The sequence below is a fragment of the Eumetopias jubatus genome, unplaced genomic scaffold, assembly GCF_037043125.1.
Source record: "Eumetopias jubatus isolate StellerSeaLion01/CBP00866 unplaced genomic scaffold, mEumJub1_p1.0 scaffold_11, whole genome shotgun sequence".
Classification (NCBI taxonomy): Eukaryota; Metazoa; Chordata; class Mammalia; order Carnivora; family Otariidae; genus Eumetopias; species Eumetopias jubatus.
The window spans coordinates 71,496,089-71,567,447 of NW_028274817.1; positions in this window are offsets into that span (position 1 = coordinate 71,496,089).

Consider the following 71,359-nt stretch of genomic DNA (forward strand, 5'->3'; position numbering starts at 1 on the left):
GACAACAGAGCCGGGAACAAACCGGAACTGAGCCAGACCCCATGCGGTGAGCTGGGAGAGGCTGAGCCAGGGCCAGCTGATGCCGTCACCTGCTTGGGCACAGGTCCTGGGGTCAGGAAGCGGTGCTTATGGCGCCAGTGAGAAACTGAGCCCCCCTGAAGCCAAGCCAGGGGGGCTGGGCCGCTGTGGCCAGGCGCTGTGGGTGGAAAGGGGGCAGCCTGGCGCCTGGTAGGAGGGGCAGGTGAGCAGCCCTCACCCTAGAGGAGGAGGGGACTGGAAGTCCAGAGCAGGAGGCTTGTTTCTCTGGAAGGGAAACCTTCAAACACTAATTGGTAGTTGCAAGTAATTAAAGTAATTTACTCAGATTATAAAGAAATTTCTTAAGAGTGATTAAGCAACTCTGCCTGTGTATGGTTGTTGGTAATGACTTCCCCAGGGGGATTAGTACACTTGGTAGGGTGTAATAGGGATGCTCACATCCGATGGGTCCTGATTCCTCGGCGTCGGGGGTGGGTCATGGAAGCTGGGGGGTGTTGGGGACTGCTGAGATTCGCTGGCGGAGACAGACCGCAGGCCCGAGGGTGCGCAGGGCTCCGGTGAGTGCCGGGCGCACTCAGCCACAGACCCACGTGTGGACATACTCGAGTGTGCAACATACACTGCTATCACACCCAGCCCTTGACCTGGACCTGGACATGCATGTGTAGATGTTCCCCCAGCTGCACAAAGAGACCCCTAGCAGTCAGGCCCCTATAGACACAACAAACCGTATACATCAGTCTTCTGCAGGCCTGGGCCCCCACACATCTCGGTGCCGTACCCACAGCTAGACACTGCAGGGATTGCTCAACCTACTGAGGCTGAGGAACACACACACGGTCTGTGGGTGTACCAGGGCAGACACATATTTACACAAAGAAATACACATCCACAGATGCCGTGACACATGTGGACAGACACATGTATACAATCACACCGAGCTCCAGATGTCTACCTTGACCTAGACAAATGGAGCCCAAAACACATGTAGACACAAACCCAACGTACGGAACCAGAGCCTCGTGCACAACTGCAAATCCACCTAGATGTCCAGCTGTCATGTATGCACACACACACACACACCACACGCACACCACACACACACACACACACACACACGCACACACTGTTTTGCAGGGCACTGAGAGCTGCCACCCAGCTTCTTAGGATATTCAGAAGTGGCTGAGTCAGGACGTAGGTGTCCTCCGGATCATTGCTCTGTGGGTCCCTCACCCATCCCCTCCTCCCCGGGTCACAGCATGTGAACTGGAGGCGGGTTGGAGGTGGAAGGAGAAAAGAGCATGGGCCAGAGCTGGGGCATGACTGAGATGTGCTCCGAGGAGCCTTCAATGGCCATGGGATGTAGATAACAGGGCCAAGTCTCTGAGCTCAGACCATCACTTTCTAGACATGGAACCTATTTCCATATGTGTCCCTTCACGTATCTGACACTTAGCTTCCTCGTCTGCCCAATGAGGATAATAATGAATGCTGTCTTCCTCCTCGGCAGGTTTGTCGTGCGGATGAAAGAAAAGAACCAACATGGGAGTATTTTGCACGCAGTAGGCCAGCAGCAGATGGGAATTTCCTTCCTCTGAGCCTTGGGGGAACTGCCTAAGCCACCCCTTAGCTAGGGGAAAACCTGCTCCGAAACCCCCTGCATAAAGTTGGTGGGAAGTTGGCTCTGCCGTACTCTCTAAGGCTCTCAGGGGCCCAGATCATTGGCCCTCAAAATTGGCAAGTCTCATCAAAAGCAGTGAGTGGTCCTCAGGCGCCACCTCTTACTCACTGAATAACTTTGGGTAGCTCCCTTCCCTTCTGTGGGCCTTGGTTTCCTTCTCTGTTTCCCCCTCCCCCGAGAGGGAAGGGACAGGGGGAAGGGATGACCTGGATGATCCTTAAGCTCCCTCCCAGCGCTACCATTCCAGGGTTCATGTAAATGACCCACTTGAGTCCAGGCGAATGTGAATGATGGAATCGTGATGCCTATTATTTTGCCCTGAGAGGGTCTCTGCTACCCTTGGGGCCTATTGATGGTGAGGAGGGATGGGGGTGGGAGCTGCGCGTGAGGGCGCCTTGCTGGGGAATATAGGAGCCCCAAGCCCAGGCATAAAAGAGGGAAAGAATGAAGCAATGTCCATGGGACCATGGAAGAAAAGGAGTCTGGGAAAGGCTTCTGAGAATGGCTGCCCCAGCTCCATTTCCATTTCAATGAATGCCAAGGGCAACTGGAACTCTACTCTCTTGACCCTTTGAGGCTTCCCCACAGTTGTTATTCTGGTGACCATTCCCCGCCCCCCACCCTATGCCCCCGCTGCTGGTTTCTCTGTCCAGAGTAGCCTTAAAGTCCTTAAAACACAAAAGGCCCCAGGCGAAATTGTTGCAGGGACAGCAGGGAGGAGAGATGCTGGGGACAGTGTCCGATGGGCAGGGGCAGAGCAGGTGGGGCTGCTGAGAGGTAGAAAGAGAGCAGACCCCACTGCTTACAGTTTGTGGAAGGAAGGAGAAGTAGGCTCCTGAGGTGCCAGGCCCCAGGTACTGTGGATTCCCAGCTCCCTTCTTGCCCCCAAAGGGCCTAGGTCTACTCACCACACTGCCCTTCATTTGGCCACGTTGATTCTAAAATTTATTGAGTAGCCAGGTGCATGGTACCCTCCCTGGCGACAAGTATATACATTCTCTTGCTTCAGCCTCTCCATAGCTCTGTGAGGGCGGGGAGCAGCCTCTTTGAATCTCGGCAGGTATTATCTTGACAGTGGCAGAGAATTCTGGATGCCCTGGTGGAGCTTCACCTTGAATGAAGCCAGGCCCGTTGTCAGTCATTCCTGAGCCTAGGGCCCTGACACCTGCTCTCCTGGAACCAGAAAGTGCTCTGCTGTAAATGCTAGGTGATCTGCTCCTGGAACCTTCTAGAGAGGATGCTGCCCCCTAAATCTAGGGCCTCAGGTTCCCATATCACTTGCCTCTAGGTCAGAAACCTCAGTCTCTCCAACTGCAGTTCTCTACTCCTTCTTATCCTGCTGTCAGGGAGAGGGAGAACAGCTGGTTCCCATCCTCCAAATAATAAGCCTGCCGTGCAAATCGTTTTCTAAAATCATTAGGCCACAAAGATTCTATTCAGCTGCAATGTTTGTACTGGCCCCGCCCTCATTTCCCAGAGACTGGAAGACATTCACTCACAGAGACACTGGCACAGAGACACACCTGAGAGACGGAGAGATCCCAGGTCAGAGGCCCGTCAGATTTTCCCAAAGAAAGAGTCAGGAAGACCGTCCCAGAAGAGCCATGAAGCCCCCCGCCCCCCAGCCCAGAGACCCAGAGCTTGGGAGGGATTTGGGGTCTTTGCACTTTTTGGAAGGACCCTGAGCAGCTGTCTAATGCCAGAAGCAAGAACAGGGCTGGACGGAAGCCTTCCAGTTGCCCAGCCCCGTGCGAAGAGGGGAGAGAAGAGATGAGGGGGTGTCCCCTGCTCTTGGTGGGCCTTGCAGTCTAGTTGAGGAGGCAGCACCCACTCAGACACATACATTGATATGCATGCCAAGTTAAATAATACCAGGTCTCCTAACAACCATGCAAGAGACATCACAAGATGACATACGCTCTGTGCCAGACAGAAGAGCTTGGGGAGGAAGAGCCAGAGGACCAAGGAGAAGGGAGAAAACACCCAGTGTCCTTTTCTTGGCCATCCCTGCCACACTTGCCCGAGGCAATGGGGAAGAGCCACTCTCCTCTCTCCCGGCTACTGAGAGGTCATCACCGTTTGGCATTCTGGGAGACCTCTCTGTTGACCAGTGCCTAACCTGTAATTGTCCCAGTACGTTGGGTCCAGTGGTGGTAACTCAAGGCTCTTGAGGACCTAGTCTCTTACTTGGGGTTGTTTGGGTGCACAGAGTGGGTGAGGTATTGGGGAAGGCCGTAGTCCCCCAGTACGGTTCAAAGGGAGGAAAAGGGACCACAACTAGTCATGGAACTTTCCCAGACGAGGAAACGGAGCCGCGGCAGAAGGAAGGGACTTGAGCATGGGCACAAAGTTGAGAAGAGTTGGAGCCTGGACTCCCACTTTGATCTGTCTGGCTCCAAAAACCCTACTTTTCTCACCTCCCCATAGAATAAGTGGGGCTGCCCCCCACTTATCCCCCCCTCAGAAAACCAGGTTTGCATCACTGTGCAGTCGCCAAGGCAGGAGTGACTTCCTTCTCATGGGCTCCTGCATCACTTTCTCTGTCCTGAGGGACCTCAGGCTGCCAGCTCAGAAGGTCTCAGCCTCCCGGGGAGTCAGAGGCCTGCCCATCTCACTCCCAGAAAGGTCTCTTGCCCAGGAAGATGGGGGTCTGTCTTCCTGGGGACAGAAAAGAGCCTCACCAGCCTCTCCTGGTGATCCAGCCTCGTGTCCCCCAGCAACTACAAGATTAGAAAAATGAAGCTCATGAGTGTCTCTTTTGCCAGAGACCAGGGTGGGGTTGAACCTACTCTCTGGCCCGGCGCAGCATCCTGTGTCGACAGGCCCCCAGAGAAGTCATCTATGTGGTCTACCTTCCTGCCTCCTCGGAGACCTAGCTGAACAGCTGTCCCCAGGATGGACCTCAGGAACCTGAGCGCTCGGATCAGCTTCTGGCCAGGGCGATGCTCTCAGGGCAGACCGGGAGCCTACAGAAGGTACCTTTGTTCTTAGAATTGCTGTGGAGAGCATTTCCCGCATCACCGAAGATAGCCACCTGGAGCCCAAAGCTCTAGCCGCTGCCACCGCCATGATTTCTTCTACCCCGATCGTCACCGTTGCCACTTCTGTCACCATGCTCACCGACTGAATAAAAGCCGACATCACTGTCCTCACCTGCCTCAAGTTTCATGTACCACCACCGTTGTCACCAACAACCACCAACGTTGCCAGCCATATTCTCCACTCTTAGCTCTTCCACCGCGTTCTCTGGGAAATATACTTATTTAAAAGCCTAAGTGTCATTGCTCCCCATTCAGAGAGGACACTAGGAGCCTAATCCCTGCCCTCGAGCCAAAGACTGATAAACTAACCTAAACACAGGCAGATGGGACCCATCAAAACTATCCTTTAACTAACTAACATGCTATTGACACGTTTGGGAGTGTCCGCTCAGGGCAGGGGCCAGAACTTTTCCGAGGTGGAGGAAATGTGGGACTCTGACTGGGTCAAGTGCTCTTCCCCTGGTTGATCGGGGCACTGCATGGCTGGAGGCCCCGCTGCAGGCTGAGGGAGGGGCGGGTAAAGAAGGACCATGCATAAAGGCCAGTGGGAAGGGTGGGCAGGACCCAGGAGAACCACCTACTAGAAGTATAGGCTAGGCCCGGGGGTTGACGGTCCCTGAAGCCTTGAAGTTCGCTTGCTCCCACGGCTGGCTCCCATGAAGACCTGTGCCCACATGTCCACGGTGAGGGGGTGACTCATGCCAGGCTCCAGGGCAAGGTGTGAGAGGCAGTCTAGGACATGCCTTCCAAAGACTCTAATAGGGTGTGTGAGCATGTGAATATGAGAGGGGGAGAGAAGAAAGACAGAGAGAGAGAGAGAGAGGGAGGGAGGGAGGGAGTTAGGGGTAGGGAAATATGTGCCCCCTTATTTCTGAGCAAATCCTGGGTACCGAGGGTAGTAGGATGCCAGCTTCAGGCCAGAGAGGGTAAGGGGCTCCCTGTCTTGCACCCCTGGGGAAAAGCTTTGCAAGCCCAAGGCACCTTAGTAGCCTCCTTCACCAGCCGCTGCTCCTTGAGCTGCCCTCCTCAATTTGGTGATGTCCAGAAGAAGAGGGAGCTGGTGGTGTCCATTCTCCATTTATATGAATGGAAAATGGCCTCAGGGATCCTTTTACCCCACCAATAATAATGAGCTTCTTCCTTCTCTCTCCTCGATTCCAGTCCTCTCTCAGGACAGGGCTGCCTGATAAAATCACTGTCTATTTACACACTGATGGGATGTCTGGAATCTGCCTTAAAATAACCCTTGGCTGGGGAGTGGGTGGGGATGGGAGTCAAATAAGGTTGGCCATGAGTTGATAGTTATTGAGAGCGGGTGATAGGCAAACACATGGGGGGCTCCGGGAACTCTTGTGTCTACTTTTACATATATCTGAGATTTTCCGTAATAAAAAGTTAAAGCAAAACAGAACAAAGCAAAGCAAAAACCCTCAAACACCACGTATGTATTGAGCTGAAATCATACTTTCCAGTGGTTTCCACCCACAGATCCCAGATATGCCTTCTCGGACCATACAGACCACCCTTGTTCCCTCTGCCCCACGTTGGCCTTCAGCTATTTGGACAAAAGCATGGTCTTTGGAGCCAAGCAGATTTGGGCCGTGTGCTGGCTCCGCTTTTTCCTAGGAGTTCCTGCAAGTTACTCTACCTCTCTGAGTCTGACTCCCTTAGGGTCATTGTGGGGGTTCCATGTCTGTGAAGCCCTCCGCATAGTGCCTAGCTTTCGAAGTCGGTGCTCAATATGATCGAGCCTCTGCAGAATGTTGCTATTTTAGGCCAAGGCTCAGGATCCCCCTTGGACAAGGTAAACAGCGCTAGTCTCTGCAACTATTTCTCACACATTGTGGTTCCCCAGCCTGGGTGACCTGCCCTGGCTGTTTATCAATGTGCCTTGGCAAATATGGGGCCTAGGATCCGGCCCCGTAGTCCAGATGGTCTGGATGCGGAGAGTACAGTAGGGCTATTACCTCCCTGCATCTGGGAACTGTATTTCTATTCATACAGCCCGAGATTTCATTAGCTTTTTTAGCCACCACGTCACACTGTTGGCTTCTGTGGAGCTTGTGGTCAACTCAAAGCCCTCAGTCCTTTTCACACATGCGGCTGTTAAGCCCTGTCTCCCCAGCCCCCGTATTTGTGCAGTCAGGCTTTGACTCTCAAAGCAATACTTTCCGTTTACTCCTGTTCGCATTTATCTGGCTGGTTTTGGCCCCGGGTTCCGGCCTGTTGAGATTTTTGTTGTGTTTTGTTTTCATTTTTCAATTCAACATATTAGCCGGGCCTTGCAGCGCTGGGTGTTGGGACGTTTGGTGGTGCCCAGGCCTTCTGCACCCTCCTCCGGATCACTGGTAAACTCAATGTGCAGGATGGGATGGAGCCCAGGGCCCTGTGGGGGCATGCTAAATAATTCCTTCCTTGTTGACATCAGTCAAGGCTCTTTCAGTTCTTTTGTTTTTTTTAAAGATTTTATTTCTTTATTTGAGAGAAAGGGAGCATGAGGGAAGGATAGAGGGAGAGGGAGAAGCAGACTCGCCACCGAGCAGGAAGCCCGACGCGGGACTCGATCCCAGGACCCCGAGATCAGGACCTGAGCCAAAGGCAGACGCTTAGCCGACTGAGCCACCCAGACAGCCCCAAGGCTCTTTAAGTTCTATTATTGAGCTACAGGTGCACCTCGTCCAACCTTTTCCAGTCCACCATTCTCCATCTTGTTTACAGGAACACCGTGAGGGTCCTTGTCAGGGCTTTGCTGCACTCCAGAGATCAACAGAGTCACAAAATAAAGTGAGGCCTAACGGGCCCTGGCCTGTTCGTAAGTGAAGCCTTGCTTCCTCATCTCCTGGCTTCATTTGGAGGTTTCCTACCACCTAGCAACTTCACAATTCTCTGGAATTTTGTCAGGCTCCCAGACTGAGCCAAATGGCCTGATACCACCAAAGTCTACCTTTCGTCCCTGTTTGAAAACCATTATTATATTTGTAAATCTCCCAGCCTCCGTGAGCTCTTAGGGTCATGATGATGGTTCCGACCTCATATCTGCAATTGCCTCCAGGACCCTGGATTTGCAGATGAGATCAGTGGAAATGACAACGAATGCATTCAACATCACTGGCTGGGCACCGTGCTGTGCTGGGGTCGAGTGAGATGCCAGTCCTCTACTCAGCAAGCTACCCGTCCCGTTGGAGAGGTGAGACACACCAACGGTCCTAGTAAAAGGTAGAAAGTGGCAAGTGCCAGTGAAGATGGACGGATACGAGGTTGAGAGGTCTGGAGGAAAAAGAGCTGATGGGCAGCAGAAAGGCAGTCAGGGAAGGCTTTGTGGAAGAGATCACTTTGGAGCTGGGCCTTGAAGCACGGGCAGGATTCAGATATGGGGTGATGAAGCGGAAGACTCCCGCGGCAGGTGGGAGAGCCCAAGAACAGGCATGGAGGTGGGGACCTCCCGTGAGCTACGGAGCACAAACAGTGAGTGATAATCGTAATAGTTGCTATTTATTAAGCACTTATTACTGTGCCAGGAACTGTATTAAGCACTTTACATACATTAGCATGGCCTCACAATGCCCACTCTAAGGTGGGTACCATCATGATCCTCTTCATTTTACACGTGAGCTAATGGAGGCTTCGTGAGATGAAGTGAGTTTCCCAGGGTCACCCAACTAGGCAGGCCTTTGAAGGCAGGGCTGTCTGTCCCCTCCTATCAGCTCTGTCATGGTCCCCACCCAATTAGGCCTCAGGGTTGGCATCCGGATCCTCTGTAGCTTCAGGGACCAGCATTTTGGGGTCTCTCTCACTCTTACCTTGGCTCATAAGAGCAGGTGGTCCTCACCAGGAGGCTTCCCTCTGGCCCCATGGGCCTCAGGACCCCAATCCAATCTACTGCCCTGCCATCTCCTCACTTGACAAAGCCTGCCCTGTCCCCTCTTTTTCCTTCAAAATGAGACAGTAGGACATAAGCCAAGAGCCCTCTCCAGCTTTGGAGGTGGGAGAGCTGAGTGTGTGATCTGGAGCTCCCAGAACAGTCTTTATTAGACTGCACATTGCAACTCATTAGCAAGTCACGCCACCGATTTAGTGAATCTTGACTGGGATTCTAAAAGAATGAAATGGAGTATCCCATGCAGTAATGATCAGTATTGTTTCCCAGGACATGATTCCATTTTATATATCCCTGTTTGTACACATACACACATATACACACACTACATATGTATACAGATACATATATGTCTATGCACACGAGTTTCTTTGTTGTACCAAGCTTGCAATTAAAAAAAAAAAACCCTCGAAGCACCACTGTGTGGCCTAGCTGTGTGACCACGAACAAGTCACTCCCCCACTCTGGTTCTCCCTCTTCTCGCGTGGGATATAGGTACAGTAATGCCTCCCTCTCTCCTTCATGGCTAAGGGTGAGGTCTGCGAGACATATCTCTGGAAGCACCCTAGAGACGGGGAAGAGCGAAGAGTGTATGCCCAGGAGTTACTATTCTAACAGTTGGCAAAATCCCCCTAAGCCTGCCCTCTCATGATTCTGTTTTGGCATCCGGCGTGGAATTTGCCGGGGCCTCTGCAGTGTGGAGCTCCTGGACTGCGAGTGGAAAGGCCCCAGCAGGGCTGCCTGGCTGCCCCCACCCCCTCCCAGCAGGGCACCAAGAGGGGCAGCCACGAGGTACTCGTCCTGGCTGCGGGGACAGCAAAACCTGGGCACCTCGTCAGGGCCGCTGCACCCGGCCTGCCTTTGTTTCCCCGGAAGGTGGGGCTTTGCGGGAGGCCCAGAGGGCAACTTCCGGAGGGGCTGAGCTCGTAAGCAAAGTGGACCAGGAGCGAGGGAGGGAGGAAGTTGCAGAATCTATAGCCCGGGAGGAGGCCACAAAGACCATGGGCTTTGGGCACAGACACCCCCGAGTCTGAGGCCCTGCTCCACAGCTTTCAAGCTGTGAGGGTATCGGTGAGTCCCTTGGTCATATTAAGGCTCAGTCTCCTCATCTACCTTGCAGAACTGTGGCGGCAGTGAGCCACCACAGAGAAGGAAACAAACGGAGCCTTTCCAGGCCCCCCTGAGCCCTGCCCTGTTTCCCCCATTTTACTCCAGCGCAGCGAGCGTCGAAGAGATGTCTGCACACGTATGCGAGTGCGTGTGTCTGTGTGGGTGAGGTTTGGGTCCAGGCGGGTTGGTGGCAGGGTGCAACAATATTTCTAACCCCTCAGTAAGAGCGGCCTCCATCCCATTTTGTCTATCATCTCCAGACAACAGTTTCATGCCAAACTCGGGAACATCATTTCTCTCCCTGAGCGGCAGTTGGACAAAGCAGGATCGGAGCCCCGGGCCCTCTCATCAGGATGCTGAGCGGAGCTTGGGGAGGTGTGAATGTGAGGCCCCGGCACTGGTCACTGCCCTCTGTGGGTGGCACCACTGTGCGGCCTCTTCTCTGAGTGGAATAAAGGAGGCTGTGCCCTGCTCAAGGCCGCCCAGGCCGCCCAGCATCTGAAGCCTTGGGGGGCAGGAGGGGACAGGCCTAGGCAGGTGGGCTCGTGTTCCCCTCAACTTCTACCCTTAGGCTGCAGAGCAACTCCGAGGCGGCGCATGTGGACAGACGATCGGGCCCAGGCCTGGGAATATGCAGTGTGTGCTTATCGAATCATCCCTATTCGCGATGGAAGAGACGCAAGTTGGCGCAGGGTCCCGGTCTGGGGGTGGGGATGGGGCAGAAAATGAGCAGTGAGCTGACTGCTTGATGGGAGAGGCTGGCGGGGGCAGCGCCCCCTCCAGGCGGCCCTCCTGGGCCCTACCTGCCTCTTCCAGGATAGTTCTCAAGGTGGGTATCTCCACGCTGCCTGGAGAAGCGACTCCATTTCCCACCCCTCCCCTCGTCTTTCTGCAGCGTTGTGTTCCTCCTCCTCCTCCTCCTCCTTGAAGCCTGCTTGGCTGTTGACACCTCAGAGATATTTGTAGATCACTATCTCAGGAGGCCGTTGGCCTGACTCATCCCTGAGCCCAGCCCTGTCTGCTGGCTCCTTTCATCTTCTCCTCTCAGCCAATCCTTCTTCACCCTTAATCATTTTCTCTCTCCCTCTAAATGCCCCCCAGCGAATCTGGCTCCCCACTTCCCTGCCTGTTCTTTACTTGGGAATTCCTCAGGGTAAACCCATGCTGCTGTCTGCTGGGGCAGCAAAGGCCCCTGGAAGATGCCGCAAGGCCTTGATTTGGCAGCCCCCACCCCCCCACCCCTGCTTGCCACACCAGTTTGGACAAACGGCTTTGCTCTGCCGGGCCTCAGTTTCCTCTTCTGGCAAATGGGCAGCAATGATGCCAGCCCTGTCACACGGGTCTGTAGTGAGGAGCACGATGAGATCATGCCCATGAACAGCCCTTTGGAGACTCAGCGGTGGTGCCCTCGGACGGGACTGGCTAGGACCCGAGAAGAAGCAAAGAACGCACTTGTAGTTACTTCGAGACTCCCTTCAGCCCTACCGCGGGCCCCACAGTCCTGCTTGCTGGCTTGCCAGCTCGTGCTCTCTGCCTCTCTCTCCAGCCCTTCTCTGTCTTGGTCATTCCGCTCCCCTGCTCTCTCTTTGCAGCTCTCCGTGAAGAATACCGTGCCTACCAGCTGTCCGGCCAGCCTGGGCCAGTGCCCACCATCCCCCGAGGGAAGGAGCCGGCATGCTGAAGGCCTCAGACCCTGAGACCCCGGAGAGAGTCCAACTCTACGTCCAGAGAGCCCGAGACATGAGAGGGGCCTGGGCACAGGGACTTGCCCCAGCTTCTCCCCAAGTGCCTGGGCCGCAGTCGGGCTGCCGATGGCATCGGGGGTGTGGATTGGCTTGCATAGAATTCCTGTTATTCTCACAAACCAAACTAGTCCCTGATAATTTCCCTCTTCAGATCTTGTCCCTGTTCCACTGAAGGCCATGCCTTGGGCTGGCCTGGGCCCACGTCCCTTCTCTGGGTCTCTGTGTCCCCATCTGCACAATACGAGGGGCCGGGCTGGGACAAGGACGAGGGTCATTCCAGCCCAAACTCTCTGTGTTGCCTGACAAATGCCACCCTGTCAGCCATGTCTCCCAAGAGGCCCCAGGAGTGTGTCTCCTGGGGGCCAGCTCGGGGTGGCTTCGCTGTGATAACCTTGAACCTCAGCAGCTCTGCTTTCCAGTAGGTCTTCAAGTAGGTCCCTCACTCAGAGAGTCCATATAAGTGTCTCAGAGAAAGAGAGCCACCGGGCAGAGGCAGGCGTGGGTTCGCAGAGGGCGGCCTCAGGACCGTGAGAGAGCAGGCCTTCTCCCAGTGGTCAATGGAGGCAGAAAGTCCTGGGTTCTAATCCCAGAAGCTCCTCCACGGACACCCTATGGTCCTGGACCATTTACTTCCCTCTCTTAGACCAAGTGCCATTTTGTCATCCAGAAAATGGGGGTAAAAGAGTCTTGCCATCACAGAATAAAGAAAGGAGTTGGCGCGAGCGCTTGGTACCAAGCCTGCCTCATCAGAGATGCTGCAAAAGATGGCTGTCTTCCTTCCCCAGTCTTCCCTGGGCGAACTTTCCCGGGGCCTGCCTCTTTCCCTCCCTCGCTCCTTCTCTGTGCTGTGAAAAGCAGCCACAGGCCTGGCCCCTCTCTGAAGCATGGCCAGCCAACTGGGGGCCTGGGGTTCACACTTGGTGCTTCAGCAGCTGCTGAAAGTCTCTTGGGAGCCACAGGAGGGAGAGAAAGGGAGAGAAGGCGGGGGCCGGGGCAAGACAGAGACAGAGCGGTAGAAAGAGACAGGTAGGGAGAGAGACAGCGAGAGAGAAGCCGAGAGACAATGACAGAGATGAAGGAATGCCATAGAGGCAGACACACTCAAGGACCCAGGAAGATGGACAGACGCCTGAACAGGTTGGGCGAAAGGCAAACAAGGAGCGAAAAAGGCAGGGGCCGGGAAGGGAGGCAGAGAGACAGGGCAACAGATGCACGCAGAGGGAGAAGGAGGCAGGGAGCGAGGCGGACAGTGGGATGGAGAGGTGCAGAGAAACAAACAGAGGCCCACAGCGAGAGAGTCCAAGACAAAGGGAGAAGGAAACAAAGGCAGGAAGCCAAGGCGGTGGAGACCTAGAATGGGAAGAGAGGGAGGGAGGAGGGGGAGGGGCGCGGGAGGGGAGGGAGGGAGGAGGGGGAGGGGCGTGGGAGGGGAGGAAGAGCGAGTTGTTAGTTCAGGGCTCCGCACAAGGCTGACACAGCACATTCTCTACACTCTCCTCTCCCTCCTACTGCCGGCCTCCAGCTGCCCCCATCCCTTTCCTTATCACCGGGCCCTTGGCTGGGGAAGGGGCCCTGTCCCCTGCCTGTTCCTCATACTCTTCTAGGCCAAGGTTAGCTAGGGCGGCCCAGCCCCTTCCCTACCTTCTTCCACCTCCTCAGCAGCCTGGGGCTCAGGTGGGGAGGAAGCAGGTGACCACCCCAGGGAGAGAGGCTAACATTCCAACTCCTCAGCAGTCTGCAGAGGAGGCTGAAGGGGGCCGGGGAGGAGGCTGGTCGGCTCCTTCGGTACCTTCATCTCCTGGAGGGCTGGCCAGGGCCTCAGGGCTCTGAGGTTCGGGGCCAGACTTCAGGCTTTGGCCCAGAATCACTGGGGAGTCCAGCCCCACCACTGACTCTGCAGCCACCCCTGGGAGCTTGAGGCGGCCAGCTCACAGCTTCCTAAATGGAACCACATCCCATTTGCCCCAAACCAGCATGTCAGATCTCTAGGCCTGGCCTTTGAAGACACTGAGGGGGCTCTAGAACGGAGGGGGCAATGGTTTGGCCAGGCAAACCAAGCAGAAGTCACCAAGCCCGCCTCGCTCGTGCAGCTGGGTTCTTTAGGAAAATGAACAAGATCTAAGTCCTGGGGGGTGGGTTTCCTTCTTGGGCAGCTCCTTGCCTCTGTACAAAGTTTACACCCTGGCAGGAGGGAAGAGAGGGAGTCAGGAGGGCACGGAGTCTTGGCCAAGGTCTCACGTGGCTGCTTGCGGTCCTGCTGCTTGGGATATTAGGAGTAGGGGCAACGGGGACAATGGGCAGAGATACAGAAGACCCAAGTCCAACATTGGCTTCACCCACCCTCCTCCAAGCAGACATTTCAAGATCCTGAGGAAGGCCACTCCCTCCCCACCGAAGGGAATCAGCTGGCTGGAATGTGGGGTGCCGAGCTTACATCCTAGCTAGGAGGATCCTTTGAAGGAACTGGCATTCTTTACCCTGTGGGGATGGGTGGGAGGCATCGTTTTCCTCTTCAGACATCTGAGTTGCTGCCGTGGGGCAGAAAGTTCACAAAAACTCACCAGGTCCATCCTTGAGGGGAGGGGCCCACCCGAAGGCCAGGGCAAACTCAAGGCGGGGGTGCGGATCATGGTACTCTTTCAGCCACTCAAGTTGACCCCCACTAATAAGAATTTAGAAAGCAGAGTAGTCCCGAGGAGGAAGGGACAGGGAGACAAACTGAGACTATTACTAGCAAATCCCTGTTTGATAGCCAGCCTGGGGTCTAAGAAGGGAAAGAAGCAGAGCCCCCTGGGGCGGTGGGTGCACAAGGAGGAGTCCCTGGCAGGGCACTAGGTGAGAATGAGAGGACTTGGCCTTCAAGCCTCCTGCCACCCTTAACACTCTGAAGCTCGAGTGAGACGGTTGATAAATGGACTAAGAATCCTTTTTTTTTTCCGGTTACGAACAGCCTCTTAAATACAGAGGAACAAAGTGTGGAGGGGTTTTGGGAGGATGGGTGACACAGGTGAAGGGGATGAAAAGGGACAAACTTCCAGTTATAAAATAAGTAAGTCACGGAGATGGAAAAAAAAAGTACGGTCTAGGGAACATAGTCCATTATATTGTAATAACATTGTTCGGTGACAGATGGCGACTACACTTATCATGGTGAGCATCGAGTAATGTATGGGACTGTTGAATCGGATGTTATACACCTGAAACTAATATAATATTGCACATCAACTCTACTTCCATCATAACGACAAGGAAAGAAATGGATCAAGAAAGATAGCAGTCCTCTGGGCTACAGAGGGCTGCGTGCCCGGGGAACTCCCTGGCTCTGTTCTTCGGTTTCCTCCTTGCCCTACTGGCCAGCTCCCCCTCCGGGAGACTCGTGTTGGGGATCGCCCCCCAAGGTGTGCTGGAGCCTAGGGGCCCCTCACTTGGGCTCCTCACCAGCCCTTTCGGTGGGCTGCCTAGTCTTTTGCGGGCTCTCATCCTGATTTTTCTCTGGGTCAGCATCTAGGGATTTCGTTTAAAGAGGCAGAGGTCAAGGTAGCCGCAAGTCAGTCCAGGCTGGGGCGGGGGTGCCGAGGGTGACCAAGCAAGTCCACAAACTACCTGGAGAAGTGGTGCGCAGCCTATCCCTGGAAGTCTTTGAGAAAATGCTGTTTGACAGGTTCCTAAATGCAGTGGCCTCAGAATCTGCAAGGGGAAGGACCATGGATCTGTCTGGGCCATGCCAAGCAGGTGTCTCCTGGGCTGGGGCCAACTGGAAAAAATACCCACTGGGCCCTGGCTGGCAGCTCCGGGAGGCCCTCACCCCAATTCACCTGCTGAGGCTGACTCCAGTCCGAGCCCAGCCCCACCTCCTGTCTGGCCAGGTGCGGCAGGGTGGGGTGCCCGTGCTCAGACCTGAAATGAGGACCACATGGCAATGTGAACCCCACCCATGCAAGGGGCCTGGCTGCGTCCGAGTCCAGAGGAGCATCTCTCACCCCTGGGGCCTCTCCCCAAGTGGGGAAGGAAGGGGGCTGGCGGCCATTCCTTTGGAGGCTGTACAGGTCTTTTTCTAGCCCCCTTTTCTCTTTTCTGTTTCCCTTTTCCCTCCGAGCCCTGGCCTGGTGGCCCGGGCCCTTTCTGCCTGGTTGGACTGATCCCCTCTTATCTCCGCCCCCATCAACATTCCTCATTCCAGCTTCCCCATCCTGAGCTGGGACACATACCTGAGGGGCAGATCAAAGGCTCACAGCTGCTCTTGTCAGCTCCCATTAGACCGCAACTGAGAAGGAGAGCCCACCCTGGCAGGCCGCCCTGGCCCCTTCACCCTGCCTTCCCCATCCTGGGCTTTCAGAGGCCAGCTCATCCCAAGGTGGCACCTCCAGATGCTGAGGGGGCCCTGCCCCTGCAGCCCCTTCCCCCTCCTCTCTTCTCTGAAGAGGAAAGAATGCCTCAGATCCTGGCTGGGAAGCAAGCCTGGAGCCCGGGACCTGGGCAGACCGAGACAGGCCGCCGCCTGCACAGTGCAAACCCTGGTCCCTACAGGTTTGCTAAGGTCTCTGGGAAGGGCCGGCCCCGGTCCCAGCCGTCCTGCCAGAGGTTCCACCAGAGGACATGAAGGCCGAGAACCCCGCTCTACAACCACAAGGCAGGGCTCACAGGAGCCTCAAGCAGAGTCCTGGGCTTTCTTCCCAGCTCTAGCATGCCAAGGGAACCTTCCAGGCCTTTGTGATCCAGCCCTGGTCTCCATTCCAGCTGTGCTGGTCCTCCCGGAACTTCCCCCAAACACACAGCACATATTTCCCCGCACCCCAAGTTTTTGCACTCGTTTCCCCACATGCTTAGAATGCCCTTCTCCACCCGACAAAATCCTATTCTGCAGGAAGAAATTGGATGCCAAGCTACGTATATACAATATTCCTTTATATATATACATGTATATGTATGTATCTTACAGATATAGGTACATAAGAATAGAAAAGGTACATTAAAATGACTTATGCTTGTTGAGCACTTACTACATTCCAGCACGATCCTAAGTACTGTATGACTTACTGAATCTTTGTAACACCTCTACGAAGCAGGTACCGTTATTATCGCCATTTTACAAATGAAGAACCCAAGGCCCAGAGAGGGACAGCATCTTGCTCAGCAACACAGAGCTGGCTCCAGAGCCCATGCTTTGAGTCCTCACGCTCTGCCGCCTCTCATTCATGCAGCTGCAGCAGGAGAAGAAGCTTGGGGGCTTATGTGCCTATGTTAACAGTAGCAGTCTCCATGGGGCAGGTTAGGGGTGATTTTGAGGAGAGAGCATGTTTGCCACATTCTACGGTGGGTGTGGATTTGGAGAAGGGAGAACGTGGCATTAAGCATGTGAACTCTGGGGTCCGGGAATCTGGGACCAAGTTGCAATTTTGCTGCTCACGACATGAATGAACCGGGCTCCTTTGCTATTTCTTCTGGGTCTCCATTTGGTCATTGGTCACCCAGGGATGGTAATGACACCTATTTCTAGGATTGTCATCTTCATTAACTGAGATAGTGAATGAATAACGCCTAGTTTGAGGGAACCAGAAAGTTCTAATGTTTATAATCAAGGAAGGAGACTTGCAGAATACCACAGCCAACAAAGCTCGGGACAAAAGTTACCTTCCCTGGGAAGGCTTTCTCCTTGCCACACTCCACCCCCGACTCCTCACCCCACTTCAAAGAGCAAACCACAAACCCATTTTTCTACCCTTAGAACACCAGCTGGGGCTTCCAGGGTCTCAGCAGCAGGGGCCACAACACTGCTTTCTAATCATTGCTTGCTTTCCCAGGACGCACTACGGTGCCAGACCCAGAGGGGCCTCATTAAGCTCATTCATCAAACATTTCTTGAGCACCTACTGGTGTGTGCTAGACCCTAGGGATGCACCGTTAGAGAATATGCTGCCCCTGCTCTTGGTGAAGGGAACTCGTGGTCCAGGGTGGGAGACGGACTCAACATCGTTGATCATAATATATTATTAACAGAGGAACGCATTCACTCAGTCATTAACAAATATTTATTGAGTGCCTATTATGGGCCAAACACTGTTCTTAGAGGCTTATCTGTGATCATCCCCCTACTAATAATCCCGATTGGAAGAATAAGGAGAGATGGAAGTAGCTGAGAGGCAAGAAGGCTTTGGCTTGTTAAGGCTGGGGGCGGGGGGAGAAGGGTGTTTCAACAAAGGCATCGCTAGGGGAAAGATGCCAGAGGAATGTGTTTGCACCCTCGGTCCCCACAGGCTTGCTAAGGACACCCCCACAGACCAGTGCTTAAAAGTAGATGTCCCCTTCTGCCCCCCTCCCCCCCCACCCCGTGCCCCTGTGTCCCAGGAAGAAGAAGTAAGATATACAGGGGCTGCTGGTGCCTCTGTGGAGCTGTGAGTCATTCAACCCCTGTGGAGCAGGGAAGCTAGGGGTGAGGGGTGATGAGAGTAATGCAGAGAGAACAGGCTAGAGAGGGAAATAGGGATCAGGCCCGGCCTTGTGCCTGCAGAGTGGGGACTTCCTCTTGCTGGCAGAGGAGAGTTCCCAGAAGGTTTCTAAGTGACATAATCGGATGTGTGCTTCAGAAGTTTCACTGGGTGTGTGAGGAAGATGAGCTCAGCGTGGGTCCTGTTGACTTTGAGGGGCCTGCAGGAGGCTCAAGCTGGTGGGACAGGGCTGAAGCTCAGGGGAGAGGGCTGGGCTGGAGGCCTGGGGTGGAGATTATCAGCGTGAACATAGATCTGGAGCAGAGAGAAGATGAGCTCATGCAGGGAGACTTGGTTGCATGGAAAAGAGGAGGAAGGACCGAGCCTTGGGCCTTCTGGCATCCAAGGAACAGGAGAAGAAGAGGAGCCAGCCAAGGAAACAGAACAGCTAGAGAGCTAGAAGGGAAACCAGGAAGTCGTTGGGGAAAGTCAGTGAATTTAGAATAGGAGTGACCAAGGTCCACTGTTAAAATGATCCCCTTGCTCGTGAAGAGTTTTTCTTTCAAAGATTTTATTTATTTATTTGTCGGAGAGAGAAAGAGAGAGAGCACAAGCTGGGGAAGTGGCAGGCAGAGGGAGAAGCAGGGAGCCCGATGCGGGACTCGATCCCAGGACCCCGGGATCATGACCTGAGCTGAAGGCTGATGCTTAACCAACTGAGCCACCCAGGCGTCCTGCTCCTGAAGAGTTAAAGGCAGAGAATCAAGCAGAACATTTATGAATAAAACAGTAGCTATAATATAGATTCCCGTCCCCCCCACACACACAAATTCTGATTCAGTCAGACTGGGTGGGGCCCAGGAATCTTCATTTTCAACCAGCATCAAGTGATTCAGGAGAAGGCATCCATGGCATTTACTTTGAGAATTGCTTCCATCTCAGGGGCAGGTAGTGAAAGGCAGAGGGTAGGGAAGATGCTCCGATGGCTTGCCCCCAGCAGGGGGCGGGGTGACCAGCAGTGCTCCCCCACCCAGAACATTCACACCCCACAGACTTTTCTCTTAGAACCCAGGTGCAGATCCGGAGCCCAGCCAGGAGTAAACTGAGCTTCAGCGTGGAAAATATGGAACCAAGATATCTGGGGAGGGGGTGGGCGGGAAGGGGAATAATGCAAACCATGCAGATCTGCCTGCGAAAAAGCAAGGGAAAGGGGGCCAGGGACTGGGGAACAGCAAATGAGATAGGAGCTTGCAATGTGATATAGTAGCCCAATAAAGTTGGCCTCTCTCTCCTCTCTCTCTCTCTCTCTCTCTCTCTGTCACACACACACACACACACACACACACACACACACACACACACACACAGAGAGAGAGACTGCACAGGGCCTGGCTGCTGTAGCACAGAGCGAAACCAGAGGATCCCTGATCCCCAACCTCAGCTTTGCTGGGACAATACCTCAAACCTCCCCGGCGTCACTTCCCATTGAGAAAGAGGGGTACTGAAAATCTCAGGGCATTGCTGTGGGGCTGAGACAGGGCTATCAAACAAACAGGACTCCAGGGTTCTATGATTCAGGCAGCCTGGATCCTAGTCCTAGCTCTACCACTAATGGGCTGTGTGGCCTTGGGTAAGTCACTTAACCTCTCTGGGCTTTTACTACTGCATCAGTAGGATGGGGGAGATAGGGGCTAGATGATATGGGCCCTCGAAATTCTAATAGGTGGGAGCTTCCAGGACTGGTGGATTTTCACCTGTTTTATTCTGACTCTTCTGCAGGGACAGAAAGTGAATTGGGTGGCCTAGCACTTACTAGGTACTTCCTTCGTGCTTGGGACTGTGCTGAGAATTTTATGTTCAGTCAGTTGTTTCAGTTCCAGTTCCACAGCCCTGTGAGGAAGGAATTATGGCCATTTTACAGGTGAGGATATTGAGGCTTTGGGGACCTGGCCGTTGGGTCTGGAGGCTGGGGGAAGAAGAAGCAAGGTCTCAGCCTCTGTACACACTGCCCCCCAGGGTAATGCATCCTGGGGATTCCTGTATCTCATACTCCCAGGCCCAGAGGTTAGCACCCTCCCAGCAGCTTTTGTCTAACTGATTGGTCCATTGCTCTGAGAAGCAGCCCTTCCCCTCCAGGCCCATGGGTTCATACTTCCCTACAAGGGCTGGACACATGGCTGGCTACGTAGGGGGAAGGAGGGCACACATGACTTGATAAGGGGCCAGCCGGGTCTTTGTAATGTCTTTCTGACATGCCCAAGGGAACCGGCAGCTGCGGGGGGGGGGGGGGGGCCTTGTGTGAGGTCTGGGCACAAGGGTCCTCTCTGTCAGCTTCTCCTTCACCTTGATCCATCCCAGAAGTCTAACTCTCTTGACAGAGATCCTCCAAACCCACCTAATGATTGCCAGGTGGGAGTGGAGGACCCGGGGCAGAGACTGTCAGGACCCCATATCACCCCAGCTCTAATTGGCTTCCTGGCAAGCTGGGGAATGACTGCCCTCTCCGAGCTAGGCCTGGCTTCTCTCAAAACAGGACACTGGCCTGGCCAGCCAGGCCCAGTCAGTACCCCCATTCTCCTGGCAAACCCTTCCCCGTGGGCTTTCCACTGAGAGGAAGGAGACCCACGGTCTGGGTCTGGGGTCCTCCTGGCATGCCGGCCCTGGCCCAGGATTCTGGGCAGCCAACAGGATCCCGGGGCTTAGCTGCCCTTGTAGGGAGCCCCCTACTCAGAGCCATACCTGACAGCCTGGCTGGGTACAGGGATGGGATGTGGGACTGCCCAAAGTCAGGCCCATTTCCTCTCTTCTCTACTCTTGCACCCCTTCCCCCTTTCTCTCTACCATACAAATCCCCAAGTTCTTCTGAGACCAAAATTAAGGCCCGATTCCTACAAACTCAGCGGTTGACCTTGCCCAAGTCAGTGGACCCTCTTGAGGTCTCAGGGTCTTTTCTAGCTGGGGCATACTGTGATGCCCTAAGTCTATTCTTGAACAACTCTGTAGTCATGACTTCTCTCTGCCACAAGAAGGGAAGTGGAGTCCTTGTCAGCTGCAGAAATCAAGTCCCAATTCCTTAGCTTGGTATTTGAGTCCTTTGGCCATTTGGCCCTGCTTCTCTCCCATAAAGGCTCACAGTTGCTTTGGACTCCTCACTGTTTCCAGAACACACCAGGCCTTTTCCCATGGCAAAGCTTTTGCTTGGGAACTTCCCCTTGCTTGCAATGCACCCCCCCCCCGCCTCCACTCACTCCCACCCCTTTAGCCCTTTGCATCCTTCCAGGTCCACCCCAAGTGGGAAAATGAAGGGCTCCTTCCTTTGTCCGCAGGGCCATTGTTAGTTCCTGGTTAACTCTGTCGCTATTAGAATGTCTCCTGGAGGGTGAGCATAAGTGTTTGTTGAATTGTAACCTAAGAAATACCTATGATTGCACATCCTTCACATAGGGCCACCCCCTTCCATATAGTCAGCACAGCTAAGTGTTACTTATATCCCATTAACTGCTCAATAGAAACGTCTGGGTTGTAGGGAGCGCTAATGATCTGAGTTGGAGATCCAGGCAATGTCACTAACTCTCTGCACCTTGACTTTGGGCAAGTCCTTTTGTCTCTCAGCCTCTTTTCTTGTCTGGCAGGCCGTGTAGCAAAGTGATTACACTCACAGACTCTCGGGCTAGAAGACCTAGGGGCAAGCCACACCTTTTTCATGTTCTAGGTCTGTGATCTTGGGCAAGTTACTTCATCTCTTTGACCTTGAGTTTCTTCATCTCTAAAAATGGGGGGAGTCATGGTGCCCGCTCACGTTGTGAGTGTTGGGTTAATAAATGCCAAACACTCAGAGCTCTAGTAAGTCCTCGGTAAGTGCTAGCTGCCGTTATTATCAATCATATTGGTGGCTGTCAAATGGGGTTCAGGGTGCCTGGCAGTTGGGGCAGGAGTGTGTATTAAAGGGATGAAAGGGGGTTTGCAGGCTCCTCATGAAAATGAACTCAGAGGAACTCCCGGGACGGGCCAATGCATGGAGCCTCAGCCACCGGTCTAACAGCTCCCAGACTGTCCCAACCACTCTCTCGTGTGATCTCTACAACAGCTCTTTGCCAGGAGGCAAAGAAGGGCTTGGGAGGCTTGTTTTCCTGGTGATGGAAGTGGAGCTCCCAGGAAACGGAAGTGACTTGCCTAAGGTCACGTAGATAAATATGAGCTCAGATCTTCTGAGTCCCAGTTCCCGGAGCTGGAAGGACCACTCGTAGAGGAAAGAATCTTCCTTACTTTTCTACCTACTCCTTCCACCTATGCCAAGTTCCCTCCCGTTCAGCAGAGATGCCCATGCCAAGGCCGGTGCAGGGCACTGAAGACTTGGAGGTGGAACCACACAGCCTCGGCCTTTGCCATCTAAGGGATACAGATGCCGGAACCCAAAAGTGCTGGCCCAAGAGCCCAAGAGCTGCGACCACCTGCAATGCAGCCACATAGAAAGTGTGACAAGAACACAAAGGAGGGAGGACCAGTGGCATTTGGGGGCAGAGGGAGGCAGGGGGCCTGAGGGAGAGAGCGTGTGGGCAGAGGAAAGACGGTATTCCGAGCAGTGGGTCAAGCTCCTGAGCTGGCAGCAAGGTGTTTGACCTGGAGACGGGGGGTTGGGCAGCTGCAGATGGTGGCTTAGCCCAAGTGTTGGTCTGCCGTCGATGCTCTGGCAGAACACCACCCCAGCCTCCTGTTTGGGCTCATTCATCCCTGGGCTGGCCACAGCAATAAGTGGGACAGTGAGCTGTTAGCAGAACGGTGTCCTCACTGGGTCTCTGCAGGGAAGAGGTGAGGAGCGGGCAGAAAGCAGGACAGGGTAACTAGCTAGAGCAGGGACAATGTCGAGAGTAGGTGAGGCTGAGTCATCTTAGCTTGTGGAGCCCTGGGGGCCAGGAAGTCTCTGCTCCAAGCCCCCAAGCTTCTCGGTGATTCCCGGGGGTTTTGCTGAGCTGACAGGAGAGCCTTGACCTAGTCAGGCTGCTGGCATGTGTCAGGCCCAGGGCCCAGGGGTCAGAGATCACGCAGAGCAGGCAGGCATCCTGGGGTAGGGGGTCTGAGGCATCCCATCTCAGCACTCGAGAGCAAACCCACTCCCAGTCCCGAGTTCTTAACCACACGGAAGCCTACCCTTCCCACTTGACATTCATTATCTCCATGCAACCTCACGCTGACCCCATGACTTACGCCAGTGCTGCACGGAAGGCTCAGTGGGAAGGGACCTGCCTCAGGTCACATAGAATTAAGAGGTGGCCTGTGGACCCCCCGCTCCCTCCCTGCCTGTGCCGAGGTGGCCTCCCATGGCGAGCCTGCCAGAGGCAGAGCGCTCTGCGGCTCTAGGTATCGGAGAGGGGGAAAGCTGACAGGGCCTCAAGGGACCCCCAGTGGATGCTGGTGCTAAATTGGGAGAGAAATGCCTCGTGTGGGCCCTTGCCTGGGGGCGCCGAGCAGCCCAGTGGACAATGTCCTGGGCAACGGCTTGACAACCCAACAGACACCGTTTATACATGGCTGTTTTCTTCTCGCTTTTCGTCAGATAATGTTTATTTCTCTTCTTGATTATGAAAGGCACACAGGCAGGCCTGTTTCTTGAAAGGGCCTTTGATAAGAGCCGAGGGCAATACATGAAAGAGCCGCTCCGTGAGGGCCGTTCTGCCAGCGCCTATACGCATGTGGCCCGGGTGGGTTTTGTTTTGTTTTGTTTTGTTTTGTTTTGTTTGAGACGAGATGAACAACCAGTGGAGTGGACGCCTGCCATGGCCCATAGACTCTGTCACCCAAATCGCCATTCTTACGGTGGCGCTTGTATTCCCTCCCTCGTCAGGCCCTCACCCCTCTTCCACTCAGGGGCCGGGCCCTTTCCAGACCTCCTAAGGCCCCTCGGCACTCTCACTTTGAGTGGCTTTACCCCCCAGTATATCAAATATATGAAAATGCACCCACATCCCATATTAAATGTAATTTTTCCTATAAAATGTTTCAAAGGATTTTTATAATTCTGCTTTTGAAATGATTTGCCTATGAGTAACTCGTTTCATTCCCAATTGGCCATGATTTCTTGGTAATCATCGTGCATACTTGGGAATTCTTGCTAAGTGAGGAAATCTAACCAACAAATTGTTTTCAAATGTAATGAAATTTTTAGGAATACTAAATTTAACAATTAATGAGGTCGAGATTCTATTACATTTTGTAGACACATAATAGAACATTTATTAATTCCAATTCTGCTGTTTTCTTTTCATATTTTAGAGCCAATAAATTTTCTTGGGGCTCACACGTTTTCGTAGGCCCCTGGAAAGCTTGGAGGCCCTGGGCAGTGCACCCACAGTGCCATGTGGAGAAAAGTACCCGGATGCAGAACTTCGTGAGCTCTCCACCCAGACGGCTGCAGGAGAGAATGAGACAAAGAAGCCCCCAAGTTAGTCACAACACTAAAGGTAGCTCCCAGGTGTCTTTAATAAGAGAGTAATGTGGACTGCTCCATGTTGAGTCCTTCTCACCCCCTGTCTCCCAGAATGGTTGTCATGATTACTTCCGTTCCCCAGGTCAGGAGACTCGAGCTCAGAAAGCAGAAGGCGCTTGCTCGGGGCCACACGTCCAGTGAGGGGCAAACGGAGGATTTATTTTTTTATTTTTTTAAGATTATGTATTTATTTATTTGACAGAGAGAGACACAGCGAGAGAGGGAACCCAAGCAGGGGGAGTGGGAGAGGGAGAAGCAGGCTTCCCGCCGAGCAGGGAGCCCGATGCGGGGCTCGATCCCAGGACCCCGGGATCATGACCTGAGCCGAAGGCAGACGCTCAACGACTGAGCCACCCAGGCGCCCCCAAACGGAGGATTTAATTCTCGATCCCATTAGCTGCCCCAGTGGGCTGGCTATAGAAAGCCAGGGCTGAAGATCGTAGGGAGGTGTGCTGCGCATGACAAGGAATAAATACTAACTCTTCCTCTTCTCGTTATCAGAATATTTCTCTCCCGGAAGGGATCTGCAATTAAAAGGATAAAAAAGATACCCTATTCTACCACTTGCTAGCTGTGTGACTTTGAATAATTCACTTAAGCTGTCCGTGCCTCAGTTTGTTCACCTGCAACAATGGGCCTACTCAAAGAGCTGTCAGGAGGAGTGATGAGTTAGGACACGCAAAGCCCCTAGCGGAACGCCGGACACACAGTAAATGTTCAAGTGGTGATGGTGGTGATGACGATGATGATGGTTATTCACTGAGCATGAGGACCCAAGCCACCTACTCTGTGAACCCGTACAGAGGAGTCGCGGGTGGGGATACTGGGGAACAAGGAGGGCAGTGCATGGGGACGCTGAGATTTGGGCTGGAACTGGGGCCTGCACTTGCAAAGAAGAATCTGATCTCGCAGGCTCGGAGGGGCCGTAGACACCAACTGCCACCTGGCAGGCCTCTGGGACTCTGCAAGCAAGAGGGGCTCCTTCACACTCAGAGCTGGCCGAGCTATTTTTAGTGATGACAGCAGCTGGCCTCAAGGCCCTCCCAGCAAGCCTGGAGGAGGAAGGTGAGAAGAAGGGAAGGGGAGGTCCAGAGGGAATATGAGGGATTCTGTTTGCGGCGGCCTGCCCCTCTCCTCTGGGGCCTGCAGCAGCCCCTGGGCGCGCACACTGGCCAGGCCATCATGCGAAGGTCTTCCCTCTGTGCAATCTCCACCCGGAGCCGGGGTGGGGGGTGGGGAAGGCCCAAGAGACATTCCCATCCCTCCCAACCCAGCTCCTCCTCTTGCAGGCACCCCACAAATCTCTTTCCTTTGCCTGCTTCCAGCAGCTCTGAACCAACAGCTCTGGATAAATACTCAGGACCAGATTGGAAGGACCCCAAGATCTCCTCTTAGGCTACAGAGGCCCTAAGAAAGGGAGAGATGTGGCCCCAGTCAAGCAGCCAGTCAGTGGTGGACATGGGACTTGAACTCAGAGATACTGTCCCTTAATGCAGTGCCTTCACCTCTGCTTCACCCTGTAGGCTCAACGTGGGTGGCCATGTGGCCTTGGGCAAGAACCAACCCCTGTGGGTCGTGTGTGCATGCACGTGGTGTGTGGTGATCCTTGGCTGAGTGAGGGGCCCAGCCTGAAGGCAGGCTGCTGCAGGGGCAAGTTGGGGGGCACCTCACATTGGCTCCCCAAGGGCCCAATGCCATGTGGTCAAGTGCATTTTCTACAGCCTCCCAGCTCCCATGCATGCACACATGCACGCACACACACACACATGCTTTTCTGACATTATCTAGGCTAGGGATCGCCATGCTGCATGTGCAACCAGTTTGCCTATCCTCTCCGAATCTAGAGACGGTTGAAGCGATTCTAATTACAGCCTGCATTCCTGCTCTGTCTGAAGGCTTTCCCTTTTTCAAACGGTCTAGATTTTTTTCCCTAGCACTTGGCTCCCTTGCTCCCCCCCTGCCTGACTCCCCCCAACACACACCTCATTCTCACGCCCCTTCATCTCCTCCCCCTTTTCTGGATTGGATTGTTCAACTTCAGCTTGATTTTCTGCTGTCTGTGGCTTGGCAAGACTTAAGAAAGCCCAGTCTCTGTTTGTGTGTGTGTGTGTGTGTGTGTGTGTGTGTGTGTGTGTGTGCACACAGGGTATGGGGAAATACAGACATGTGTGGTGTTTCGGGGCTTGTGTGCATTATACGTATGCATGGGTTATGTTTGGGGCTACATGTGAAAGTGCACGCCTGCATACGTACATCTTTATATGCACGTGGCATTTTGGTCACATGTTCGTGTTGTGGGGGAGTTTGCGTCTCTGTGGGCATGCAACGGAGAGTATTAAGTCATGTGTGCCTGGTTCAACAGGTGCTTATACACTTTGCTTATTTGGGGTTGGATTTCTTCTCCTGCAGCAGAGACGCTGCCCCCTGCAGGTTACAAGGGAGGCCTACAGAGCCTCCCCTGGTCCCAGGTCCTAGCTCAACCCTTGGCCTCTCCACCTCCAGCCAGCAGGCAGAAGTCAGTCGCTCAGGCTCCCCAAGGCCTCTAGCTTAGTTGATGACCACTTCCTGTAAGAAAACCTGATCTATCCCATCAGGATTCCCACCCCCGTTTACCTTAGTTGCCACAAAAGCCACCCAGCTTTAATCCCTATATTGTTCCATACGCACTGCCAAATTAGGGCCTCATCTTCTATTCCTTCCAAGCTCCAGTACCCACAGGCCACTGTCAGCCACGGTTCCCCTCCCCATTCGCTCAATCTCGTATGACCATTTCCTTCCTTCTTATGCCCCAGGGATACTCCCTCAAGTGGGGGGGGGGGTGCTCTGTTTTCCTCCCATACACTGCATACCTCTGGGCACAGAGGTGGGATAATGTCTTCCTTGTTCCCCATGGCTGCTTCCAGGCTATTTGTCTTCCCCTTTCCAGAATGCTGGCTCCTCCCAAGACTGCCTTATCCCTTATGTCTCCTCGAGGCTGCCATCTTTTGATCTTCTTTGTCAGCGCCCTCTGTTCGCGGAGATGTCAGTAGGTGGCCCACTGACCCCTCTCCACTCCCTAATCCTGGCAACGTTCTTGGCGACTTCTTCATTAGCACAGTTGACCCACGCACCACCTTGGCTTCTGTGTTCCTAAAGTACCTCACCTCCGACAATCTGGTCTTCCACCTCATCTCAGTCTCCCATTCCCACAGCCACACACTTGACCTTGCGATCACTATTAACTGTGTCACTTTCAAAATCTTGATTGCAATCAACCCACTCTTTGAACCCACCCCCTATTTCTCCTTCTTATTCCCTCTAGTACCCTGGTTCCAACAATGCTCTGTCTTCACTTAGGCCTCCCATCCATTGATCCTACGACTATGTCCTTATCCACACACTCGTCCAGCCTCTGTCCCCTCTCTTCTGCTCTCCTTTATCATGGGACCTCCCCAAAAGGATTTCTACACTCCATGTCTCTGCTTCCTTCAGTTCATTCTCGCCTCTGGCTATCCCGATGGACTTCCGTCTCCACCGAAATTGCTCTTGCCAGGATCACCAATGACCCTACACTGACAAACCCAACAATCTGTCTTGACTTTTGGACCTCTCAGAATCATCTGCTATAGTTGACCACTCCCTCCGGGAGCCACGCTTTCTTGGTTGCTGGCTTTCCTCTCATTTTGCTGAGGGCTCCATTTCTGGTTCTTTTCAGGCTCCTCCTCTAAATGTTGGAGCTCAGTCTTGGGTGCTCCCTTCTTCTCTACCAGTACATTCTCAGTAGATGATCTCATTGAGCCTTATGGGTTTAAACACTGTCCATGTGTCAATGACTCCCCCAGATTTGTATCTTCAACCCTGATCTCTCCCCTGAATCCCATGCTTATGTTTTTAACAGCCTGGCTTGGTGGGGGACATCAAGGATTCTTTTGCAGCCATGGCATATTTGAGATCCCTGCCTAGACATCCAAGCGGAGGTATAGAGGAACTTTCCATTTGTAGTGGGAAGAGCCCGACATCTCCACTGGAATCCAAACTGGCATATCTAATTACCAAGTTGATATCCGCTTCTCTCTGTGGCCACCAGCCTCATGTAGGCCACCCTCGGCTCTCATCTGGACTCATGAAGTAGGGCTCCTGCTTCTACCCTTGGCCTTCAACAATCCACTCTCCTCGTAGCAGTCTAAAACACAAACCCAGTCACGTTCTTAAACATGCTTAAAACCTTCTAATGGCTTCACCCCACACTTGGACTAAGACTCAAACTCTTTCCCATGATTTATAAGGCCTTAGATGGTTTGATCCCTTTCTATCTTTCCAACTTCAGTGCATAGCCCTGTTGTCCACCATGTTCCATTTCATCGCAGTGTCTTCATGCTTCTTGTTCTTTCTCCTGCAAGCCCTTTCCTCTGCTCCTCACAGGGCGGGCTCCCTGTCAGTCAGGTCTCAGTCCAGGCATCGAGGTCCTCCCTGACGACTCACATCACAACAAGCCCTCTTCACATCACAATTACATAAACCTGGCTTATTTTCTTCCCAGCTCTTGCCCCAGTCTGGAACTTTCTTCTTAGTGTACGCTTTGCTTGGTTACTATCCGCCTCCCCTCTTGCCAGATTCATGGACTTTAGTCCATGAAAATACAGGCTTTGCGTTCTTCTTGCTGCACTTCCAGTGCCTTGAAACAGTGACTGGTGCATACCTGGTGTCCCGTACATGCCCATGGAAAGAATATGCAAATACAGATTCATTCAGTGGAGTTTTCAGGAAGGTAGAGGACCTGCTCCATGTTGACAAGTGCATGTGTAAATATGTGGGGGGGCATCCACATGCAAGGAGGAGGGAGACTTGGGGTGCCACAGCACTGGGAAGTCAGTCCCGGGCAGGCAGGGCAGGCTGCCGATGGAAGCCCGCTTCCCCTCCATTGATTGCATTCATACCAGGGATTTGGAATGAAGCTGGTTGGGTCATGGGTGGTAGTTCAGGGCAAGTTTTGTACAGATTCATTGCTGATAGCCAGAGTGGGGCAGGCTGAGAAAGACAGATCGGGAGAGAGACAGGCATCCCCCTGAGCTGGCGTAAGGGTGAGCCCCAGGCTGCAAGGGTGAAAGCAAATGTTGGCTACAAGGGCTGTAGACCTGCCCCTACCATCTCGGTTCTCCTGGCTTGCATCACCCTTGTCTGGGCCCTGCATCTTTGAGACAGGGGTGCCTCTTCCTGCAGACATCACCTCTCTTCCCTTGGGGACAGGCTAGGTTGAAGTGTGCGAGTAGGAGTGGGAGCAATACTGGGTCACCTTCTTGTTGCGTGGTCTTTGGCAGTTTACTTCCCCTGTCTGTGCCTCAGTTTCCTTTTATTTTTATTAATTTTTTAAAGGTTTTATTTATTTATTTGACAGAGAGAGAACAAGCAGGGGGAGCAGCAGAGGGAGAGGGAGAAGAAGGCTCCCCGCTGAGCAGGGAGCCTGATGCGGGACTTGATCCCGGGAACCCAGGATCACGACCTGAGCCGAAGGCAGATGCTCAACTGACTGAGCCACCCAGGCGCCCCTGTGCCTCAGTTTCCTAATCTGGACAACAGGGCTATGCACTGAAGTTGGAAAGATAGAAAGGGATCAAACCATCTAAGGCCTTATAAATCATGGGAAAGAGTTTGAGTCTTCGTCCTTAGTTCCTAATAAGGCCAAGATAATTGCTAGCTCAAAGGGTTGTTGTGAGTAATGAAGCAAGGAAAGGCATCTGAAAGTGGCTGCTAGTAGCTGACGCATAGTAGGTGCTTGGTTCGGTGGGCTGACTGGAGGCCCACAAGGCAGTCCTTCCTTCTCTCAAGTGCTTTGTCCACAGGGCACACGTTTCCTCTTCAATTCTGGCATTGCCTTTAGGACAATATAATTTGAGGGAAATAGAGCTGAGATGGAGCCTCAGGTCAGAGTGGGTCACAAACTGCGCACATGTCACCCTGGACCTCATCATTTGAAGCCTGACCAGGATCCGGGGCTCTGGGAATAGCTATTGCAAAGCAAGTATGGGTGAATGGGTCCTCCAGTATTTTCCATTACCGAGTACATTGGTGTGCCCGCATGGGCATGGGAAGGCAGGCAAGGGAAGAACACAGGGGGAAAAAAAAAGAGTTGAAATACCCAGGTTTAGATTGTGGCTCTATCATCGCCTGGCCTTGGGGCCGTGGCTCATTCACTTCTTCTCCTTCCAGAGCTTCGGTTCCCTCAGCCTGTCACGTGGACATATTAATGTCAGAATGAGATAGAAGGCGTGAAATATATGGCCATGGTAGGTGCTTGGTGGATGATAATTGCATGCCATCTCCACAGCTCCAGAGGCATCTGTGGAATCAGGAATTCAGTTTGGGGTGAGAACATGCAAGCCTTGTGAGCTCCAGGAAGAAGGGCACAGAGACCTGGAATTGGCCACTCAGGGGAAGCAGGCGGCAGAGTTTAATTCAGGAAACAAGTGGAGGTCAGGCCTGGGTGGGGAGGAACTCCAAGGGAATCGGAGGGCAAAAGAGGGACGGGACTGGCCCAGGGTCACGGATTCCGGTTCAGGCAGGACTAAAAGCCAGACGGCCCGCCTTTCCAGCTGTGTCTGAAGGGTTACCAGGCCACTGTCATGTATATCCATCGGCAATACAGGCAAAGGCCGTGGGGACGGAGGTTTCATCTAGGACGGGAAGCCCCGATGGCTTCATAGTCTTGCAGGAGGTGATCCCTTTTTCTATTGCGCTGGGAGAACTAGAGCTTAGGGCACTCCTAGGGAGCAAGCTCTCAGCTCCCCATTTTAGCCCAGGCCACTGCTGCTTCCTGGGCCCCAAGCACCTCCTCCAGGTGCCCCCTGCTTGGCCTCAGAGGCCAGGGGAGGGGGAGATCAGGGTGACAGCTGCTGGGCCATGGGCTGGCGGACGCCAGGGCGGGGGTGGGAGTGGGGGAGTCAGCCCAGAAGAGGGCCAGCGGGCAGGAGCATGAAGAGGAAGTTCACAGTCTGCGGCAAATGGATTTCAAGGCCCTGTTAAGTGGAAAAGCCTCCAGGAACGTGGCAGAGAAAGGCCCCTGTCTTTGGAGAGGGGCTGTGGGGTGGGGTGGGGGCGTCTTGGCAGGGGGAAGCTGAGCTGCATGCCTGGTGTGTGATGGAAGGAGGTGGTGGGGAGGGTGGACAGGGGCAGCCAAGTGAGGCTGGGGCCTTGGGATTGACGTCTGGTTGGGGGCGGGCTCCAGTCACAGCTCCAGCTCCTGAATTCAGGGACCTCAGGACTCAGTCTTGGTTCTCCGAGACTGCAGAAACTCAGGGTGATGAGAGATAGGACCGACTTGTGTCTCTCAGGCCCCAGGCCCATCTCTGCAGCCAACCCCCATGGTGACACTCAGGGCTGGGGTCACACGGGATACAGAAGTAGGTTTGATCTAGGAAGGGACGCCCTGGTTCTTGCCCTCACGGAGCATATGGTCTTACAGAATGATCATTGTCAGGGATACAGCGCTTTACAGTCTAAGAGACGCTTGCCTCTTCATTCCCGTATCACAAGCCTGTGGAGTAGGGTGGAGAAACCAAGGCTCAGAGTAGGGAATTGATTACCCAAGTCTCATAGCGGCAGCGAGGAAAAGTCCTGGCCTTCGGCCCTTTGCTTTGCCGGGCAACACATAAACTCCCAGCCCACCCTGGGCCCTAGATTTCCCATTCTTATAGGTGGCTCCTCTCCTTCTGTGGGAGGGTTCGGGCCCAGAAACCCCTGTCGCCCAGCTGGACAAAGTATTTTCTTGGCCAAAAAGCAAATGTAGCTGCCCCATGCTTGGGCTGGATATCATGCGGCCGGTCATGGAGCCCTTCCCTCTAGTGGCCTCAGTTTCTCTGATATCCGTCTCAGCCCTTGAAGGAGTCATAATGGAGAGGGGCTATGGAGACACAGAGGCAGTGACCGGGGCTATGCAGGAGGCTTAGTAGAGAAGGAGGAGCCTCAAGCCCCTTTCCCAGCCAGGCCCCCTGCCCTTTGCCTGGCCTGGCCCCAGGCACAGGGCCCAGCCAGCTGTCCCAGGGCGGGCAGGCTAGCTGCATTAGCAAATGTGTTTGCGGTTATGAGCCGCTCCCGAAAGCAGAGAAGTGTTGCACGAGGGGGCGGGGGGCGGATTGAAGACAGACCAGGCTCTGGTCCCCGGCCCTAGCCGGGGAAATCAGAACCAGGCTGGACTTTTGGCCCTGCCCCCTCCCAACCTCCCTCACTGCCCCCTCCCAGTCTCCTTGGCCCAGGGAGAGGGGCCGGGAGAGGCCAGGCCTCAGAAGTGCCAAGAGTCCAAGGAGGGTTAACCTCGTGCTGCTCGGACCGGGCTGCCTTCAGGTCTCAGTGGTGGAGGTGCAGGGCAGGCTGTGGTGGGCGCCAGTCTTGCTTTCGCCTTCTCGCTCTAGACAACCCTCGCTCTCTTCCTCCCTGCCTCGGAGGTGGACAAAGCAGATGCAGGAGACAGAGCTCAGTCCAGGTCATGCAGGCCGCACGGCCGAAGCCATCTGAACCGGAACAGGGCAGAAAATCTTCCTGCCCCAGCCCCCCTACTTTTCTCCTACCCCCAGGCTCATAATGGCAGGGAGGGTGTTAGTTGCCCTAAAGTCTGCCAGGAGCCTGCTAGGGCCTGACCCTGTGGACTCCATCCAGAGCTAAGCCAGTCTGTCACAGAGCAGAGTGGGGGGTGGGGCTCGGGGAAGGAGCCAGAGCAGGAAGTGGCGGGAAGGAAGAGTTGGTGGGAACACCTGGGGGCAAGGGCCGGCAGAACAGGATGGGGATGGGGCAGGACTGCTTGGGGGGAGGCGCCCTGCAGCGCAGTCCATTTTGAGGTGACCCACTCAGTGAAGATAACGATGGCGAGAGCAATGCTAGCAACCACCTAGCATCCCACACCAACTAGGTACCCAGCACTCAGACCAACGGACTGAGGCTCAGAGAGATTCGGTCCCTGTCTAAGGCCACACACCCAGTAAAGAGCAAAGCAGAGCGAGGAACCCAGACTCTTCCAACTGCACCCTGGCCAGAGGCACAGGGTCTGCTGGAATTCACTCTGGCAATTACTCAAGGATGAGTTCTTCTCTCTAGGATGCCACTTCCTCCCTTGTGAGCGTGGTCAACTGCTAGGTATCCCTCAAGGGCTAGCCTGAAAGTTTCAGTCCGCCAAGCCTAGCTGACTCCCACAGATGTGGTCAGCCCCGTCGTGCCCCAACAGCCCCATCCCTGCCCTTGCAACACGGCAGGAGGACTTTTCTGTTCATAGAGGGCCGGGACTGGCCCCGAGGAACTCCTTGGTCCCTGTCCGCCTCCTCCTTTGTCATACGACTAGAATGGTTTTGATTTCCTTTGTCTGTGGAGCATCTCAGTTGCTTGTAAGCACAGGCATTGGTGTCAGAGGCCAGGGTTCAGAACTGCTCCCGCCACATGTCAACCCTGGTCCCTTCTGCTGAATCCACAAGTGCCTGGCGTGGCAGAGGCACTCCGTTGGGCAAGTGTTTTCAGCTTTGTGAGCCTCCGTTTTCCTGTTTGGAAAATGGAGATAGAGCCTCTCAGCTGGCCTCATGGGGCTGTCCGGAAAATTCCAAGGCCTGTCCAAGCAGGCGCTATATGGAGTGAGTCCCCTCAATCCTGTCTTACCTGCCTGAGGCACAGGTGGCCAAACAGAGGGGTAATCTTCTCCAAAGAGAATCTAGGGGTTGAGGTCAACAGAAGCTTCCAGGCTCTTGTCCCTTCCTTTGAGCTTTGGGCCAGAAGGCCCTACCACATACCTACCCCTCAGGGTCCCTCTCTACCATCTCCACTGCTGGCATGCATTCTCAGGTCTAGCTTGCTTCCTTCCTTGTTGCAAGGAAAGCCTTCCCCAGAGAGGCTGACAGCAGCTTGGGGATTGGGGTTCTCATTTGTGACTGAAGTGGGCCATGCAGCCCTGTGCCCAACATACCGGGGAGCTCCGGGGCTGTGGGAGCAGGGCCCAGGTGAGGAGACAAGCAGAGAGGGCCTAGGGGAGAGCCGACTCTGGAGACCTATCCTCTCCTGAAGTGAAGAGAGTGACTGAAATGTGCCCTCGCTTTCTCTCCCAGGACCCTGCCAGATGCTCTGTTTCATAGATGAAGAAGACTGAGGCCCGGAGAGGTAGAGGGACTTCCCAAGGGCTGCTGAGCAGCTAGGCAGCAAGTGTGTTTGATACCAGCACCCCCCCATACACACCTGTCTCCCAAGAACCAGGAGCAAAAGGGGACAGACACACTGGGCATGGGGGGGGGGGCTCACCCTCTCACCCAGGGACATGAATATGGAGGCCCCAGCGGGCCACTTGGGAGGCCCCCTCTGCAGCCAGAGGATGAGAAAAGGATGATAAGTGGGAGAAGGTGCAGGGGCAGTAGATGGATTGGAATGGGTTCAGAGGCAGGCAATGAAAATGATTAAGGGAAGAGAGGGATTAATTTATAAAACGAGATTAGAAGAGCAATACTGCCCTGCTTGGCTAAGGGATAGCTCGTGGGTGGGTGGGCCAGTGGGCGTTGGGGAGGGGTGGCCGTGAAGGGTTGGGGGGATTCACTGACTCCGAGAGGCCCGCCAGCCTGGGCCACAGCCCGCACTGGGCTGGACTGTTGCCTGCCCGGATGACTGGGAGGGTCCCCAGGTGCCCAGCAGCCTCGGCTGCAAACTTGGCCTGCCTTCCTCCTGCTGTGGAGCGACAAGGGAGACTCATCTGAGCAGCCCACAGATGCTCCTGAAGATACCTCATGACAGCTTTTCGAAGAGGGGAACACTTCTTCCACTGGGTAGATGAGGAAATCAAGGTTAGAGAGGTGAGTGACCAAACCCAGGGTGTGTCCCACCACAGCCCAGGGTCATTTCACTGCTCCAGATTCTCCACGGCAGGATTCCAAGAGGTCTACCTGCTTCCAGGGTGGGCATCTCTCCTGAGTCTTATGCTGGAAGGTGAATCCACAGATTCCAGTGGGCATTTCTTTCTGGTGCTAACCTCTACACTCCTAGAAAGTTCTTTTTTTAATTAATTAATTAATTTGACAGAGAGAGAGAGAGAGAGAGAGAGAGAGCACGAGCAGCAGAGATGGGCAGAGGGAGAGGGAGAAGCAGGCTTCCCGCTGAGCAGGGAGCCTGACGTGAGACTAGATCCCAGGACCCTGAGATCATGACCCGAGCTGAAGGCAGACGCTTAACAACTGAGCCACCCAGGAGTCCCTAGGAAGTTCTTTCTTATGTCTGTCCAGAATTCCTTTCTGCTGCCCTTCTACCCCTGTCTTATGATGGATGATTGGGGGGGGGCAGTGATGAGGAGAAAGAGAGAGACAGATGGAGGGGGAGGGACAGAGGCAAGGAAAGGAAGACAGAGAGGGAGAGAGAAGAAAGAAGAGGAGATTTATTGTGTATCCACAATGTATCAGAGATTCTGCTAGTTGTTTTCACCAATTTCAGGAGGCCAAAATTGATTTAAATGCTATTTAAACCTCAGGACAAATTTATAATGTAGATCTTACTATCCCCGTCTTACAGACAAGAAACTGAGGTTCTGCGAAGGGAAAGGATTAGACTAAGTCCTGGCAAGTGAGTGATAAAGCTGGGTTTTCAACCTCAGATGGGCCTCCCAAGACACCATCCCATATGCCTGTATCCATGGAGAGAGAGAGATACGAGGGACTCCCGTGATTTGGTCAGCAGTTCAGGAGGGGACCCCAGTGAGCGCGCAGAGGTAATGAGCTAGTAGGGTGGCCTGGTGATGGGGAGTGGTGCATCTGTCCGGGAATACCCATGGGAGTGAGAAAAGGGGAACGGGAACGAGGAGAGGTCCGGGTGCAGTTAGGGTCTGGGGCCTGGGTGCTGGCTGCGGATGCCGGTGCTAGAGGGGGCCTGGCCAACCCCAGCAGGGCCCACTTTGCCTATTTGCCCCTCAGGACCGCAGGCGCGTCTCTTCCAGATTGCCCCCTTGCCTCCTGCCCCCCCATCCCAGACGGCAAGATGTGCTCTGCCCTCCAGAGCTGATTGGTGGTGCAGCACGGAGGCAATGGCACCCCAAGCCGTGACTTAGAGAGGCTGTCTCTGTAGGCAGCCCCCCGCCAACCATGAGCAGAGGTGGGTGAGGCTAGAAAGAGGAGGAGAAGGTGGGGGAGGGGAGAAGTGGTTTTCTTTTTTTTTCCCTTTCTCAGGCAGAAATGAGCTCATGTTTTGTCTAATCTAAATTCTGTCAAGCAAGCGAAAAGGAGAGAGACAGAGACAGACAGAGAGTGAGCAAGAGGGGGGGGGGAGCTACAGAGAGAGAGAGAGAAAGAGCTACAGAGTTAATAAAAAATCTGCCAAGCACATGTTCTTTCCAGCTCAGAGACAAACCAAAAGAAAAAAAAAAATACCAGGAGAGCTGAAAGGACAGACCAGACAGGGAATGTGTTCTCAGCTCACACAACTTCCTCTTTACTTCAACCAGAGAAAATTCTACCTCAAGTCAAACTCTCTGCTCACCCAGCCAGCCAGCAAACTGCGCTGTGCCTGAGGGAGGGTGGGAGGGCCTGGCCCTCAGTAGAGAATCCACTCCTTCTCCCAGCCCTCTCGCCTTCTTAGTGACTGCGGTGGGGCAGGTCAGGGCCACAGAACAGAGTAGCCTGTCCTTGGCAGCCTTGGGCCCTGGGACCCGGAGAAGCCGTACTGCTTAGCAGTCAGTGGATTGGAGAGACACCTTCCCAGCCCCGAGGAAATCCCAGGCAGCAAACCCCCCTCCCCGGAACTAGGTCCCTCTGGGAAGCAGGGGGTGACACGAGAGAAATGGGAGGTCAGAGCCGGGGCTGCACCCTCTTTGCCCTCTCAGCCAGCGAGGCTTGGGGAAGGTGAGTTCTCCCTCTGCAGCCCTGCATCTGCCTCAGCCCCTCCCTGCCCATGCACCTCCCATTCTGCCTCCCATGGTTGAGAAAGGCTGGCTGTGCAGTGCTGGAATGTGGAGCTATTCCTAGGGGGAGACAGGGAAGTGAGGGGAGCTGAATTGGCCATGCTGAGCAAGACGTTTAGCAACCCCAGCAATAATAGGGCTTTCATGGAGATGGCCAACCTTGGGTTCTGGAGCTATTTTCCACCCGCAACCCTCCTTCCTCCCGCCCTGAGCCACCCCAGTGGAGAATCCTCCTTTGTTGGGCTGAGGCCTGGGGAAAGAGGGGCTGGGCTTTGTGAAGGGGCCCCCAGGCCAGGCTGACTGGGCTCCCTGTTGTCTGGGTGGAGAGCATCTGGGCAGTGGAAGGGACCTAGGGCCAAGGCCAGGGCCAAGAGACCCAGCCCTTCCTTGCCAGACATTCCCAGTGCTGAGTCGTGTCTTCAGGCTGGCATTTCCCACGTTCCTCAGTGGGAGGGTCCTTGAGGGGGCACGTGGACAAGTGGGCACTCTTGGTCAAGCACCCTTTGGCCAGAGAAGCCTGCCCCTGAGCCACCTTTCATAACAGAGCAATAGGCAGACGGACATGGGGAAGGCTAGGAAGGATCGCAGGCCCTGGCTTTGAGGGTCCGGGTCTGGGGGCGCACAAAGGCTGTGTGAGGAGCTGGAGCCAGCAGGGTAGGGGGGCGAGGCCGGGGCTGGGGCTTGGCCTGGTGTGGCTGGGCAGGGTAATGAGATCCAGCTGGGAGGGAGGAGGAGGAGGAGGAGAAGGAGGAAGAGGTCTCCTTTATCTCTCGCTCCATGTTCTCAGGGCCCACGTTTTTTAATTTGTGTTGGATAAACAATATGGGATTGTGTACACAAAGAAGCTCTAATTATCCCCTGAGGTTGTGTTTCCTTAGAGGAAATGAACTGGGCATGGCATTCACGTTGGATCGCAGAAACGCACAAGCCCAATAGCTTCCAGATTGCTGCTCAGGCGTGCCATGCTGGGAGCCCCCCTCCAGTGGAGCTGCTCTCTCCATACCCCCATCTGGGTCTGAAGCCCAGCCTGTGCCCTGCCTGACCTGGCCCTGGGAGGGCACTGGAAGGGCTGCTTGCTCTGCAACCTCACCTCTTCCTGGTGCATTAAGCCATCCGCAGCTCCCCCCCCTCCGGCCTTACCTCTGTCCCTCTACTGGAGACAGTTAAGGGCCTGGGACAGACGTGCCTGAGACAAGGGCTGGAGATGGAGGTGAGCCCTGCTGCCTCTACCCCTTGTCACAGTTCTCACTGGATTGTGTCACTAAGCTGTCCTCGTGAGGAGTCTAGGGTTCCCTCCCCATCTCCCCCAGACCACCACTGCAGGGGATAGATTCCCGTGGAACTGACTCTGGGGGTGGGGGTGGGTACTGAGGAAATTGCCCCAGGAGCTGGAAACTCTGTTGCAGTCCCCCAGGCCTCTCCAGCATGCTGGGACCTAGGTACCACCCCTCATACAATTAGGAACGTCTCCATCCACAGTCCCTGGACACTGAACTCGTTACCTGCCTTGGCGATGGATGGAGAGATGGCCAGGCTGAGGCCCAGGGAGGTGGAAAAAATAAATGGCCCTAAGGTTGGTGGCGGAGCTGGGATGAGAACCAGGGCCTGAGATGACCAACCGGCTGAGTGGGGCTGGTGAAGGAGGAGGTGCGTCAGGGAATAAGAGAGAAGTGTAGACCCACAGTTGAATCGAATCCAATCACCACCCCCTGCATATATATCCCTCTCTGTTCTCATGAAGGAATCCGAGGCATTCCCAGAGACCAGGTAGGCACATGGTCAAGAATGGCTGATCTAAGTTTTGCTGCCACTTGCTGTGTGCCTACCCCTGGAGCCGACCGGCTTTGGGGTACGGGGAGTACGACAAAGCCGGACTCTGGGGTTCATGGGGGCTTAGGTGGGGGAGGGAGTGGGGATCTTGGTTCTCCACCACAGGCAAGGTGGAGGGCAGAGCAAGCAGGCCTCGAGGAGGCTTCCCTGGGGGAGCTGCAGGGACAACTGGGCTGGACTGTGCCGGGGCCGGGACCCAGATGGCAGTCCCTGCTCACAGTCTGGGGACGGGCAAGGCAGTGGTGAAGGCAGAGGTGGGGAGGCGGCTGCCACAGCCCTGGAACTGGACTGCTCCCACTCCAGTGGAAGGTTTACCCCCATGTCTCCCTTTTATCTTTTCATTACATACAAATTAGGAGTGCGATTAACTTTATTAAAAGCAAACAAAGCTGGTCAGAGAATGGGGCCTCCAGACAGAGCTGCGGGGGTATGGGGAGGAGAAACCCAGGAGAGCAGGGGAGGGTGGTGGTTGCAGCAGTTAAAAGGGCAGGAGGTGGAGGGCGGGGGGAGGGGGCTTCCCTGCAAGATTCTCCATCTCCAGGGATCCTACCACTTTTATGGCCGTCTACATCCTTCCGAAGTTTTGTCAGCTCGGCCCGGCCTCCAGACAGAGTGCCAGACTTTAAGAACTGAAGTGAACTGTAGAGACCATGGGGTCTGCTACTGATCCCCCACCCCGGCTACAGATGGGGAAACTGAGGCCCAGGGAGGGGAAGGGATTAGCCCAAGGTCCCACTGCCTGTAAGTGGTTGTGTTGGTACGCGGGGAGGGGAAGCCTTCTGTTTTTCAAGATGTCCAGAGAAGGACATCCACACTCTGCCTCACCTCCCCACAGTGTATGGAAGGTCTGATCTAAATCCTTCTCGCTGCAGATGCACCCTACTTTTTCGTCACCCCTCAGTGCAGCTACTGACCCATACTGACCTTTTTTTTTTTTTTTGCACTCCAAGGCAGCCATGTCCTGCCCCTTCAGCCTCCTCTTCTTTCTTGGCTTTTATCATTTGGAGAACTCAGGCTCTGACTGCTTGTGGGGGCCTTGACATAATCCTGGACAACACCCGTGACATCCCCAGGCATTCATGTGGCACTTTCAAGTTCTTGGAAAGGATTTTTATAGGACCTCATTGATTGCTCCTGGAAACTATGCTGGCTGGGCCAGGCAGAACCCACCTGCTTCGTTTGTTTATTAGTGACTTCATTGGGAAAACATTTGCTGAGGGCTTACTTTGTGCCTAGCAATGTGCGAAATGCTCAGGATTCAAAGACCAAGACAGACACGGTCCTTGACTTCATGGAGCTTCCAGAGGAGGAGGAGGTTCGGAGGATCCATAAGGTGCCACGGACATCACCGGAACAAACAATGAGCTAGAGATGAAAGAGGACGGCACACGCCCCACACGCACACATGCTTCCTCCTTGCGCCATTTTCCGTAAGTCTGGGGGCCATCAAGGAGCAGATATGGCAGAGGCCCTGTTGCCTTCCCCTCTGTTTAGTTTACATAAGATGTGGCAGTGTCCCAGGGTCGCAGACACCATCTCCAATGACCCCTACCTCCCAGCTGCTTTAGCAATGCCATCGATATCCTTGATTACTCAGCGCTCATCCTCAGACATCTGAAAATAAGTTTTTTTTCCCCTCTAAAGTCCCTCTTCGTCTTAAATATCAAGGGCTCTAATAGTGCAAAATTGGATTCAGGAGAAATGTTTCAACTTCTCAAGGAAGTACAGTTTTTAAGCCCTTTAGAAGCACCGACTGGAAACCAACTATTTACTCTGTGGAAATGGGTCAAATACGCTTACCAACCTCCATCAGCTGAGGACATAAGAAATGAGTGGGGGTTGAACCAACCCTTACCCACCACAAAATGAACTCTGCTATTAGGTTAAACCATATGAAATTGTCATTTTTCTAGGGCAACAATGGTCAACCATTGGCAATTTCATATGGCTCCACCTGATAGGTCCCGACTATTCTGAGGGAACTGGTAAAGTAGGTCTTGCAAGGACTGCCCAGAGCGATAGCACTTCATGTTGAATCATTAAAGCAGGCACCCCAACCCTGCTACCAGGCAATCCTAATTCTCACTGAGTCATTACAATAGGTCCCCTGAGGCTTCCTGCTGGGCCATTTTGTTGTTGGTGGTGATGGACTGAATCATGATGCGATTCAATGATCATTTCATGATAACATCTACATGGCACTTCCCGCGTGCCAGACCCTGTTCTAAGTACCTTACAAGTGTTAACCCATGTCATCCTCACAAATATCCCATGGGGTGGGTGCTGGGATTACCCCAGTTTTATAAGATGGGGAATGAATAGATAGGGGAAAGAAGTGACTTGCCAGAGGTCTCACCACCAATACGTCAGTAAGCTAGGATTAACATCTGAATGAGGCTGTCTGAACCACGAGGCTGTGTCTGCACTTCGAACATGCTCCTGCGTCTGAGTCAGAGGCTTGTTCCTTCCTGGGCCATGGGCTACGGACAAACTGAAGTCTGCTCTCACTTGCCCTTACATCCGCCAACAGAGAGAGGGCATGTTTCCTGGGGACTGAGATGGGTCAGCACATGAACAGATGGGGTGAGGACTGAGGAGCTGTATCATTCAAACTGCGGTCCCCAGAACTGATCACAGATCCATGAAAAGAAAGGGATTCTTCTATTGCTTCTTGCTTCTCATCAATTCCCTTCCAAGGACACTTGTCAGATGCCATGGGCTGTGGCCAGAAGCCTGGGGAAGTGGGTCCAAAAGACCTGGGTTCAATTTGGTCTCTTCCATTTCTCAGCTGTGTGGCCTTTGGCGTGTTTTTCAACCTCTCTGAACTGCAGTTTCCTCATCTGTGAGATGAGGTGAATAATCCCGACTGCCAAGCGGGACTGTGAGGTTTCAATGAGAGAAGTGGAGCGAAGTGCCTGGCAAAGTTTCTGGCCTTTAGGCAGTGCCTGGGGCATGCTGGTCCCGTGCCCCCATCCTGAGAGCAGAACTCCAGCTGCAGATCCTAGTCCCTCACCACGCCTTGTCCGTGTAGCCTGTCAGAGAGGCCAGGGCTCAGAGACCAGTGACAAGGGACATACTCTGGTAACACAGTGAGATCCAGCTAGTTTTATTAAAGCTCCTATTTATTTTTATTCCCCACTGATGTCTTGAATGATGATATCCTCTTTTCCTCCCTGTTCTTCTAGTCACTCCAACCCCGAGACCTTCGGGAAGGCTCCCTGCTCCTGCCACCCCACTTTCAAGCTTGCAGAGGGTTCGTGTTGGCTCAGTGGAGAATGTGGCAAGTCCATTCTGTGTTCTTGGCACTCCGCAGGAGGACAGGGGAAGAAAAACCCTGAGGAAGAAATAAGGAGGGAAAGAACCACCTCGCAAATGCCTGTCCCTGCCCCTGGTCATGGTGTGGTGGGTCTGGAGCTGACGCTAATCGGTGTGGTTTCTCTCCCAGCCCCAAGTTTATCCTTGCGTAATTTAGCATAGGAAAAGTTAATACCAATGTGTCAGGTTGGGTTAATGGAGATTTTGTTTATGTTTTTGTTTTTTTAAAGATTTTATTTATTCATTTGAGACACAGAGATACAGAGAGAGAGAGAGAAAGCATGAGCAGGGAGAGAGGCAGAGGGAGAAGCAGGCTCCTCACTGAGCCAGGAGCCCAATGTGGGGCTCGATCCCATGACCCCGGGACCATGACCTGAGCCGAAGGCAGACACTTAACCATCTGAGCCACCCAGGTGCCCCATTAATGGAGATTTTGTTTCGAGCTGAGCAAAGGTCCCTTTACCTCCTGCCACCTCCATCCCCCTCCATCCCCGGGCTCCTCCCCAGAGGAGGTATCATACCCATGTGCCACACATGACTGGGCTACCAAGGGACAAGGATCTGGAGGGGCCCGGGCAGGGCTCCCCTCTTTCTGAGAGATCTCTGAGGAAAGAGATGTTCTAGCCACTTTTGTTCACCCATTTCCATTTGCCCACAAGCCTGCTGGCAGGAAGTACTTTCTTGCCAAACGTGGATCCTTCCTCTTCCTCCTAGCACATCCCCACTGGAGCATTTCCAGGCCTGCCATGGGGCTCCGTGGCTCAGGATGAAAGACCTTCTTGGCAGTTCCTCTGTTTCCCTCTCTGAGTCACAAGGGATTGGGCTAGATGACTTTAGTGGGTCCTGAGGCCTCAGATAACCTGTAGCCCTAGGATTCTAGACCAATAGGAAGAGTTGGCTGGGTGTCAGCCTGTCCCGAAATTCACTGGTGGAGGCGTGGCCCCAGGGGCTCCAAGTTCCTGGCACCTCCTCCAGCACCCATGCTATCATGTCACCCACCGATGCCCCCTGAAAGCTTGCTTCGGGCATCTGCAATTCTACTCCTGGCTCTGGGATAGCTGTCGAGCACAGTCCTCCCTTCTTTCTGGGCTCCAGTCTCCCCACCCATAAAAAAGGGAGAGGGGGGTTGGACAGGCTGATCTCTAGGGCCTCCTCTAGCCTGTGGCTCCTTACCAGAGGGAGGAGGCTCGGGCCTCTATGTGCTACTCACTTATCCCTGACTTTAGAGGCAGAGGACGAGAGCCTTCTAGAGTGAGCTGGCTGGCCTGGAGCTGGTGATGGGAGAAGAGGAAATGAGGGGGGAGGGCAACTCAGAGTATGAAGTTGTGAGAAAAGATAGAAGGTAGGAAGACCGGGAGGAGGCAGGAAGAAAGAGGAGAAGGAGGTGGGAGGGAAGGAAGGGAAAGAATAAACACATAATCAGGGTTACTGAGTTTCCTGTGCAGCTGGAGTCATCTTTTGCTCTTAATAAACTCAGCTGCGGCTCCACACCCCCTCCGGATGGGTGGCTGCTATTCCCAACGCAGCTCAGCTAGCCTGGGACCTGAATAGGGCAGGAGGGGGACGCTCAGGCCTGGGTGTCGGAGGCCCCTCACTCACGGATGCCCACCAGCGGGACAAGGCTGAGCCCAGCTGGCCTGGGAGCCAGGCCTTCCCTTGAGGCAAGATGGTGGGGAGGAGAGACTAAGGCACCTGGGTGAGGCAGGCTGGGGTTCCGTTCACTACTCATTCATTCTGGGCTGAGGGGCCTTGGGTTTGTTTCCCCCCCTCTGAGCCTGCTTCCTCATCTGCAAGTGGGGCTTGCGTCTCCTCGGATACATGCCGTCTTACGTGTGGAGTGAAGGAGAAGCTGGCTATGGAAGCCCCAGCTCGTGCCTGACTGAGTGGCTATTTAACAGCTGGTGTTCCTTGCTGTTTCCTAACTCCTACTCCCCCTATAGTCCGGGCCCGAGCCGGTCTAAAACCAGTAGCCTCAACTCAACACCCAAAAAACAAATAATCCAGCCAAGAAATAGGCAGAAGACATGAACAGACACTTCTCCAAAGACATACAAATGGCCAACAGACTCATGGAAAAATGTTCAACATCGCTAGCCATCAGGGAAATACAAATCAAAACCACAATGAGATACCACCTTACACCAGTCAGCAACGGCTAAAATTAACAATATAGGAAACAACAAGTGTTGGTGAGGATGTGGAGAAAGGGGAACCCTCTTACCCTGTCAGTGGGAATGCAAGCTGGTGCAGCCACTCCGGAAAACAGTATGGAAGTTCCTCAAAAAGGTAAAAATAGAGCTACCCTATGACCCAGCAATTGCACTACTAGGTATTTACCCCCAAAATACAGACACAGTGAAAAGAAGGGGCACCTGCACCCCAATGTTCATAGCAGCAATGTCCACAATAGCCAAACTGTGGAAGGAGCCAAGATGCCCTTCAACAGACAAATGGATAAAGAAGAGGTGGTCCATATATACAATGGAATATTACTCAGCCATCAGAAAGAATGAATACCCACCATTTGCATCGACGTGGATGGAACTGGAGGGGATTATGCTGAGTGAAATAAGTCAGGCAGAGAAAGACAATTATCATATGGTTTCACTCATATGTGGAACATAAGCAATAGCGCGGAGGACCGCAGGGGAAGGGAGGGAAAACTGAAGGCGAAGAAATCAGAGAGGGAGACAAACCATGAGAGACTCTGGACTCTGGGAAACAAACTGAGGGTTACAGAACGGAGGGGGGTGGGGGGATGGGGTAACTGGGGGATGGGCATTAAGGAGGGCATGTGGGGTGATGAGCACCGGGTGTTATACACAACTAATGAATCGTTGAACACTACATCAAAAACTAATGATGTTGGTTAATTGAACATAATAAAAAATTTGAAAAAAAGAAAAAAGAAAACCAGTGGCCTCTCTAGCCTCACCCACCCAGAATCTGTCTTTCGGAGGGAGGGGAAAGCGTGGAGGAGCCAAACGGGTTCAAAATGGCAACGGAATCCCTCCCCTTGTCCTGACTCTCCCCAAGCCTCCTTGAACTTCTCTTCCCAAACTGCCCCTTTCCCAACGTGCAGATCCTAGGAAGGGGTAAGCAGAGTGGGGAGCAAAGACCGCCCTGTTCCCCAACGTTGTTCCTGTGAGGGCAGCTGGAGCCAGACTCTTGAATATGTGGTCCTGTTATTAAAGGTTCCCTAAACCCCTTATCTTCTATGAAAGAGTGGGCAGCTTGGTGGATTATTCTGGGAAGGCAGTCAGGGGAGTTTATTAGGTTCTCAGGGGCTTCCCAAAAGTCAACGAGACCTACTAGTTATGAAGCTGTTGCCTCCAACCCTTGCCTCATGTAGACACTCCCTCAAGAGGAAATCAACACTTCAGGATTTTGACTGAGGTAGGGTCGGGAGCAAGATCCACCTAGGATGGGCCAGTGGTCCAGCTCCTTCCACATGGACCCCAGAGTCATCGTTCTAAACCCAAATCGGAGCGAGTCATTCCTCTGCTCACAAGATGGGCAAGAGGAGGGGGAGAGGCCCTTTTCTGCCACCTGGGGCCCACAAAGTGAGTCAGACTTGGCTCTGGATGCCTGGCTTTTCAGCCTCTCTTTTTCCCAGTGTCTCCTGGAACAGAGGGAAGGGTCTGGGCCCTTGTGTGGGTGCAGAATGCGGAAGGGAGGCCCCCAGGAAGGGCAGAACCTGCCACTGAGGTTCAAGGCCACCTGGGCTGGGCCAGCAGGAGAGCTCGGATGTGGGCAAGTCCCGGCACTCGGATGCCTAATCACCAGGGAGGCACTCGACTGGGGTAACTTGCCCCAAAGGCTGCCCAGCATGCTCAGAGTGTCGGCCACTAGGTGTAGGACTAGACAAAGGAGCTGGGTCAAGCCTTCCCCTGGGAGTGACTGTAGGAGAAGGAAGAAGGGGGAAAGGCTATCCAATTCAGCTGGGTCCAGGCCAAAGGCCACCCACCAGCCAGCAGATTCTGGGCCTTTGGAATGACTTCGAGTGGACAGGAGCCCGAGCCCTGCCTGCCCTTTCCGTCCCCACCTTCGTCCACCTGCAGTAGAGGATGCAGGCCAAGTTCTTAAGGGCTCCCCCTCCCCAGGCTTGACCCCCAGGGAGCAGGAACCTCTGTCATATGCCCTTCTAGCAGCTCACATATCTGCTTCAGAGTATTCACGTCAACCAGAATCACATCATTACTTGGGCGGTAGTCATTGAATGTCTGTCCTCCCATGAGATGGAGGAATGGTGATCGTCTAGATAGATAGATAGATAGATAGATAGATAGATAGATAGATAGATAGATAGATAATAGATAGATAGATAATAGGTAGATAGATAGATGATAGATAGATAGATAGATAGATAGATAGATAGATAGATAGATAGACAGATAGATAGATAGATAGATGATAGATAGGTGAAACCCCCCATGAGAGCAGGAATGGTGGTCGTCTCCTCATCCACCGTGTCCCAGAACACAGCACTGTGCTTAGCATGTAGTAGATGTCCAGAAAATGTGTTGAATGAATGCCTCCGAGCCCATTGGAATGGAAGTGTTTTGTTTCTGTTTTTTTTTCCAAGATTTTATTTATTCATTTGACAGAGAGAGAGAGAGAGAGAGAGAGAGAGCCCAAGCAGGGGGAGCAGCAGAGAGAGAGGGAGAAGCAAGTTCCCTACTGAGCAGGGAGCCCGATGCAGGGCTCAATCCCAGGACCCTGGGATCATGGCCTGAGCCGAAGGCAGACGCTTAACCCACTGAGCCACCCACGCGCCTCTGCAATGGAAGTGCTTTGTACCGGCCTCTCCTGTTTGCAGGTATAGCCCCCCACATTGGGCCGTACAGTTGAAATGGATAGGACAACCCACCTGTGCTCTCCCAGAACCCTTCAGGCCCTAAAGTCTGGGTCCCAGGATCCACGTCGGGAGCTCAGTGAGTGTGCACCTCGCACCTCCTCCCTCCCTCCCTTGTCCTTCCCCTCTCCCCCTTATCTCTTCTTCCTGTTCTCTCCCATCTGCCAGAGGATAGGCTGATCGGCGTCAGCAAGAGAAAAGGCGAGCCTGTAGGGCTGCCCAGGCCACCCACCGATCCCGGCTGGCCAGCCACTGTGTGTCCTGGGGCCTGTCTCAGAAGGGGCAGAGCAGTGGGCCCAAGATTCCAGGGGGATTTCGGAGGCCAAGGAGGAGGAATCCTCATTACTGTTTAAAGAGTCATACTATCTAAGAGTTAGAGTGATGTAGGGACATGTGCCTGGTAGCTTGTGAGGCAGAAAGGGAAAAAAAAAAAAAACCGTGAACAGTGATGCTCTATTTCATAAGCTGGGGGGTGGGGGTGACACCACAGATGCTCATTTTATTACTGTCTCTGAAACCGGGCATGCACATTGCATACGATCTTTTGGACATATATTGTATCATTTTATGCATGTTAAGGCAGTCTAGTATCGTGATTAAACACATAGATGGCCAAAGTCAAGAAGATCATCTGGGTACATTTTCCTGCTCTGCCACTTACTAGACACATGACCTTGGGTTGGATATTCAACCTCTCTTTCCCCCAGTTTCCTCAGATGGCACACGGGGTTAATAACAGTACCTACCTCTAAGGATTGTTGGGAAGGGTAATCCTGTTAATGCACGCAGAGTACAGAGGACCAGGCTGAGCATAGAGCCAGCCTACAGTGAGTGCTAGCTATTATTATTATCTGTGTTCCTAAGTATATTAAAGTGTGCGTGTGTAGGTATCAGTACAACTACACAGGGCTCTAGACTGAGGCATAGAAGAATGACAGCAGGGATTAAAGCCAAATGTGAACAAGGATTATATCTGGGTAGTGGGCGGTAGGAAATGTATTTTTGTCTTCCTAGTACTTTTCTGTAGCTCCCAAATTTTATAATAAGCTCGATTAACTTTTGCAAACAGGAAAAAAACCTTTCTTTCTCAACAATTTTCAACATGCGGAGCAGCCCCAGCAAATGTTAAATCCTCAACACGTAAAAGCAAAAGCAAACACATTGAGAAGGGGTAACGAGAACTGTCGCTAGGCCCCTAGCTCCCGGATATAGCTGCTGAGGGGAAGGCCCTGGCGAGGCTCTCATGAGGCCCTCGAGCAGGGGCCTCATGAGGAAACCCCTCTGCTCTGCCATTTCAGCTTCCCTCCAGTCTGCAGAAAGCCCCACACTCTCTCTGCTCCCCTGCGGGTGCTCCGCCCTCCATGCCACAGTGGCCTTGGCATCCTGGCAAGGAGGCTGGTGGGGAAGGCCTGGAGCTCTGGAGGGCCTCTGGGAAACCCAGCTGATTTCATTCCTCCCTCCGTTCCCGTCAGGTGATGAGAGATGACATTAGTACCCCTTCAGTGAAGCCTGAGCTGATCCTGAGCTCCTGCCTTTTAGCTTGCTGGGCGGAGGACAGTGGCAGCCTCACTCGTACCCAGAGTAGGAGATGAGGGTGGGGAGGGCGAGCACATATGTGGGGGGGGGCAGGGCAGGCCTGAGCGGTTGCCCAGGCTGACCGCTGGGAGGTGGCTGAGGAGACCGGCGGGAGGGAATGCAGAGCCGGCTTTCTGCCCAGCTCATGAATTGAAGCTGGGGAAACAAGGGAGACTGGGATCTGGGTTGGATCAGGGCCAGAGCCCCAGGACAGAAATAGGCCAGGCTACTGGGTTTTCAGATCAGTGCCCTGCTCTGCCTGCCCGTCTGGGCCACTCACAAGCCAGGACCCACGTGGACTCTGCAGGGCAGGAAGATGGGGAAGACAGAGCCAGGGCCCCGTTGCCCTTACCCTCCGCCCCCTCGTTTGGCTTCATCTTTACGGTATTTACAACCACTTGATGTTCCATGAGCTATTTGTTTATTGACTATTCCGCCTCAAGAAAGGATGCTCTTCAAAGGCAAAGAATTTCTCTCCCCCCTCCTCATGGTAGCACCCTAAGGCCCCGGAACAGTGTCTGGTACATGGTAGGTACTTGATAAATCTTTTTTTTTAATGGCTAAGTAAATGACCGCCCCCCAACTAGGGCTTGTGAAGTAGGTAAGGCAGACAGGCACTAGACGTTAGCCTCATTTTGGCTGATGAGAAAGTGGAGGCTGAGAGAAGTTCAAGGACTCGCTTAATGTCACATGGCTAGGAGATGGCCGGTCTTACTTACGTTTAAACCCAAGGGTCACAAACGTGAATGTTCTGTTTTCAATATCATGCTGCCTCTTCTAGAGAAATAGAAGGGTTGGCTGTGTGGCAGGTGCTGGCCAGACACCCCTGTGGGCACACAGACTACAAAGACAAAGCACAATCCTTGAGGCAGCCATGCCAAGTGAGCCCCGGGGTGGGATTAAGGGGTTCTTTCCACTGCTGGCAAGGTTTCTTTAGAAACAGGTTTTGGTCACTTGGGGCCTCTGCTGAGGAAGATCTGACCCTGACGTTCTCACTGACTGAGCCTTGGCATTTCCAAGAATGTAATGGGTAGAGAGCATGGAAATAGTGTTTCTCCTTGGGCGGGGTGACCTGGCTGCGTGGGGCCTCGGATGCCAGTTAAGGGCCTAACTTTTTCCTGGTCTGGAAAAAGGCCGAAAGTATGGCCAGAGAATCACTGCCAGGCTCCTGGGTACCCACTGGGACCTGTCTCCCTTCCATACTGCCCCTGAGCAACCCAACCATCAACCATCAACCACACCAGCTTCTGCAGGGCAGAGGGCATGGGGGGGGTGGAGGAGAGACACCTGTCCTTCTCCCATGCCACCAAGAATGCCCTGGTCTGTCTGTCTCTGTAGGCAACGAGTAAATGGGCTCTGGACTTCTCCTTTCATCCCACCACCCCCAGGCAGACATTCCAGCTGAGAGAGAGAATTCTTTCTTCTGGGTCTGAGCCAGGTGCCCTACCTTACCTGGTCAGGTATGGTCCCCAGGTCCTCAGAGCAGAACCTGTCCCTTCCTTCCCCAACCCAGCAGAAAGCCCATGATGTGTATTGGGAGTGTACTACTGCTAGGGTGCGGGACACACACACACACACACACACACGCACTTGAGCCCTTTAGCCTGGAGCCTGAAAGCTCAATCCCCTATGTCCCATGGAGCTCTGGCGTCCCATCACCTTAAACATCTGACACAGGGCAGGGCTGGTGGCTGGTGGCTGGTGGCTGAGTACGCGCTGCCCTTGCCTTGCAGGACCCAGAGGAGAAGACGCAGACCATGAGGGTTTCAAGGTTGCAGGGTGAAAAGTGGGAAGTGTGATGTCTGGGAGGGAGGTGCCCTCACACTGACCCTTGCGGGATCCAGGCCTGCAAGGCAGAGCTAGATCTTACCCTGACTAGCCCAATCAAGCAGAGCTCAGATGGTAGAAAGAGGCTTTCCTGGGGGTCCTAGGCCCCTCTTCTTGGGCTTAGGTAGCTGGTAGCCATGGAGCCTTTGAAATCTTGGCCAGAGGCCTGACTTCCTGGGGTCTACCTGGCTGGCAGGGGGGAGATAGGATCTGAGGCCCAATGGACAGGTGGTGGCTGGAAGGAGGCAGCATGTCAGGATGGTGCAGGCATCAGGTGAGAGAAAAGGCAGAGCAGAGGGCAAGGGAGGTGGGTGTACAAATGAGTATAGGAGGAGAGGGGAGAAGGGTGGCCAGCTGTACCTGGAGCAGACTACGGGTTTCTGGTGGGCCCCACAGTGGCCTTGGGCCTGTTGCCCTGTGGCTTCTCAACCCAGCCGGCGGACTGGGTATGATGGGTCGCCAAAACATGGGGCAAACTGAGAACCCCAGGAGAAAGGGGAAGCACCAAAGTGAGGCTCTGGAGTCTTCCCTCCCAGCTGTGGACTGGCTCTGGTGCCCTGCTGGGATCCCAGCAGTGTTTAGGGACAAGGCTTCCCAACTCTTGTGCCCAATAGGTTACAAGTCTGATGAGATCTTCACCCCTTCAGCTCTCAGAAAGGCCCAGTGAGGCCTTATCCCATTGTGCCATACAAATGGTATTGTCTGTCGTCTGTGTGCCCCGAATGGACAAGGCTGGGGAGCACAAGGCAAAGGTAGGGAGGAGGGAGCAGAAATCTGGGAGGGGGCCTGCGGTTCTGGCTCTCCAGCCTGGGCAGAGCTGGGATGGCTCAGGCCCGGCCTCCAGCTCGGGGTTGCCATCACCGCTTCCTCATCTCTCCCGGCCACTTCTCTTTGCCCTTCTGGGCCTCTGCCTTCTACTGCTTCTGTCCACGTCTCTGTCCCTGTCTCCCTCACTCTGTCTTTGTTTTCCTCTTCATTTCTCCGTCTCTGCCTCTAGGCCTATGCGCAGCCTCCCTCTCTGTCTCTCATTGTCTCTCTGATTCTGGGTCTCTCTCCAGTTTCTCTCTCTCTGTCTTTCTGCATGTTTTTCTTCCTCTGAGTGTCTCTCTTGCTGGTTCTCACTGTCTCCCTGGCTCTGGTCTGTCTCTACTTTTCTCTGCTTCCTCTTTTCCCTCTGTCTCTCTCCGGGTCTGTCTTTCTGCCTCTTACATCCTCTCTTGCTCCAACTCTGTGTGCACGCAACCTGCTCCGCTCTGTACCTGGTCCCAGTTGGCAGCTCCTGGATGCTGGGCAGCAACATTCACTCTCTACCCCCTTCCCTGCTAGTGACAATGGAAGCTCTAACGGCAGGGTCCCATGGACAAGCAGGGTCAATTGGGCCTGCCCGGGATCCCAGGATGGGGGCAATGCCAGCCACCTCTACTTTGGGCAGGGTAGGGGGCACCGAAACAGGGAGGCACAACCGCCCATGGCAGATCGCCCCCCCCCCCCACCGCCAAGGCCTCTCTGGGCTACCTCCTTCAGTCTAGCTCACTTCCATAAGCCTGTCCAGAGCCCCTGCCTTGTGGCCAGGCCTGTGTGGGACAGGGAAACAGTCAGAGTGACAAGGCCCAGCTGTGAGGGAGCTTCCCTGCTGTGGCCACGACAGGACCCTGGAACAGTGACACAAAACTGGCACCTGAGTGTTCTATCTTAGCTCCGCCGCCTACTGACTATGTGACCTTGAGCTAGCAAGAGTGCCCACTTTAGGCGTCCTAAGGCCCACCTTGAAGGGTGGTTCCAAGTATTGAGGAAGATGATATTTGGGAAAGGACAGGCACAGTGCTTGGCACCAGGAGGGACTGGACAAGTGGGACACTCCTCCCCTCTCTCTCCCTTCCTTCACCTTCGCCCGTTTGGGGTGACGATGTTAGGGTTAACATCTAAGACTTCGGGGAATGCTCAGGCAAATTAGCAAGGCTCCCTGAGTCTTGACTTCATCCCCGATTCTTCCAGAAGGGTCAGCAGGAAGTGGGTGGTGGCAGGGCCAGGGCCCCACTGAGGTCAAGCTGGGTGGGCAACTCGGGTGGTGGTGGGCCAGCCCTGCCCCTGCCCCCCACAACCTGACAAATGGGACTAAGAGGCCTGAAGAGAGGGAGTGACTGGTCACTCAGGGAGCATGATGCAAGACATGATGGAGCTGGGCCTAGAATCCAGGCCTCTTGACTCCCATAGTCTCCCTTGCTCATCCGCTGGCTTACACTCTCTCTATTCTCTCACCCCTCTGTCTATCTGACACTATCTTTCTTTCTCCATCTTTTGCTGTGCCATGCATTCTTCATTCCCTTCGTTCCCCAACAAGACGCTGAACGGTTGAGACTCCTCAACTAATTGGAGCTTCTTTCAGCAACCTTTGGCCCACCCTGCCGAAGGTGAGTAGCATGCTGGCTGGACTTGTGCGTGGGGGTTCCATTTTCTGTGGAGTGGCCTCCTTCTTGCCCCCTCACCCAGGCAGGGTCAGATCAGCCCACCAGGCCGGCAGCCCCTGCCCCACAAGGCTCTGGGGTCTTCCTGAAATAGGGCATCAGCAGACCCTCTTCTCATCTGCCTACCTGCCTTGCCAAGCCAACCCTAGGACAGAGCTAGAGCTGACACTCCCTCTAGGGAAGGGTTGGGATTTGTAGACTCCCCCTTCCCAGGGAAATCCTGCCCAGATTGGGGGCAGGAATTCATACAGTCAGGGCCTGGCTCCTGAGCACACTTCCCAGCCTTTGACCCCAACCTGAGCAGGCTGGAGGGTGGACAGACTGGGGAGCTGCTCTTGGAAGTCCTGCCATAGCTCTAAGTGGCAGGGCCAGTGGGTGGGACAAAAGTCCATCTGTCTCCTACTAAGAAGCCAGGTGGGAGCTCCTGCCTAGAGTCACACAGGTGGTACCTATGGCACATGGCCAGAGATTCTGATGTCAACTTGACACAGATACCTTGTACCAGAGAGGATGGGCAAGGGCCTGCCATCAGGCATCCAGAGGGAGAGCCCTACAGGGAAGCAATGGGCCAAGCATGAGCCTTGGCATAGACAGATCTCAGTTTAAATCCAAGTAAGGAGGTCCTTGCTGGGTGACCTTGACCAAGTTATTTCACCTCTCTAAGCCTTGGTTTTCCCATCTGTAAAAGCTTGCCCCCTTGCTGTTCAAGATTCCAGAAGGGCAGTGCCTACTGAGCACGCACAATCTGAGGACGTTTGGGGGAAGGACCTCCTAAGAGGCCGGTGCACCATGTGGGGGTAAGCAAGAGAGTGAGCAGCCAAGGATTTGGCATTAGCTGATCGGAAAACTTGTGTGAGTTCACAGTGGGATGTGGTGGCCCAGAGAGCTCATGCACTAACTGATAGCTGGGGTCCAGGAGGGTGAAAGCATCCCTCCTGTTCTGGGCCATGGCCAAAGGGATACCTGTTTGGAGGAGAGAGAGCAGCCTACAGAGGAGACTGACTTTCTCTTTGGCCCTATGAAGCCCCCAGCACCATCACCAGCTTATACAGTGTCTTAGTACAAGTCAGCAAAAAGTGCCTCCTTTGGGCATCTGCAACCCTGCACCAGGACACGTGGCTTGGTGCATGCAGCATGGGCTGGATCAGTTCCCATGGGACCCCTTAGCCTGAGTGCCCTCATGACCATCCTAAAGTCCCACCATTTTCCAACGTGGCCTTTATTTATTCAACAGATGTTGTTGAATTCCTACTAGGTGCTTAGTTCGGCACTGCTCTACATATTGAGGAGGGGCCCCAGGAACTGAGGATGCTCGCTCTGGAGAAGAGAGGCTTACTGCATATCTACAGAGTTCTCTGACCACAGGTTACCTGGACTCTTCCAAACTTCAATTCAGTGGATATTTACTGAGTGCCCACAAACAGCCTGCCCCCAGGTTACCACTAGCTGGCTGTGTGGCCTTGCACGAGTCACTTTCCCTCTCTTGGTCTCAGTGTCCCCATGTGCTAATGAAGGCAGCAGGCTAGAGGAGCTGTAAGGCCACTTCTGACTTCTTGCAGGAAATCCTGCAGGGTGACCGGGGGAAGGGGGAGCAGACATTTACCGTGTGGCCCAGGGCTGCTGTATAAGGGGTGCAAGCCAGTTGGGGAATCTGGACTAGAAAATCTTGGGGGTCCTTTTCAGCCTAAGACTCAACCGGCTTCCCACCTTTCTCCTCATCTCTCTCAACGGTCTTGCTCTGGCCGCCCTAGTCTCACATGCCCTGCACCTGCCATGGCCTCTCCAGTCCCCATGCCTTTGCCCAGGCTGTGCACTTGGCCTGGAATGCCGTCTCCTATTTCTGCCTAGTGAAATGCCACTGATCATGAATGTTGCAGAGAGGACCTAAGCATAAGAGGGTTGGAGGCAGGGGTTTGGATTGATGTCCTCCACCTACCTTGCAGCCTAAAGTGTCTCAAGGAAGGGGCTACAGCTGTCCAGGATGTCTCAAGGGCCGAGCTACACCGGCCCCAGGTGCATAACTCTGGGCTCAGGGGATCTGTCAGCTGCCACCATGCACGGGCATTTTCTCCCTTTTCTCCTTTGGAGCATTTTGGAGCCCGCGCTCTGAAACCAGATTGACCTGGTTCGCAGCCCAGATCTGCCCACTTCCTAACTATGCAAGTTTGGCTCTCTCAGGTCCCTTTTCAGAGCCTGGTGCCCACTCTGGAAAATGGGACTACTCAGTCCCACCTCTTCTTCCTTGAAAGGAAGGGAAAAGAAGGGGAGATCATGTCTATAAAAGTTGCCCGTGGTCTACCAGCACCCTGCTGAGCCAGGCTCTGGCACCTCCCATTGCCTGCGTCCTCTGAGCCACTCCTGATACACAAAGCCAAGGGCTTCGTCCTTTCCTTTGAAAGCTTTTCTAGTGATTTCCTACCCAGAATTTCCCTGAACACCCGTCCTCTCTAATCCTGCCCTTCTGTTCTCTTTTTAGGCCCTTTGTGCTGCCGTCCATATGCCCTGGGCCCATCAGCTCTGTAGAGGGAGCTCCAGCAGAGACTTCACATGCACTCGGATGTGGGTTACTCTGCCCAGTAAACTTTATAGATACTCTGTGGAACCCCAAAGTTTGCCTTTCTCTGCCCAACGCATGGCAGCCTGCCCACCTTCCCACTGTCACCTGCCTCCTCACTGGAGGTCCAGCAAAAGCCTCTGAAAGACCCTTGTGTATGGGCTAAAAAGAGCAATCCCTGTTCAGGGCCAGGTCCCTGGGGTGCTCGTGGCATTGATGATGTTGACTGCAGGCTGGGAGGGCAGGAGCGCTGGGCCAGGAAGTGGGCCAAGAGCTTCAGGCCAGACTGGCCAAAGGCAAAGAGTAAGACTCATGATTATCATGGGAATGACTTGGACTCAGGTCCCAGTGATGCCACTTACTAGCTGGGTGACTACAGGCCCCTCTCCAGACTGTGAAATGGGGCAATGGTGCCCGCCTCACTCATCTCACAGGGTGAGAACAAGGATGCGATGAGATAGCAAAAATATGTGGAAACTTCGGAGGCTAGAACCCATGTGTTTTGGGCAATTTGAGTTGGAGCCCTGGACACATTTTACAGAAAATGGCAGGGTAAAAAGAAGAACACAGACCTGGCTCAAATCCTGGCTCTGTACTTTCTTGTCTGTGTGGCCTTGGGCAAGTCATTGAGCCTCTCTGACTCTCCATCTCCTCATTTGCAGAATGAGGATAATAATATAATACCTAGCCCATTGTTGTGGGGGCGCAATGGGGTGATGCATAAAGAACAGGCAGCCTGTGGGGGATGTCAGGTCCCACTTGGGAAGGTGTCAGGAAGTCCCAGGGGCAAAGCCGAGAGGCAGAAAGGTGGGTGCAAAAAGGTGAGCAATTAATTGTCTCCAACCTGCAAACAGTGCCTGAGTCCCCTTTCCCTGCCATGTCCCGATCTTGGTTCTTAGGACACCTGGAGCAATCAAACCCAGTCCCTGCCTTCCAGGGCCTGCCCCCAGGCTGAGTTAGATCGAGCCTTGAGTGGGTCTTTGGACCCGGCAGCCAGGCAGCCAGGCCCGTGCCCTTTTCCCTGGGGCCTCAGTCTAACCTTCCACACCCTGGGCCCACCCCAAGGTCCGCTCCTACACAGCTCCAGGAGAAAATTCTCCTTTGTTAGGCACCTGCCACCCCCATCAGGGTTCCTCCCTCCCTGGCTGGAGCCCAGAATCTCATTTGGCACAAATGTAATGAGAGCACCCGGCGCTGGGCAGGCTGGAGAGACCACCTTGTCTCTTGTGGAGCTCAGGGTCCAGTGATGATGGAGACAAGTCCCCTGCCCTCGTGGAGATGGTGTCCTAAGGCAGGCGAAAGAGGATCTCAGATGGTGACACATGCCATGAAGGAGAAAAATGCAAGGAATAAAACCATGACAGGGTTAGGGGGGCAATTTTCAGTGATGTGCTCAGGGATTCTTCCCCTTTGGCGCTTGCAGAGACAGAGGAGCAGACTGACAGAAGGTCACCCAGCAGGTCCTGGCAGAACTGGAGCAGGACCCAGAGGCCCACAGTCCCATGCCTCTCCCCGCACCAAGCTGTCTCCAGGGCCTCCTCACGCTCTCGCCTTCGCTTTGTCCTGCTTTCCAGGTACCTATACCTCCCCAGAGCTCCGTGGCCTCTATGCCCTTCCCTCTCTTGGGCAGCAGAGGCTGCTAGGACGACCTCAGCTTTGGCCTGACCGCATTTTCTGAGGGTCCTGTGCAGTTGTGGGGAGGAGGCCTGGGGCCCTGGGCAGTGGGAGTGGGGTTGGGGGCCAGGAACTTGCGTGGGTAAATGGTGTGTGTGAAGACATGGGCTGCTGAAAGCTCCAGCTGTGGGGGCCAACAATGCCCCCAATGGTCCAGATGTTGGTCTCACCTGACTTCCCTCCTGCAGCAGTGGATTTACCAAGAACCTCGCAGCCCACCTCAGAGAAACACAAGATCGCTGAGTTGGAGGGTTGGAAATGGGCCGGAAGGGCCACCCAACGGGAAGCTGGCAGGCTCAGCGCTCGGCCTCCAAGGTTGTCTGGACAGCAGGGGTCACTCCTGGGCCGAAAGTGTCCCAGAGAAGGTGGGGCCACAGCCTCCCCGGTCAAACGTCCCAGGTTTCCTGCCCAGAAATTCGAACTGAATCCAAGGGTGGAACCAGCGCCATGAGTCCAGGGCCTTCCCAAGAAGGAATGAGCTCCTTGTTCCTGCAGGTGTGTAAGCAGGTCTGCACACCCAGAGTAGGAGAGGGGATGCTGTAGAGAGGTGGGACCTGAGGCTTTCTTTCCTGTTCCTCCCAAGGCTGTAGTCTTCCTCTTGCTCCGAGATGCAGAGCCCTCCAGTGCACCCTCATCTCCAGCCCCTGGAGGATCTGAAACCTGCTTCCCCCGGCCCCCTTAAGTGAGTGGGCCCGGCCCAAGGTCTTAATGGGGGCACCCCCCTTCCCCTGCCCACCGACACTTCTCCTAATGCATCCTCGCTGGCCGGCTGGGAACCGCAGACGGCGCTGTGACAAGAGGGGAGATAAGAGGGCTCTCACATTTCCCCCGGCTGGGCTCCTGGGCCGCCAGCATTCACGCTGGCTGATTTCAACATGAAAGGGCCCCTTGAGAAGGAGAGCCCCCCTCCCTTTCCCCCCTTCCCTCCGTTAAGCCCCATTCCGAAGCTAACCACTGTCTGAGCCGCCCTCCCCCTGGAGCACCGAGCTCTGCCTGCCAAGCCTTCCCCCAACTGCGTCAGCCTCACGTCGCCACCCCGCCCTCCAGGGTGGGAATCCCAGGAAGGGAGAGGGGCGTGCAGAGGGCTGCCCCTCACAGCCCTGAGCTGGAGGGGATGAAGGCGGGGCTTGCAGTCCCAACCTGTGACACAGGGCCCGGGGTCCGCTCTGGAGACACAACCCAGTTCCCTTGAGGCTGCGATGTTGAACAAATCTTTGTGGGGACAACTCTGAGGAGAGGAGGTCTCCCAACCCCAGATCCAAAGAGGGCCAGAGCATTCTCAGGATCTCTGAGTACCCAAGGGCTCCACTCAGGCCTCTTCCTTGGCTTTTTTTCCCTTAACTGCCCAAGACAAGCACCCTTCAAAAATCCCCTGAAAACATCTTCTGTTTCTGCCATCAGAGGCCTTCCCTGGAAGGGTATCTGCCCTCAATCTTTTATGCAGCAAATTTTTAAACCCTTTATTTTGAACTAATTTTAGACTCACAGAAAAAAGTTGCAAAAAATAGAGCAGAGAGCTCCCATACACCCCTCACCTACCTTCCCCTGATATTAACATCTTATATAACCTTAGTACAATGATCAAAACCAAGAAATTAACCTTGGTATCATACTATTAACTGAACTACAGATCTTACTTGTATTTCACCAGTTTTCCCACTCATTCCCTTTTGCTGTTCCAGGATTCTATCCAGGACCCCACACTGCATTGAGTTGTTATGTCTCCTTGGTCTCTCCCAACGCATGACAGGCCCTCAGTCTTTCCTCATCTCTCGTGACCTTGGCACTTGTGAAGAGTACGAGTCAGGTGTTTAGTAGAATGCCCCTCCATTTGGGTTTGTCTGATGTTTTCTCAGGACTAGAGCGAGGTTATGCATTTTTGGCAAGAATACCACAGAAATGACGTTGGGTCCTTCTCAGTTCCTCATACCAAGAGGTTTGTGACGTTGACAATGTCTTACCGCCGGTGATGTCTAACTTGATCACTTGGTTAAGCCAATGTCTGCAGGGTTTCCCCACTATAAAGTTACTCTACTTCCCTTTGATATATACAGTTGACCCTTGAACAACACGAGTTTGAACTGCACGGGTCCACTTATATGTGGGTTTTTTTTTTTTTTTCCCAATAAGTACAGTAAAATGCTGTGAATGTGCTTTCTCTTCCTTGTGATTTTCTTAGTAGCTTATTGTAAGGATACCGTATTTAGTACATATAACATACAAAATATGTGTCGACCAGCTGGTTATGTTATCAGTAAGGCTTCTGGTCAAGAATAGGCTATTCCGTCCAGTTTTGGGGAGTCAAAAATTTATGTACGTATTTTTGACTGCATGGAGTAGGGAGGTGGGTACCCCTAACCCCTGTGTTGTTCAAGGGTCAACTGTAGTTGGCACTTGTCTTGGGAACATATTTTGAGTATACAAGCCTGTTTCTCCTCAAATGTTCCATGCCCATCTGCTAACTGTAGCATCCATCAGTGGATCAACATTTATTAGTGTGATTGCCTTCCTAATGGTCATGTTCTATTTCCCTCTTTCTTTCTACATCTATTAATTGGAATTTTACTCTAAGGAAAAGCTGTCTCCTCTCTCCTGGTATTTACTTATTCAGTTATTTGTGTTAGTACGAGCCAATGGATATTTATTTTATTCTATCGGTTGAAATCTAGTATTCTCCCCTCCCTCGAGAGGGCAGACTATAACGCCCCACTCCTTGAGTATGAGCTGTGCTAATGACTTCCTTCCAAAGAGGACAGTGTGGAAAAGGGAAAAAGGTAACATGGAGGGGCTCCTGGGTGTCTCAGTCGGTTAAGCGTCTGTCTTCGGCTCAGGTGATGATCCCAGAGTCCTGGGATCAGGTCCCGTATTGGGTTCCTTGCTCAGCAGGGAGCCTGCTTCCCCCTCTGCCTGCTGCTCTTTCTCTTTCTCTCTGACAAATAAATAAATACAATCTTAAAAAAAAAAGGTAACATGGAGACACCTGACAAACACTACTTCAGCCAGGTGATCCCAGTGAACACTCCCCACTTTATCCATGAGAAAAGCATCATGATTTTCAAATCCAAACTGAGGGACATTCTACACAGTACCCAACCATACTCCTCAAAACTGCTGAAGTCATCGATAGCAGGGGAATTTCTCAGAACTGTCACAGCCAAGAGAAGCTCAAGGGGAACTGACAACTAAATGCAATGTGGTATCCTGGATAGGATGCTAAAGCAGATAATTGTCACTAAGTAAAAAACTAAGGAAACCTGAAGAAAGTATGGACCTTCGTTAATAATAATGTATCAGTATAGGTCCATTAATTGTAACCCATGTGCTACACTGATGGGAGATATTAACAATAGGAGAAACTGGGTGCCAGGTAGAGGGGAACCCTCTGTATGACCTTTCCACCTTTTTTGTAAATCTAAAACTATTCTAAAATTCAAATACATATATATATGTATATATATGTTCATACACACACACACATACATATTAAAAATCCAATACTATCGTTGTTTATTTTAAGCTCAAATTGTTCCCACTTTGGCTAATTGAAACCTCCTTCAGCTTGGCTCCTGAGTTATTCCAACAATCTCTCATTCTTTTCTGAGTACTTCCTTATTTTCTGGCACTGCAAGATGGTCCAGGCGTATCTTGGTCTTTCCCTGCCCCAGACCTGATTTAGCCATTTCTTCAAGAAGCACTGACTCCTTTTATTGGAGGCTGGAATTAGAAACCAAGATCTGGTCACTAGGTACATTCACTGCTACTGAGCTGTCCCTGCCTGTAGGCCCTCTCAGGTAATAGAGCTAGGAAATATCTGTGTGTATATCAACTCATTTTGTTGCAATTTTAAAAATTGTCATTGACTCTTGTTTTGTCCTCAAGAGATTTACTTCATTTACTTCATATTTCTTAGCAGAGGAGGGCCAAGATCATATTTAACCAGTTCCCTCTCGGTGGCTATTCATACTGTTACACATTTTATTTTATATTATCAAAACAGTGCAATCCCCGTGCATAGTCATGTGCCAAGTGTTGCTCCAGGGCACTCACTGTTTCTCAGACACTGAGGTCGGCAACTGCTGTGTCATCTGTAACATCGATGGAAGCTGCCAGTGTGCCTTCCGAGGTAGCTGTTCTAATCAACTGCCCACCATTCAAATTCACTCCTGTGCCATTCAGGGCCCGACCTTCTTCGGCTTTCATTTCTCACTACCCTCTCCTATTAAATATATTAAATATATTGGATTGTTAATATCTCTCCTACCTCTTATCTACCACTCAATCTCAATGAACTAACTTACCATTTTCTCTCAGGCTTCCAGGTCTCTCCCAGTGGTAGCACAAGGCATGATGGGAACCTCAGCTGCTAATTTGGACCTTAGACTACAAGCTTTGTTACTATTCTACTCTCCTCTGGAGCTCATGGCCTATCAGAGGGCCTGGTCCACAGCAGTGGGCTTGAGCGGGATGGTTGGATGGATGGATGGATAGATGGATGGATGGATGGACGGATGGGTAGATGGGCTGATGGCTGGATGGACTGGCAGCTGGATGGATGGACAGAAGGAGAAGTTGAATGGGCAAAATAAGTTCCAATAGGACAGATTGAGATCGATCACAGAATGCCACTAAATTAGAGAACACTAGAGAAAGAAACAGAGAGAGGCTTGTCCAAAGTCACGCTTCTGACAAAAACCCTGAGAATTAGGAGTGACCATCATTCCCATTTTACAGATGAGCAAATAGTGGTTGTCAGATGTGAAGTGACTTGCTTGAGGCCATACAGTAACTAGTGGGACAGGGATTGGAACCTGGACCTGCTTGGCTCCAAAGATTATGTTCTTTGCACAATCTCACATCAAAAATGGTATGGGGCATTCTGTTATATCAGCCTAAGAGGTGGAGGTTGAATATAGATTTTGCATCTGATGGACCTGAGGTTCAGACTAACTTTTTAACATTTTCAGTCCTTCGTTCATTAAAAAGTTTTCCAGAGCACGCACTGTGTTGTGTGTGTGTGTGTGTGTGTGTGTGTGTGTGTGTGTGTGTGTGTGTGATTATAAAGAGTGCATGTGACGGGGTCAGACAGACACAAGTTTGAAACTTGGGTCTAGCATTGGCAAACCTCATGGCCTTTCTGTGCCTCAGTTTCCTCATCTGTAAAATGGGGATAATACCAATGTCTATTTCACTAATAGCAATGTCTGTAGTCCTCCTGGAGGTGTTAAAGGAGCATATGCTTGTAAATCACTTAGTACCCTGCCACACTCACAGTGAGTGCCTGTCTTGGAAGCAGGCACTGAGATACAGGGATAGGCCAAGTCTGTGTGGTCCTGCCCTTGCCCTCAGGGAGCTAACTGTCTAGTTAGTTCATCTAGGGGATGAAAGAGTTATGGAAATCAACATATTTCTATAACTTCTATCCATGGAACTTGCTATGAAAGGAATAAAACAAAACAGCAAGGAGCTATGAGCAAGAAAACCCAGAAGGACACAACTTATTTAGATGGGGAGGACAGTGCAGGGCATGATCTTTCTGAGGAGGTGACATTTCAGCTGAGACCTGAGGGATGAGAAGAAGCCAACCACGCAGAATAGAGAAAGAACGTTCCGGGCAGTGAAAACAGCAGATGCAAAGATCCTGAGGTGGCAGTGAATTTGGTGAGTTCATGGACCTGCAGAGCAAGCTGGAGCACATCAGGAGATGGGGGAGAGGTAGGAAAGATCACGGGTCATTGCAAAGGCAGGCAGGAGCCAGCTCGTGTGGGACCTGGGCTTTTTTTCTGAGTGTCATGGGAAGCCACCGGAGGGTTTTAAGCAGGAAAGTGACATGGCCTGGTTTGCATTTTAAGAGATTCCCTTTGGCTGCTGGGTGGAGAGTAGATTGTGGGGAGGCCATGTGGGAATAAGGAGCCCAAGTGAGAGGCCTTTGCAGAGGTCCTGGCAAGACTGGGGTGGTGCCTTGGACTAGGGTGGTGACAGTAGAGGTGGAGACATGTGGACTTCATACCCTATGAGGTATTCCTTGACTCCTTTTTTCTTCAACCCCTCACATCCCATCTTTCATCAAAGCCTCTTGTCTGTATCTTCAGAATACCTCCAAAACCAACCACATCTCACCGCCTCCACCGCCTCCACCCTCTAGGCCACCCTTCAGCCCTTGCCTCCACAGCCTTTCCTCCACACCTGAATCCAAGCCTGAGGGATCTTGTCAAACTCACATCAGGTCCCAAAGCTCCCCATCTCTCTAAAAGTAAAGCCAATGGCATCATGGTGGCCAAAAGCCCTCCAAGATCTGGGCCTTCATTACCTTCTACCTTCATACCTTGTTCCTCTCCTCTTTGCTCACTCAACTCCAGCCACACTGGCCTCTTCGCAGTTCCTCAAACCTGTCTGACACACAACCAACTCACGTTCTTCGCATGGACTGTTCTCTCTGCATAGAATGGTCTTTCCACTTTCTCAAATGTCACCCTCCCAGTGTGACCTTCCTGGTCATGGTAGCCTACACTTGTAACCATGCCACGCCCTCAGACATCCTGACTCTTTTTCCTCCTCCTTCATTGTTTTTTCCATAGCACTTCTGAACATCAACTATATGGTATATTTTCTTTACCTTGTTTCCTTTTGGCCTCCTCTCTCACCAGATTATGGGCTTCATAAGGGAAGAGATCTTCGTCTATTAATTTTCTTCACTGATATATATCCAGTACCTAGAAAAGTGCTTGGCACATAGTAGGTGCTCAGTAAATATTTATCGAATGAGTACGTTGTTGGGGAAAATGCGATGATAGGCGGGAGAACATTTTCCTGCATGTGTTGTAAAGCTAGACAGAAACAAAGGCTGGTTATTGCACCTGTGCTGAGGTGGCTCAGTGTTAGTGCAGGCCATGCTCAGTGAAGTGGCACCTTCCCTGATCTTGCCAGGTCAAGACGGTGAGGATAAAGTGGATGCAGCTCAGACTCTGGGGCCAAATGGCCCTGGGTTCTGATCCCAGTACTTCCAATTCTAAACTGTGCTCAAGCCTGCTCTGCAGTTCCATGAACTCACCAAATTCACTGCCACCTCAAGACCTTTGCATCTGCTGTTTTCACTTCCTGGAACATTCTTTCTCTATTCTGCGTGGTTGGCTTCTTCTCATCCTTCGGGTCTCAGCTGAGATGTCACCTCCTCAGAAAGATCATGCCCTGCACTGTCCTCCGCATCTAAATAAGTTGTGTCCTTCTGGGTTTTCTTGCTCATAGCTCCTTGCTGTTTTGTTTTATTCCCTTCATAGCACGTTCCATGGAAATCAACATATTTCCATAACTTTTGTCCCCTGTACTAGACTGTTAGCTCCCTGAGGGCAAGGGCAGGACCACACAGACTTGGCCTATCCGCATATCTCAGGGACTGTTGGACAAATGACTGAATGTCTCTGAGCTCCAGCTTTGTCACCTGTACAGCAAGGATTACAATTCCTCTCTCATGTGTTTGCTCGGAAGGCGATACAAGCAAGTGGGAGTGAACATGTCTCATGAACTAGAAAACACCAAGCGCAGAGAGCACACTTTTCACCTCTTCGTCTTTGAATGGGGACTGATTCAGGATGTTGAATCTTCCGAAGGAGGGCAAGGCAGTTTGCCCAAGGTTCCTCTGAGGGAACCAGGGGCCAGGTTGTCCCTGGGGCTGAGCAGCAGCCTCGGGGGAGGAGAGTTATTGTTCTCGGAGTCCTCTCTGGTAGGGATGCTGTGCCGAAAGCATTAGGTGCGTGGGCTCAACCTATCTACACAACAGCGCTGTGAGCTAAGAACTATTACTATCCCCATTTTAGAAATAAGAAAACCTGAGCTTAAAGAAGTGAAATGATTCGCTTGAGGCTGCAAACCTCCTGGTGAAGCAGGGACTTCACCCTAAGCCCCTTGTGATTCCGGAGCCTGCATGGTTTCCCTGCCACATGTGGTCAACCAGGAAGGGGCTTGGGGGTCAAGGAGAGGGGAGGTGGAGGGGTGTGGACAGGCCGACTCCTACCACAGGAGCAACGTTCCAGGAGGAATGCAGACAGTGCCGGAAACCCCAAAAGCAATTTGCCAACCTTGGGAAAGTGGCCTGTAGTTTGGCCTGGCATGCTCAGTGTGGGCGCTGTGGGAGGGGTGTTGTCAGGACCCTCCCGCCTCCCATTTGCAGACACCCTATGTCAGTCAGGGAATCTGAGCAGAAGTCAGGTAGAGGAGCCCTTAGAGAACGCCTTGACCTTTCCGCTCATGTGAATCCCTTGGGGGACTAGGCCTGATTTCACAGATTTGGGGTAGAGCCTGGGCATCTGGAAATTCCCCAACCCTCCAGTTAATTTGAATGCTGTGACTCAACTAGTCTTCCCTTGCCCCACACTCCACACACCATTTTAAAGGTGGAGAAGCAGAGGCATAGAGAGAGGACACACAGTCTGGAACTCAGGTCTCTGATTCTCCTTAGGGCTCAGCCACGTGAGAATGCCTTCCTCAGGGTGCCAGTGGGGTAGGTTAGAAAGGGTCCCCAGAGCTCCAGGGTGGGGGGGTGGGAAGACAATAATTCCTACTGGGTTGGGGTTAAAAGCATCCCAGTACTGTGCTGGTTTCCCCACCCCCTAGAAGCCTTTGGGGCCACCGCTACTCCCTCTGCAGCTAGGGGGTATGGGAAGAGCCCTGACCAAGAGAACAGGAGCCCTGAGTTTGGGTCACACCTCTGTCACTAACTCCTTTGGGACCTCAGGCAAGTCCCTTTCCCTCTCTAGGCCTCAGTGTTACTCATCTATAAAATGAGATTAGACTCAACCCTCAACCAAGATCTCTTTCAGTTCTGATATCCTTTAGTTCTAGAAAAGACAGCAGTTAGGAGGTCTGGGCTGTGATCTTAACTCTGCATTCTGAGCCCCAGCTTCCTACCCTGTTAGTATGGGAATTATTGCTATGTGACCTTGGCCACATTCCTTGCTTTTTCTGTCAGTGTTCCCCCTCCCCTAAACTACAGTGCATGGGGAAAAGGAGTGATCTCCACTTAGAAGGCCTGTGAGTCTCTGATTCTTGTTCTAACTGACTGCTCCAGATCCACTGACCAGGTCAGATAGAGAGGAGGTTTTGGGCAAGTGGTCCCTGCGAGGGTGGAGGGAGAGCTTCGGCAGACAGGCCCTATCTCCCCACTTCCAGTGGCCATCAGTGAGGGTGCAGGGCCTCCAGCTGCAATGGCCCTCAGAGTCACTTTCACGGCCCCCCAGTGTTGTGAGAAGAAAGGAAGTTGTGAAGTCAGCAACTCAGCCAAGGAGGGGAGGTGGCAGGAGCAGAGAGGTTGCAGGGCCTGAGACTTGGGGGGTTGGAGCTCTTGCCTGGCTCTGGTAGGGAGGAGGTAGGGTCTCATACCTGAAAGGTATGAGTGTGTGAAGCCTGGGGAGCAGACACCCTGGAGGATGCCTCTCCGTCAGTCTCAAGAGCAGTTATAACAGCCACATGTTCTCCAAGGCCTTCTGTGAGCCGGGTGAGCCGTTCACGTGATAGGGCTGAATTTTCTCACAGCCCCAGCAGTGGGCAACTTTTAGTAGCTGCACCTTACACATACTGTAGATGAGGCCGCTGAGGCACAGAGAGGGAAGGAACCCGCCCAAAGCCACACAGTCTGACTGGAACCCAAGCGGGCTGAATCTTGAGCCCCTGCTCTTTCCATCCCACCCACGGGTCTCCAATACCAACAACAGCACATACACAGTGCTCCCTATGTGCCAGACACGGTCCGAAGTGTTTCATTTTATCGGTACAACAATAGATACCTCATAGTGGTGGTTACTACCATGAGATACACATGAGAAAACTGAGGCCCAGAGCATTCAAGTAACTTGCTCCTAGAGTCACAAGTTAATACATGGTGGAGGTGGGCCTCAAAGCCCATGCTGTCTTCCTTAGGTGGCTGTTTAGGGTTGTGTGGGGCCTTGGACAAGTAAATCACTTTACTCTCATTTCTCTGGGCCTTGGTTTCTCCTTAGACAGTGAGATGACTGAACCAAGTGATCTGTAAGGACTTTCTCTGCTCTGCCATATCACTAATCGTAGACTCTACCTCCATGTCTTTGGCTCAGGGCTAGGGCCTCAGGGTACCTCTGCTCTTTTCTCTACGCTCTCCTTTCCTAGGAGTTAGTAGTGGCTCAGGCCTGGGCTTTGCAGGGACAAAAGGAAATTCAGTCCAGCCAAGCCTAGCCCAGGAAAGCTGTTTCACATAATAGAGGGGTGGCATTGTGACCTACCAGAGTCCAGCCACCATTCACCTCCCCACCCATTGACCCATCTCTTGGTCTGTATAGGGGTCTGTCAAGCCACCTCCCAGTCCCCCAGGCTCAGGGCCCACTTGCCTGAGCCCTTTTCTTCAGCTGCCCAGCAGCTTAACTCCCTAGCTTTCTCTTCAGCTTTGATTCATTGTTGCACCTGAAACCTGGGGCCAGCAGCTATTCTGGCCATCATGACCCCTCCCTTCCCTGGAGCTGCTAACAATGGTGGCAGTCACTAACACATAAGAAATGTGCTCATTGCCAGGAGATGAACATTCTGACCACAGCACAAAGAGCACAGTCTGGCTGCAGAATGGCAAAATACCACCCTGGAGCCCAACTTGGCCACATCCTAGACATTTAGCTCTGGACAATTTCCTCAAATTCTCTGAGTTTTGGCTTTCTCATCTCTACAATGAAAAACATGATTACTATCTCACTGAGCTGCTGGAAGGATTCAGCACTATAGCAGATGACCATCTCAGAGCACAGTACCTAGACTGTAGTAGTAGGTGATCAACAAGTAAGACTTAGCTTTGAATCCCACATCTGTATGATCTTAGGCAAGCCAATGAATCTCAGTTTTCTGAGCTCAGATACAAGTATAAAAATTCTTGTCCAGTGAGATTTTTATAAGGAAACAATGAGATAATGACTGTAAAATTCCTAGCATGGTGTCTGGCAGATGGTAGGGGATTAAAAATATGCTACCTTGCTCCACTTACCTCCATGCACAGAGATGAAACTATTTACTTCCAAACATATGTAAGTGCATAAAACTCTATGTGACCAATAATATCAACATTACACAAATCCTTCCAGAGAAAGAGAAAAAGAAGGAATGCTTCCCAACTCTTTTTATGAGACTAGCTAAATAACTGGACAAATCTTGATACCAAAACTAGATAAAGGCATTACAAGAAAAGAACACTTCAGATCAATCTCTTTTGTAAATATGGGTGAAAAATAAGAAATCAAAATATTAGGAAATAAAATTTAAAAATATACTAAAAGAACAATGCGTCATGACCAAGTGAAGTATAAGTCAGGATTTCAAGGGTGAAAAATCAATGAAACAAAGGAGCGGATTCTTTGAAAAGATTACTAAAATTGACAAACCTCTAATAAGACAGAGGAAAAAGAGAGAAGGCACACATTGTGAATATGGGGAATGAAACAGAGGATATCAATACAGACCCTGCAGACATCAAAAGGACAATAACGGAACATTATGATCGACTCTATACACATAAACTTGACAGTTTAGATGAAGTGGATTAATTCCTTGAAAAGCACAAACTACCACAACTCATCCAATATGAAACCAATATTTTGGGTATTATCAACTATTAAAACTATCAGAAAATAAGTTTGTGATTAAAAAATACCCCCAAAGAAGTCTCTAGGACCAGATGGTTTTACTGGAGAATTCTACTGAAAGTTGATGGAACAATGAACAGAAATTCTATATAATCTCTTCCAGAAAAAGGAAAAGGAGGGGTCACTTCCCAACTCATTTTATGAAGCCAGCATTACCCAGACACCAAAACTGGGCAAGGAGAGTACACAAAAAGAAAACCACACACCAATAGCCCGCATGAAAACAGAAAAATTCTCAACCAAACATCAACAAATAGAATTCAATAATATATTAAAGGAATTATACACTACAACCAAGTGGGGTTCAGTCTAAGAATGCAAGGATAGTTTGATACTTGGAAATCAGTCAGTGTAATCCACCATATTAATAGGCTAAGAAAGAAAAACCAACAAACTTACCAACTGATATGGGAAAAGCACTATACAAAATCCAACACACTTTCATAATAAAAACACTTAAAAATTAGGAAGAGAGTGCACAAGAACTAATAATTAAGTTCCTCAAAGTCACAGGATATAAGATAAACATACAAAAATCAGTTATATTTCTATATACTAGCAATGAACATGTGAAAACCCAAATTTTAAATGCAATGCCATTTAAAATGTCTCCAAAAATAAAACAAATTAGATATAAATGTAACAAAACATGTGCAAGACTTACAAGCTGAAAATTTAAAAAATGCTGATGAAAGAAATCAAAGACTATCTAAATAAATGAAGAGACATACCTAGGTGTTCATTGATTGGAAGACTCAACATAGTAAAGATGTCAATTCTCTCCAAATTGATATATACATTTAATGCCATTCTTATCAAAATTCTAGCAAGTTTTTTCTGTGGATATAGGCAAGATTATTCTAAAATTTCTATGGAAAGGCAAAAGAACTAGAATAGCTAAAATGATTTTGAAGAAGAAGAATACAGTGTGAGGAAACACTTTACCTGATTTTAAGACTTACATATCTACCGTAATTAAGACTCTGTGATATTGGCAGGAGGTGATATACATATGAAAATTTAACTCAATGAATCATAAATTTAAATATAAAATATAAAACTATAGATCATTTAGAAGAAAACGTAGGAGAAAATTTTCTGGACTTAGATATTGGTGAAGAATTCTTAGATACACCACTGTAAAAGAAAAAAAATGGATAAATTGGACTTCATCAAATTAACTACTTTTGCTCTGTGATGAGAATGGATGAAAAGACAGACTGTAAACTGAGAGAAAATATTTGTAAACCAGTATTTGACACAGGACTTGTATCTAGAATATATAAAGAACTCTTAAGATACAACAGTGAAGCAAGACAAAACAAAACAAACAATCCAATTAAAAAATTGGTAAAAGGCATGCAGAGACATTTCACCAAAGAGGATGTACAGATGGCAAATAAGCACATGAAAAGTTAGTCGACATCATTAATGTAAATTAAAGTCACAATGAGATATCACCACATAGCTATCCAGTGGCTGAAATTTAAAACAAAACAAAAGTATGACAATACAAAATGCTAGGGAAGGTACAGAGAAACTGGATCACTCATACATTGCTGGTGGGAGTGTAAAATGGCACAGACACTGTGAGGCAGTTTGTCAATTTTTTTCTAAAATTAGACATGCAAGTACTATACAACGAGTGATTGCACTGTTGGACATTTATACCAGAGAAATTTAAACTAATGTCCAAACAAAAATTTGAATGTTTATTGCAGCTTTCTTTGTAATAACCCCAAACCGGGAATAGCCCCGATGTCTTTCAGCTTGTGACTGGTTAAACAAACTGTGGTACATCTACATCATAGAATACTACTCAGCAATAAAAAGAAACAAACTACTGACACCTACAACAGCTTGGATGAATCTCCAGAGAGTTCTGCTGAGTGAGAAAGCCAATCCTATATGGTTACATACTGTACGTTTCCATTATATAATGTTCCTGAAAGATAGATTATGAAAATCGAGAACAGATTAGTGGATACCAGGGGTAAGGAGGAGGTGGGGTGGAGAGGAAATGAGTGTGGCTGTAAAAACACAACAATGAGAGATCCTTGGGGTGATGGAAATGTTTTGTATCTTAAAATTTTTTTAAAGATTTTATTTATTTATCTGACAGATAGAGAGACAGCGAGAGAGGGAACACAAGCAGAGGGAGCGGGAGAGGGAAAAGCAGGCTTCCCGCCGAGCAGGGAGCCCGATGCGGGACTCGATCCCAGGACCCTGGGATCATGACCTGAGCCAAAGGCAGACACTTAACGACTGAGCCACCCAGGCATCCCTGAAATGTTTTGTATCTTGACTGTACTGATGTCCATATCCTGGATGTGATAT